General features: G+C 36.5%; 3 protein-coding genes and 1 pseudogene across 4 annotated transcripts; all 4 read right to left on the bottom strand.

Moving 5' to 3' along the window:
• Nucleotides 1-30966: 30966 nt before the first annotated feature.
• LOC109022087 lies at nt 30967-33213 on the bottom strand. The gene is made up of 2 exons (XM_035689183.1): nt 32146-33213; nt 30967-31758 (listed from the first exon to the last, which is right to left on the bottom strand). The coding sequence occupies exons 1-2, from the start codon at nt 33211-33213 to the stop codon at nt 30967-30969; spliced, it is 1860 nt and encodes a 619-aa protein (XP_035545076.1).
• Nucleotides 33214-33858: 645 nt separating this feature from the next.
• Nucleotides 33859-43792, bottom strand: LOC109018140 (annotated as a pseudogene).
• A 6279-nt stretch (nt 43793-50071) lies between these two features.
• On the bottom strand, nt 50072-54538 carry LOC109022027 (G-type lectin S-receptor-like serine/threonine-protein kinase At1g11330). 2 transcript variants are annotated; one of them, XM_035689900.1, is made up of 7 exons: nt 53122-54534; nt 52843-52953; nt 51630-51781; nt 51335-51545; nt 50916-51153; nt 50676-50826; nt 50072-50510 (listed from the first exon to the last, which is right to left on the bottom strand). In XM_035689900.1, exons 1-7 carry the CDS (start codon nt 54401-54403, stop codon nt 50202-50204), a joined length of 2454 nt encoding a protein of 817 aa, XP_035545793.1. In that variant the 5' UTR covers nt 54404-54534; the 3' UTR covers nt 50072-50201. The 2 variants fall into 2 exon arrangements, with proteins under 2 accessions (XP_035545793.1, XP_035545795.1); XM_035689902.1 differs by lacking the exon at nt 50072-50510 and having other exon boundaries at nt 50728-50782; nt 53122-54538.
• Nucleotides 54539-56049: 1511 nt separating this feature from the next.
• LOC118348177 lies at nt 56050-56972 on the bottom strand. The gene is made up of 2 exons (XM_035689181.1): nt 56718-56972; nt 56050-56520 (listed from the first exon to the last, which is right to left on the bottom strand). Exons 1-2 carry the CDS (start codon nt 56970-56972, stop codon nt 56050-56052), a joined length of 726 nt encoding a protein of 241 aa, XP_035545074.1.
• Between the last annotated feature and the right edge of the window lie 15117 nt (nt 56973-72089).

Raw genomic sequence — 72089 nt, 5'->3', positions numbered from 1 at the left:
GAGTCTCTTTATGAGACTCTCCCTGGGTCTGCCTCTCTAACTCATATCTCTCCAAAAACTTGTCGTACTTGTCTTGTTTCTCCATTAATAACATGACATTCGCTCGTAAGTCATAATGTAAAACCTTATAATGTGCAGTTTCTTTCTCACTTCTTTCTGCACGTTCAGTTAATTCTACTATTCGGGCATTAGTTGATTGTCTAGATGACTCGGGAATAACCATCTCGCCAAGACCCCGTACATACCCTGGCCTGTGGCCGAAAACTTCCTTAAATATTGTTGCTGCAGCCTCCTTAGTTCACTTCTTAGGCTCCAGCTCTGCCATCTTTGCTGTCATCTCATTCTATCAACCATTGGAAAACATCACACAAGTTAATTGCTCGTAATATGTACTTAGCACTAAAAATATAGACATCAGTTTATCTCGAACATCATGGGATTTTACTTAATTAACACTCACATATTTCTCTTCCGTCATGGGAGTCACAAATTTGTCATTCTTCTTTGACCACCTGACTTCTTTATAGAAATCAACCAAATTCTCCTCATTCCCAGACTGCAAATAAAATAAATTACACTCTAACTTAGATTGAATATATGAACACCATTATGGAGTACAAATTAGAAGAGTACAAGTAGCTAGCATTCATAATGGAACTCAAATCTGCAAGATAAAACTCTCATTCAAGCTATCAAATTAATTGTTGGGATTAGACTTACAAAGTACAAACAATAACGATTGTTGAGTGTTTTTTCCATTTTTTCATAACTAAATGTGCAAGTAATTATATTAGTCATTGATATATAGAGAACTCAAAGGAAATACACAACTTTGAAGAAGCCTAACATATCAAGCAGCACAAAGAAATAATAATGTTACATATAGTCGGTGTGCATCTTGCAACCAAAATGGAGACTTACCCTCATCTCCATTAGCAGCACAAATGTCCTTTGTCCAGCCGTGTGATTGTTTTGTTGCTTCTCCCTATTACTTTTATTTCGTTCAGACATCCGCTGCAATCACATAGGACATGATATACATCCATTGAATGTAGAGGTGTCAAGAGGATTATATGACTAAAAACATAAGTGGATATAGTTGACTATTTTAACAAAAAGTAACCGTTCTAACTAACATTTAATACAGGTGACTATTTTACCAAAAAATTCCACAGCATGTTAATTAAGTATACGACTGCCAACTTACCTTAAAGTCATCACTTGAATATCGAGCACATAACTTTATCCAAGTGGCTGGTGTCACCGACGGTGGCACATTTGCAAGTGCTTCTTCATTGCTGTCATATTGCTTGTAGGTTCTATGTAAATCATAGCGAATATGATTAAACCGCTTGCATTGTGTCTTCGTAACTGTATCACGATGGTTCTTCTTGGTCCAGTTGAGGATGAAGTCAGCCTACAGACAAACATTAAGAGTATTAATTATAATCTCCCGGCCCCGAGTTTTACATTACCAATGTTAGGCTTTCATCTACTCTATTTGAACATGTATTGCATTCTCCTACTTTTACCTGAATGCGTGTAATTAATTCTTCCTTCTCATTAGTTGGTACATCGTGCCAGCTAGCATGACTCAAGTCCACATGGTGCTTGACCAACCAGGTAACCCTTGTAGTAAACAAGGTAGCGTTTTCACAACAAGGTGTAGTTTCACCGTCCTTTATCCTCAAGGATATCTTTCCATACTTTCGCACCTTTTCAAACTCTGTGCTCTTTGCAGCTCCTCGCCCACGCTTCTGGCGAAGTGGTACTAGGTTGTTTCCAAGAGAGAAAATGTCATCATAGTTCAATAATTAAACTAATCAACATGTTAAACATATAATGTAAAACAATATCCAAAATGTAAAACAATATAAATTTAAATTAGCATTAATACCAGACGGGTTTGTGCTTAGTGACGAATCAACTGCTGGTATGTCATTCGGTTCGGTGCTTGGGATGACATTAGGTGGATCGGTTAAGTCATATGAGCTTGAGGATGAGTCATCTCTAAGATCCATTGCAGCAATGGGTACTTTATTCTGAACTTCATCATTGCTCTGAGATCTCCCCCGACTGTAGCTCACACCGCGTGATCGACCTCTACCTCTTCCAGTTATCGGCATTGATGAAGCACGCTATATAAACAAACTTCTAAGCAGTGTGCTTGCCAAAAAAACTGAACAACCAATATTATTCCTGCAATCACACTATAAGGATACAATTATTTATATATGATTATACTTTAGTTTAGAATATTACAATTAGTTCATCATCATGCTACTATTTGTTTAAGGGAATGGTCCAAACTAAACAGGACATTTAGGAAGTAATGCCTCCTAGTGTGCTGTCATCACAAACTTGGCTAAATTGGCAAAAGATAACAAACTAAATAATTCTCAAGCAAATTACACATCCATTCAATGGAAGATCCCCTATTCTTGAAGTAAATTGCACACTGCTAACGGCCGGGGTACTAGAATTGTATTCAAGTTGTAATCTAATTAGATTCAATGTAATCTAATTAGATCATTCTTTATGCAAATGATCATGCCCGGCCTCTCAAACCCAATAAAATTACAGACTATATATATATATATATATATAGAAGTATCCAATTAATTTGGATAACCATGACAAGCTAGCTAGTTCATATATACTCAATAAACATGCATAATCTAGTGATCATCAGCTCATGCTTTATACACATGACCTATATATTTCCTATATATGTCTATGTGTTTGTGTGTGTGTAATTCACTGAAACCCTTCATGAATTTTTGGCTTCAACATTCATGGAAGCTCATGCATCATGCATGGGTCTTGTTTAACATATAAAAACCTAATGATCTTGAGCAGATATTAATTATGATCAGTTAGTCATGAAAATCATAATCAGATATTTCTGATCTCAGCGCCAACAATATCCCTTGTTCCAGTCAAAGAAAAGAAACAAGATGATAACTTAATTACCATGCATTTCTGTACGTGAGAATTTTAAAACCAATTAATTAGTTGTTTCAACCTGGCTAGCTAGCTAGAGCTATATCTTGAATTAATACTTGCATGGATTACAAATTAATCTCGTGATTGAATCTGTATATCTAGAGTCTGTCTCAAATATAATGCTTCCGCATGAGTACTTTACCATGCAATATATTATGCAAGCTACCGAATATTATAAATGTACGTCTAGTATAGTAAACGAAAAGAAAAAGGAAAAACATTCTTAATTTTTAAGGCAAATATGCATGCTAGTACGTACTTGCAGACTGATTGCAAAATTGATCCCTAATTCCCTGCAAATATTTCAACATGTGATATTATGCAGAATTAACATGAGTATAACTAGTAGCTAGTGCATGCACTGGTCACCTCTCTCTCTCTCTCTCTCTATATATATATATATATATATTATATCTAGTGTAAACTATGAAGTATTTTAATTAATTCAGTACTTGTCAGCATGATATATAATCTGAAATGATCAAAAGACTGATCAATATTTTACACTATATGTATTATATCCATTAATCTCAAGTGTAATGGAGAAGATCATCATATTCTCCTTAATTAATGGGGAAGATGTCTCAAAAATATATATGCAACTTGATCAGTCATTGATCAATGTGTGTGTGTATATATATATATATATATATAGAGAGAGAGAGAGAGAGAAATGCTAGGTAAAAGCCTTAAATATGAAGTTGATCTTGTACATGATTCTTTGCCCTCTTTAAGTATTAATATTTTTCGCACCATTACTCTTTATTGGCTTAAGCAACGTCACACAGTATGAAACATGAACAAGTTTAATAACATGATCAACTCAGTTAGTTATAATATGTTAATTTTAAGTATGATATTGCAACACAGGCAATTATAATTAGGTCATGCACATGCACATGATATTGTAGAAAGAGGAAAAAAATTAAAAGTCCAATATCTTTTCTAATGTCATCTAATTTAATTATGCAGTAATATTCAAATTAAAGAATATATACTAGATCATATATATTTTAGGCAAACAAAACTCTGACTGATTTCTAAGATCATGAAGCAAATAGTCGTTAGTTTTGTCCTGATTGGTGAGACAGTTTCATGATATTATCAAAGCAATAAATGCTTATAAAACTCAGTAACCATGATAAAAACAGATCAAACTAATCTGTATGCACAAAAAAATCACAGTTTGTAAATTGTGCAGAAGACTGCAAAAGACAAAGATTTAGGGTGCACCTGCAAAGAGAGTTTGATAGGCAAAGAAGGTAATCTGTCCGTTTGAAATAGAATAGATAAGCTCGAAAGTGTAATTGCTGGGGAACTTTGATTTTGTTTCCCTGGTCCTGATTCTTACTAGGATGAGTTAAGGTTCTCATGAGTTAGATAAAAAAAATTAATGAGTTGGATTGTCAAGACAATAACCATGAGTGAGTTTCATTTAACAAATGAGTTATGTTGGTAAGTCCTAATTTGCAAATGGTTTTATGATTTCAGGCATGCATTTGCAACAGTTTCCTTTATTGCATAAACTTTTATATTTCCTTTATTGCAACTTTCTGAGTGATTTCTAAGATCATGAAGCAAATAGTGGTTAGTTTTGTCCTGATTGGTGAGACAGTTTCATGAGATTATCAAAGCAAGGCATGGTTCAATTCGTAATATCCAATTTAATTATCATAAGGTCCCCAATTAATTCGATCAGTTTTGAAAGTTGTTAACGCGACTACACTACAATAGAATGTGTTTTTTGTGACAGACGAAATTGTCACAAAAAAATGGCAAACCGTCACTAAACATATTTGGTGACGGTTTGAAACCGTCGCCACGATCGTCAACTAAAGTGCGTCACAGAAAACATTTGGTGACTGTTTACTGTTCAACAGTCACAAAAAATATTTTTAGTGACGGTTGGAAGTGTTCCGTTAGGTACAACGTTCGAACGTTCCTTTTTTTGTGACGGTTATGAACTGTCACAGAAAATCACGTTCGGATGTAAAATCAAACGTTTGGATGTTATACCCGACCGATTGGCGTTCGAATGAGAGAATTTGACGTTTGTTGAATATCGTTTGAACGTATCATATTTACATTCGGACATTAACCCGACCGATTGGCGTTCGAATGAGAGAATTTGACGTTCGTTGATTATCCTTCGAACGTATCATATTTACATTCGAATGTTAATGCGTTTGAACGTTAATTACAATAAACGTTCGAATATTTGTTCGAACGTAAACGTAAATGTTCAAACGTAGCGCATTTAATGTTCGGACTTTATTTCGAATCTAAATGAAGGAGCGTTCGAATGCAAGTTCTTTGTTCAAACGTTAATCGCTTTACCGTTCGAACAGTTTGTTCGTTTTAGCGTGAGGACGTTCAAACGTATAGTTTAACGTTCGAACGATCAAATTGTATTTACGTTCGAACGTTTGTTAGAGTGTGAACCGACGTTCGAACGATTTTTATTTACATTCGAACGTACAGATCAGAAATACTAATTTCATAAAATTTGAAAACATAATACCAATTGTATCATATTACATACCCAATTAACAAGTAACAATGTCTTATAAAAGCACAAAATTAGATATTAAAGCTAGTCAGAAATATTGATAAAATTTATTTCTTCTTTTTCCATGGCCCACGGGGATTCTGTTGCAACGACATAACACGCTCCATTTGAACCATCATCTCCCGTTGCACTTGCTCTTGCACTTCACTGTGCATTCTTTCCTCCTGGTCTCTCTGTTGGTCCTGCAAACGCGTCTCTAAATGAGACTGTCATTCTAAGAGAGACTCTAACTCTTGATGTCTCGTCCTCATATACTCATTCTCACGCCGTGCAGCTTCTAAATCTGCCGTAAGATTATTAATTTGTGAAGCTGATGAGGTTGAGAAGGATGAACATTTATGCTTGATAGATCATCCCAAACCTCTTGCCATACTAGACTGCGGCCCGAGCACTTGCGTGAATATGTCTATGTCACTAGGACAGGATTCCTCAGAAGCCGATTGCATCTCCATCATTTTTCTCTGCAATTTAAAAGGTAATGATCGTAAATAATTAGTAACGTATTAAAAGAAATAGAAATAAGAAATAAACTATTAAAATGTTATATAAATAATTTATTTAACAAAATTAACACTACTTACATAATTATCTACAGTGACAGGATCCATCCACTCACTATGCTCATTAGTGTGAGCAGCAGCATAGACATGAATGAGGGAAAAGTTTTCAGGATCATCACGTTTCTAACAAAGCGACAATATTAGCAATTTTAAAAAGATAATGTTAGTACTTATCAGAAAGAATATCAGGAAAATAAATGAATTCTATAATTTTTTAATTACCATTTTTTCAGCAAGACGGTGGAATGACCTTGAACCGGCACGATGGTGGACAGTCAGAACGGATCTATTCTGTGCATTTGTAGAACTCAAGTGCTACAAAATATATTAAAAATGTTAATTGTAATATGTATACATATAATATATAGAACGAATATGAATGTAAATAATTAAAAGATATAAATGTAAAATACCTGATAATCTGGAGATGCGAAAAGATCACAACACTTTCTCCAATCATCTAACTTCATCTGCTGAAAAGGAGACTGCGCAGCCTCTTCCAACGTCTCAAACTTCTTAAAGTGGTCATGACATCGTCCTTTGTGACGTCGAAATAGTGTAGCCATCAACTCATTCACGGTTCTCAAATCCTCGCTACGGCCAAAGTCGAAGTCGAATTCATCCTAACAAGGGAATCAGGTCAAAAATATAATATATTAATCTAGGTGAAAAAAATATACTGAAAAGTAAACTCACCAGCACACGACTTCGAATGTGCTCCTTAATCTCATTTGGAACATCTCGCCATGAGCGCACATAAAATGGAGCATAAGTTCGAACTACTGTGCCAATATAGGAGGAAAGCGCTGCTGCACTATCATCCACTCCTCCAGTGGAATTATCAAGAATTATGATCTTCAGTTTACCGTGCCTTCTATTTTTTTCAAGAGAGATTCCACGTGTATAACCACGACCGCGACGTGCAGATGCATCAACTACATGATAATAGATATACTATAATTATAATTATATAGTTATTGAGAAAAAAGTATTAACTATATATATAACTATATATATAATTATCAACGACAATATTTCCTTACTGGTAGGTTCGACTGGCTATTGTTCTTTTCTGTGTTAGCTTGATCTTCAGGAACGGATTCCTCGAGTGGGGAGTCCTCAATGGATTCAGGACTTGGACTTGGCGAAGGCATATTTCTTCGTTGTCGTTTTGGCGGCATTCTTGAAAATAATTAATTATATCAAAGAAAATTAATTAGAAGAAATTATGAAAATTGAAGATATTTTATAGTCACCTAGCTATATGAATAAAATATTTAGTACTTTTATTCTTCATTTTCAGATGAATTTTCCATGCTTGTTTCAGAATCTCCATCAATAACATCTTCATCATCATCATGCACCTCTTCTTCATCATCCTTATCCACCTCTTGCTCGGATTCTGATTCGTCTTCATCTTCTGATTCGTCTTCTTCTTCTTCCTCCTCCTCACTTACTTGAATTGAATGATCATTTAATGCAGACGGGTCGAGATGGACGGTTGGGACATCATCTCTACACAAGGGGAGCAACTCGAGTGCACCGAGGTCAACAAACAAGTTAATACCCTCTCCATCTTCCTAGTATGCCTCAACAATTGGAGTGTCATCTTCATCTCCACTATTCTCATAATCTGCACTCGTTCCTGCTTCATATATATTTCAAGGAACAAATTTTTGTACGACTTGCCAAGTTATCTCTCCGCTATCTTCATCAGCACTTTTCATTAGATCAATCAAGTAATAGACTTGGGCAGCTTGACAAGCCAATACGAATGGATCATCTTCGTACCATTTAGATGCAGTATTGACACTCGTAAAGTGATTATCCCTATGTATCGAAACCCGACCACCACCTAGAGCCCACCAATCACATTTAAAGACATATGTTACAGACCCACCCAGATATTTCAATCTGATAATATCACGTATGACACCATAATAGTCAATATCATTTGTTCCATGACTCCCCTCGACCAACACACCATAGTTTTGAGTCTTTCTATTACGTTCACGGTCCAAAGTATGGAATCTATAACCTCGAACCCTGCATGCAGTATATCGAAGTGCTCTATTTGAGGGACCACGGGCCAATGCATACAATTCAGAAGAAATTGATCCGGGATCACGAGCACATTGTTCCAAAATCTAACGATTGAAATAGTATATATTTATTATTTCATTATCTAGAGTTAAAAATTTCACAATATAACATATATATAATTTTAGTTCATACACGTTCTTCAAACCATCCGGAAAATTCTTCCTCGTGTCTTGCTGCTATATTTTCTACGCCTTCCGTCCTAAGTTTGTCCATGTGGTCACTGTTATAACATGTTGCAAAAGAAGTATATTTTGAGCACAACAATTATAATTAATTTTAAGAAAACTATAATTATTCAAAGCAATGAAATGACATACCTAAGATAATCATCAATCTCTCGGCAATTATTTAGCACATACCACCGAACTTTACTCAACTCTCCATCAATTAAATCGTAACCTGTTTGTGCACCCAAGAGTCGTACATTCTGGGAAAACACGGATAGCTCACGAGGAGGAGGAGTAGCAAGATCAACATTTCACTCTTGACGATTAAATCGTGTCTCAACACCACGAAGATATAGAGAGCAAAATGTTAACCATTCATCGTCTATATAGGCCTCTGCTATTGAACCCTCAGCTTTGGCTTTATTCCCAACAGTGCGCTTCAATCGACCCAAATATCTTTCAACTAGATACATCCAACGAAATTGCACCGGTCCACCCAGAAGTACCTCTCGCGGTAAATGTATTGCTAAATGGACCATGATATCAAAAAATGATGGTGGAAAGATCTGCTCGAATTTACATAGTATAGTCGCAATGTCTTCTTCCAATTTCGACAACACATCTCGATTTACTACCCGAGCGCACAAATCCTTGAAAAACATACAGAGTTCAGATATGGCGACACATACATTAGATGTCAGCTTCCCACGAATTCCCACAGGTAATAACTTCTGCAAAAATACGTGACAATCATGACTTTTCAATCCATTGATTTTCCAATCATCAGGACTCACGCATCTACCAATATTTGAAGCATAACCATCTGGCAACTTCACACATTGCAACCATTTGCAGAAATCCATCCTCTCCTCCCTCGTCATCGTAAAACATGCATGCGGCCTGACCACCCTATTGCCTTCCACCTGCAAATGCAGATTATGTTTAATTCTCATTCTCTCAAGATCTTTCCTCGTCTTGATCGTGTCTTTCGTCTTTTTGTTAATACTCATCAATGTACCCAGTATATTATCACAAATATTATTCTCTATATGCATTACATCCAAACTATGTCGCAACTTGCATGACGACCAATACGACAAGTAAAAAAAAATACTACGCTTTGTCCAATTCAATTCTGCTGCGCCTCGTTTTCTCTTGTTCTTTCCCTGACCTTTGCCAAAATTTTTCGCTCTAACATGTTGCAGTTGTTCCACTATCTCTTCTCTAGACAACTCTTTCGGTGCAATCCTATCCTCTACTCTCCCATCAAACTTGGCACATTCTCTTCTCCATGCATGATTTGCTGGCAAATAACGTTGATGACCCATGAAACATAACTTTTGAGAATATTTTAGCCACTCATTAGCAGTTTCTTTATTACACGTCGTACACGCTAACTTCCCTTTCGTACTCCAGCAGAAAGATTCCCATATGCCAAAAAATCATTTATGGTCCACATTACAGCAGCATGCATCTGAAAAGATGTCGACTTAGATGCATCATAAGTTCTAACGCCTATTTCCCATAACTCTTTCAGCTCTTCAATCAACGGCTGCATGAATACGTCAATATCATTCCCAGGTGATCTAGGGCCAGGGATGAGTAAAGTTAACAAAAAGTTTGGGGCCTTCATGCACCTCCATGGTGGATGATTGTACGGAATCAATACCACGGGCCAAGTGCTATAACTTGTACTCATATTCCCAAAAGGGTTGAATCCATCGGTTGTGAGTCCCAGGCGCACGTTCCGAGCTTCTATCCCGAACTCTGGATACTGATTATCGAAAGACTGCCACGCAAGTGAATCAGCTGGATGCCTCATATATGCATCATTCTTAACTCTTTTCTCCTCGTGCCACCTCATATCATGAGCTGTTTTCTTACACATATATAGTCTTTGCAACCTAGGTTTCAAGGGAAAATACCGCAACACCTTAACCGGCACGTTTTTCTTACCTTTCCACCTCGACTCTCCACATACAGCACATGCTTGTTTCTCCTCGTTCTCCTTCCAGAACAATACACAATCATTCTTGCATGCATGTATGGACTTGTACTCAAATCCTAATCCCTTTCTCAACTGTTTCGCTTCATAAAAGTTCTTGGATAATGCAGACCCTTCGGGAAGCACCTCATTAAATAAGTCCAATACCATGTTTATTGCTTTCGTCGACATCCCACACAATGATTTAATGTGAAGCAACCGCACAATAAACGACATTTTGAAATGTTTTGTACAACCAGGTTAAAGCTCGCGCTTTGCATCTTCCCACAGTGAAGGAAAATTTTCACAATCAGTCCCTGATCCTCCACTTGAGGCATTGTCGTTAACCTCATCCATAAACATCCCAGCTCCAATGTCACCCAACATCTCCTCCATCTCATCATGCTCATAATCATCATCCATGTGCCACAAATAATTGTGATGATCGACCAATACATCTGATGACCCTTCATACGGCTCACCATGCAGTACCCATCGCGTATACCCCAGATCCATACTGTTCACGAATATACGACGCTCTACTTCATTCAATCTTATCGCACACAAATTTTTACACCCTCGACATGGACACTTAATATAACCACGACTATCAGCAGAGGCCCGTGCAAAATCAATGAAGGTTCTTACTCCACGTGGGTACGTAATCCTTTCCAACTCTATCGTCCAGATGCATCCAATTTTTATCCATTTCTAAAAACATCTATATATTAATAACATGTACATTGAAAATTCACATGCATGTCATGCTCCAATTCTCATTGCTTTTTTGATAAGGTAGTTGGTCCTATCCCATTCGAGATTATATTCTCCATATTGCACAAATCTCGTCACTCTACTAATTTCCACGTTAGTAGAAATTTCAGCAGCACCTCCCCATAGTTCTCCAAGTATACATGTTCAAATATCGGGATTATGACCCTATGAACAGTATACCCGAAGAACAGTAGAAGAAGACACCGAAACTTCATATTAAACGTGGAAAGTAGCGAGTAACAAAAATGTGCAATACAGATAATATAATCCCAAACTGTCCACACTGGACAATTTAAGAATCAGTGGACACATAAATGTACATTGATTCCCAAACGGGTCTAAGGGTATTTATGCAATGTCACACGCATCTAGCAAAAACTCATACAAACAATATATCCATGTTGTTTAAATTAACAATGTCACCTTCAAGTAGTGTTATATTGTTAAACTAAAAAGAGATGAAAGATTATGTGACCCTAAGTTTCCTGTCTTGTACACAACAAGGGAGAATGATCTTGAAGAAATGTTTAAATTTTAGTCTAATTACTTAACCGTCACAAACTGTCCGACCTTGACAACTCTCAAGGCCAAAGAGACTATGACAGTCAAGCAATTAAATTGAAATTCCAACATTTCTTCAAGATCATATTCCCTCGTTGTTTACAAGATCATCATTCTTAAAGTATCATTTTAATTGTTATACTTAATTTCAAAGGTTATACTATAATTTTAATTATTATAATTCGTAAAGAGTTATTTTAATTGTCATACTTAATTTCAAATATTATTATCACATTTTAATTATTACTATTCGTAAAGTTGAATTTTAATTATCATACTTATGATCAAAGGTTAATCTAATTGCTTAACTGTCATAAACTCTCCAGTCCTGACAACTCTCAATTAGTGTATATCAAGACCGGAGGAGAGTAGTCAAGGCCGGAGAGACTATGACAGTCAAGCAATTAGACTAAAATTTAGAGATTATAATTGTTATATATAATTTTAAAGGTTATTATATAATTTTAATTATTATCATTCCACAATTATAATCTTAATTGTTATACTTAATTGAGTGAGTTATTTATTTATATAGACAATAAGTATATAATTTTTATATAAGCATCTATTTGATCCTTATTTTCTTTCTCTTTAGTTAATAATAAATAAGTATATTTACATATTCCAACTCTACTTATTTAGTAGGTTCAAGACTTTTTTATTGAAGAGTATTTTAAAGGTTATATTATAATTTTAATTATTATCATTCTTAAAAGTATAATTTTAATTGTTATACTTAAATTTCAAAGGTTATAATATAATTTTAAATATTATAATTCTTAAAGAGCTACTTTTATTTGTTATTACTTAATTTCAAATATTATTATAAATATTTAATTATTACTATTCTTAAAGTTTCCTATTTTAATTATCATACTTAAATTTCAAAGATTATAATATAATTTTAATTATTATAATTCTTAAAGAGTTACTTTTATTTGTTATTACCTAATTTGAAATATTATTATTACAATATTTCAAATCCATATCACAACATATTCATAATAACTCACAAACTATTTACAAACTATACAAATAATAATCACAATATTTCAATTGTAAGCATAAAATAACATGTCACATGTATTAACATATTCTATAACTTAAGTAATAAACATGTATTAACAAAGCTTAAGGACAATATATTTGTAATAATATAAACATATTCAAACGTCATTCACAAATAATATGATAGCATATGTCAAATATATCACAATATATTCACAATAACTCACAATAACTCACAATATATTCACAAAATAATATGCCACATGTATTAACATATTCCTAAACTTGAGTAAGCAATAAACATGTATTAACAAAGCCTAATGACAATATATTTCTAATAATGTTTCTTCAAAACGTCATTCACAAATAATAAACACAATATTTCAAATTCATATCACAACAATAATCACAACAAACAATAATCACAAACTATTACAAATTATTACAACAATAATAAACACAATAACTCACAAACTATTTACAAAATATACAAATAATAATCACAATATTTCAAGAGTAAGCATAAAATCACAACAACATATTGATAAAGTTTAGAAATATACCTAGCACTCACAATATCCTCTTACAAATCAAAATCTTCCAACTTCCCAAAACAATCAATCTTTCAAAAAATTACAACACTAATTTATTAGAAATATTCTATAACAAAAACACAATATAAATATCATAAAATTAAAAAAAAAAGACAAGAAATCAAAATTTTTTCTTACCAAAACTCAACTCTCTCTCACTCTCTAACTCAACTCTCTCTCACTCTAACCCTCTCTCTCTCTCTCTCTCTCTCTCTCTCCTGCAGGAGCCTCGGGCCGAAACAACTTTCAACTCTCTCTCTCTCTATTGCGCGCACGGGAGAAGAAGAAATGATCTGCTTCCTCCCCTGCGCGTACTGATTAAGTTCTAAAATTATTAGTTTAAACGTTCGAACGTTTAAGTTGTACGTCCAAACGTTATATTCTAAAATTATTCCTGCTCAGAACGTTCGGACGTTTACAGTACACGTTCAAACGTACCCTTCTTATGATATACCTTAAAATCTAGCAGGAAAGTTCCCGCACTTTCCTCGTATATGTTCGAATGTATCACAATTTTTCGTTCGAACGTTCGTAGATTTACAGATGAACGTTCGAACATTTAACTTAAACGTCCGAATGTACATTTCATCAAAGTGTTACCATATTTGAGCGGGAAATTTTCTGCACTAATTTAACTAACGTTCGGACGTTAACAGATTTGGCGTTCGGATGTACATAATTTTCTGGTGATTTTCATCAAATAACATTCGAACGTATAGTATAAACGTCCAAACGTCTGAATAATCGCATAGATACCTTAATCGAGAGGGAAATTTCCCGCCTCTTAGTTCAACGTAACTTGAAACGTTCGAACATTAACTTGAAACGTTTGAACGTACGATTCCTACTATACTAACTTATAATATAATATATATACTACATTGTATATATCTATAACTATATACTACATTATATAGTATGGTAACATAATACTTTAAATGAGAACATAAATGTATATAATATATAAACTATACCATATATATAAATCAATAATATATATTAAATTGTTACTTATTAAATTTTTTATTATATACTAACTTGTAATATAATATATATACTACATTGTATAGTATGATAGCATAATACTTTAAATGAGAACATAAATGTATATAATATATAAACTATACCATATATATAAATCAATAATATATATTAAATTGTTACTTATTAAATTCTTTATTATATACTAACTTATAATATAATATATATACTACATTTTATATATTTATAACTATATACTACATTGATGTCTGAAGATACGTACGGCCAACTTCATAGCCACAAACGCAACAAATGAAGGTATGCAACTATAACGTGATCACCAAGCTAGCTAGCTAGTCGGTCCTGTATTTTTTATTTTTTTTAAGACGTAATTTATATTATACTTATAATTTGAATAATAATCATATTCCAACTAAATTAGTATGAATATATTATATATACTTACTCCATGTTATATATTAAATTTCATATTATCTGTATATTAAATGTTTTTAATCTTTACTTAAAATTAAGATTATAAACTTATAATTTTCTTGTTAAACATATTCAATAAAAATTTAAAAACAATAATCACAATATTTTAAATCCATATCACAGAATATTCACAATATTCTTACAACAATATTTGTACACATATTAATTCATCAATCAACATCATAAACTCATAAACTATTCACAAAATTCACAAACAATAATCACAATTATTTCAAGAGTAAGGACAAAATTACAACAACATGTATAAACATATTGCTAAACTTTAGAAATATAACAAGCACTCACAAAAAAACCAATTAATCTAATTGTCAATAATATTATATAACATCCTAATATATAACATAAACATTTATAATATAATATATTATAGATAATATTTTGGAAATTAAATTGACAAACGTTCGAACGTAATAATAATTACGTTTGAACGTTCTGTGTATATAAGGCCATAACCGAACGTCGAAACCACATTTCCAAAACGTATCCATCGCCTACTCCATTGCACGCCGCCACTCCTCCGTCACCGCCGCCGTCAACTCCGCCACAACAGTCACTAAAAGGTAGGCATTCATCTTTTATTCAAATAACATGTATTTTACTGAGATTTCGATTGAGTTTTGTTGAAAACCGGATAAGTGGTGGCCAGATTTTCAACTCCATTTTCCGACCACCACGGCCAGCCATTGGCCGAATAGTCACACTAGAAATGTTTCTTGAAGTGTATACTTCATTTCTACGATGACATTTCGGCATTTAGAACCTTGTAAAGAAATTTTCGAGATTTCAATAATGGCTAAGTCGACTCAGCCATTCTGCGTCATAACGTTTGAACGTTTCACCAAGACGTTCGAACGTACGATGTTTAAATTATAGAGCCGTTACGGCTTCTTCGTTCGAACGTTCATTGTCTTACATTCGGACGTCATATTCATCAATTTTCGGTCTAAACGTTTAATGTATACGTCAGGACGTACTACTTTTTAAATATTATTAAACAACATACGTTTGAACGTGAATATTTTACTTTCGCACGTAAATCACATACGGTCGGATGTTTAATTATAACGTCCGAGCGTAGTGATTTTCTACGTTATTCATGCTTCGACGTTCGGATGTTCGTATTTACGTTCACACGTAAAACAAATACGTTCTAACGTATGACATAAACGTCCGAACGTACGTCAGCCAATATTTATTTACTGCTTATGTTCGAACGTCTATGTTTTACATTCGAACGTATATATTTTACGTTCGAACGTAAATTTATTTACATTATTTTACGTGCGAATGTATAAATTAACGTCCGAACGTTTTATCTTTAAAGTTCGAACGTTAAAGATAAAATGTTCGAACGTTAATGCAGAGCAGCTTAAAATTAATACAAAAAATGCATTAATGTAAATAATTTTTTTTTCCTTTTCTATTTTCAGGATATGGCTCTTCCACTGCATACTAAGAAACGAGGGAGGGAAGGAGCCACGTCGGACATTACCCGTATCGGAGCTTGTACTATTATGGTAAAGCGAGTGGTCCTAATTAATGAGTTCGACGAACTCTGTTGGCAGCAGACGAACCTGAGAGATGTTTTCCTCAGGAGAGGCTGGGGAAATATTAGCACATTGAGGGGGAAGGTATACCCCTCAATGGTTCAAAAATTCTATATGGGGATGTGTGACATGCCTCAGGATACATCCTCTCACACCGTGACTGTACGCTATGTTTCCATTGATGTATCACCAGATGTCATCGGCGAGCACCTCGGGATTCGTCGAGGAGTTGAGACATTTGCACACTCAACACCCCGTGAGGATGTAGGCACTTCTACATCATCTACTGGCCGCCCATTTGAGCCAGCATCAGCCAGAGATGCAGGCCAGTCAGAGGCTGAGGATACTGGCGTCGAGGCTCGGGATGATGACCGAGATGAGGATTTCTACTAAGGGTGTGCATCCGGACCAGTTTTTTTTCTGGTCCGGTCCGGAACCCGGGTGCATCCGGGCGGTTATCCGCCCAGATTACACCCGGTTGGTTAATAATATCCCGGATCCGGTTAAGGATCCGGTTATGTGACCCAGTTATCCGTAACCGGGTCATTTAAAATGAAAATATCCGCCCCTTTCTAATCGTTTTCTCGCATCGTATCGATTAGGGTTTGCATCCGCTTTCTCGTCTTCTCGAATCTGTAACCTGGTCATCTCGAATCTGCCTTCTCGTCTTGACGTCTTCTCGAATCCGCCTTCTCTCTCGGTCTCAAAGTCCCTTCTGGCCTTCTCTCTCAAGTTTTTCCAATCCCCGAATCCGTTCTGGTCTTCTCTCTCAAGGCTCTGTTCTCTCTCAAGTCTTTCGACCTCACTGAAACACGGAAACAAAAATTTCGAAGTGCTTTGTGCATCTGGGTGAGACACGTGGAGGCTACCATCCATATTCTCTCTCTCTCTAAGCTCTGAAGGTATTTTCCATTGCTCTGTAAGCTTATTTCGATACCTTATTAGTGGATTTTTTCCTTTTCTCTGATTTTCGCATGGGATTTAGTTTTAATCACTTTTTTATATAATACTCTGTTTTCACATGGGATTTAGTTTTCTTGCCATTACAGTGGGTCTATGGCAATGCATGATTTAGGTGAAATGGTTTAGGATTAGCTAGTGAGGGTAGCATTGTTTGCTACCGTAGCAAACAATCCCATGTTTTTCTTATTAAAAAAAAAAATTTAAGCATTGAATTCCCAAAATGTGGATAATCGTCAAGTATTCAATAAAGCGTAGTTACTTTTACTGAACTATAAATACTTCAATGCTTACCATGTTTACTGGTGTAAACATGAACAACTCCATTTTTCATTTTGAAATGGTGCTGCTTGGAAAACTACAACCAAAATATAAGATAAAAGGTTAACAAACAAATGAATGACTGTATTTTAAGGTAATATACATCTCGATTTAATACATTGGAATCATAAAAAAACTTGCACAACATGAACAAGGAAATAATAACTCACAGCTGTTGCTTCAGCAGGTTCAAAGTGAAATGGATCCTTCTTCCTCTTCTACGCTTGTTGACTCTAAACCAATATGTTTATGTTTATATAAGAGAAAAATATGCATCAATTAGTCTCTTCAAATAATATCTCTAAAACAAGTGTGCACTTCAAAAGGTTGACCAGGTCTATTTCTGTATTGATAACATGTTATTTACTCTCCAATTAATTGAAATCGAGAAGAATAAAAATGGCAATACTACCCAATGAGTGGGTCAACAAACAAGATAAAAAAATAAATGCAAATGTCAATAGGATCATCCCCTAATATGTGCACTGAAGTGTTTTTCTCAGAGGTAAATTAGTGTTGGAAGACTTGGGATCATCCCCTAATATGTGCACTGAAGCTGCATCAACCTTTCCATTTCCACAAAGATCAAGTTATTATCATTTTTCCCTAAACTGATTGATAATTATAAAAATAAATACAGTCGTTTTAGAAGGCCAGACTAAACATTTTTACGGTATATAACACCTCAAAGTACTATCTATAACATCATATAACTAATTTAGTTAAAGGTCGTCCACTAGATCTACAGTACTTCCAGAATTACATGAACCAATAATAATAATAATAGAGCAAAATTAACACAAATGAGGCATTTGTAGCATATAATGCAGTTTCTGAACTTTTGATACCTTAGCATGAATCTGGGTGCTCGGCAATAAATGAGGGAGAGCATTGGATCAGGACAAAATTATATATCAGATCAGACCCATGCATCTAGATCATTAATGCCTCGATTCCCATTCCTTCCTTCCTTCCTTCCAGGTGGGTGGGTCAGAATACTCTCACCACCTTGATCATGTCCCCATGCATGCCATTCCCCCTTCTTTCTTTTGCTTCATCATCAATATACATGGGAGCTAGCATCATATCTTAAAACATACATGCTATATGTGCAGGGAGTTTTAAAATATTTATTATTATTTCTTAATATTATCTAAAATATTTATAATACAGACAATAAATATTAATAAGATATATCATCATGTGTACATCTCTTTTTTCAAGTTATAATTCTCGAATTAGAACAAAAACTCAAAAAAATCTTATCATATTAATTAATTATAGATATATACGGCTCATGTGGTGTTGTGAAGTGTGTGCAGTCCATGACATGTAGCTATCGTCATGTCATATACCGTAAAAATCTAATAGAAGCCCAGCTTAAATATACCAGACTAAGAACTTAGTAACTAGAAGTACACGTACTGCAGAAATGGTATAAATTTATCTGTTAGTATTACCAAAAGATTGGTGTGGCTTGTAGGATGGAATGTGCTTATAATTTATCCTGTGACCTATGCTATATGTGAATCTGGTTTGTCTGTTTTGTTACCTAAGAATGATCTAATTGGCCAAGCTTATTTGATATTTGCTGTAATTGTTGGTTCTTATTATATTTGCTGAAGTATATATATTATTTTTTATGTTTAAAACAGATGGAATGTAGTTTTAGTGGTAGTGTTGGTGGATCAGCGCCTATTTCAGGAAAACACTAGTCCTTTAGTGCCTTCCTCTATGAATACCCAAAACCCCACACCATCTCTCCCCCCAAAGTCAAAAAGAGCCAAGAAGGCTACGAACCAATCTCTTGTATGGGATCATTTTACAAAGGTTGAATCTATTGATCCCATTGCACCCAAAGCTCAATGCAATTATTGCTTTAAGATTTATGGATGTCATTATAAAAATGGTACTTCATCGATGTCACACCATCTAAGATATTCTTATCCGAACTCGCCCATTACAGAGAATAAAAATCTTGGGAAGGATAAATCACCATCACACACTGGAGTTAGAATGGATGGTAAAGGATCTAGTCCTCAAGTGTTAGGACAATATGATCGTGAAAAATTAAAGGCGATGATTTCTAATTTGTTTATCCAGTGTGAATTGCCATTCAAGGTTATAGAGCATCCGGCATTTGTTAAACTTTTGGGTTATTTAGAGCCTAGACACACTTTGCCATCCTGAACCACCTTCTAAAAAGAGTGTATTGGTTTATACAAGGAGGAGAAGCAAAAGTTGAAGGCATTGTTGAGTAGTCAAAGAGTGAGTTTGACCACCGATATATGGACATCGGTGCAAAACAAGAATTACATTTGTGTTACATGCCATTATATTGATCAAAGTTGGGTATTACACAAGAAAATTATAATGTTTTTTAAGATTCCTAATCATAGGGGTGAGACCATTGCTTGGATGTTAGAGTCTTGTTTGGCGGATTGGGAGATTAACCGCATTTGTACGATCACCATGGATAATGCCTCCTCCAATGATGTTGCTATTGATCATGTGAGGAGGAACATAAGAGATAATGAGTTCACAATTTTGGGAGGCGAGTTCATACATGTGCGATGTGCTGCACATATTTTAAACCTCATTGTATGTGATGGTTTAAAAATTATTCATGATGCTGTAAATAAGATTAGAAAAGCAATTAGATTTGTGAGATCCTTACCGGCAAGGCTTGATATGTTTAAAACGTGTGCAAACGAGTTGAATATTATGTGTGGAAAAATGGTGTGTCTAGATGTTCCTACTAGATGGAACTCAACATACCTAATGCTTAGTATTGCTGAAAAATACGAAAGAGCTTTCATACTAATGGGAGTGAAGGAGTCACAACTTTTGGCACCTCTGTTTGAAGATTGGCAAATGGCTCGTATTTTTATTAAGTTTCTAAAATTTTTTTATGATGCCACTTTGAAAATCTCTGGCTCATTGTATGTGACATCTAATATGTTATTTCAACAAATTTGTTCAATTGAGAACACTTTGAACAACATGGATCAGAGTGAGGATGATATGTTGATGAAGATGGCTTTTACTATGAAACTTAAGTTTGATAAATATTGGGGGAAAACAGATAGGATGAACATGATTGTTTATGTAGAATTGAGGCCAAAGTAAAATTGCTCATAAATCGTTTGATTGAGCAATATCACAAGTTTTATGGGCTAGGTAGTGGAAGATTAAATATGGCCCATAGAAGTTCCTCAAGTATTATTGGTGATGACCTGGACTCTGAAGATTTTGATACAGCTCTAGAGCAATATCTTCAGAAGCAAAACAGTTCAGTACTTAGCTCGGACATGGATAGGTATTTGTCGGATGTGATTGAACCAAAAATACCCGAGTTAATATTTTGGATTGGTGGAAGAAGAACTCATTTACATATCCCATCCTTGCGGAGATTGCACGTGATGTATTGAGCATCCCTATTTCCACCGTCGCATTCGAGTCCGCATTCAGCACTGGTGGACGTGTAATAGATCCATACCGAAGCTCATTAGCTCCGAAGACTGTACAAGTACTAATTTGCACGCAAAATTGGTTGACTTGTGAACCACTTAGTTCTTGGGAGGTCGAGGAGCTTGTAGAACGCGTTGACATCGAAGGTAAACACTTTTATTTGTTAAGTTTGATTTTTTATTATTAATTTATCCATTTAACTTAACATTTACATTTTTTTCTGCTTAAGGTAACCCTCTTCCTTCAACTTCAGCAACTTAAGCATATGGACTCCCACCCTATGCATTGAAAACTCTCCTTATGCAGTAAGTTATCGGAACCATGCCATTTTTAATTTAAATAGATCATGAGTTTCTTAGTTCTTTGTATTTAAATAGGTCAACCTTTGTTGATTTTAGGTGTTGCAGAACCCACTGTGATTATGTACACATTCTTGTTTAATTTTGCTAAAGAGAGACTGGACTTGGGTCGAAATGATCAATGTGCTGTAAGTGATTATGTACACATATTCGCACATGTCTTCAGCTCTTCCCTTTTCAGTTTAAACATATATACAACATTCACGCAACTAACTAAAATTTTGGTGAGCTGTAAGTTATCAGTGTGCTTTTTATCTCATGTCATGTAACTCAACTCAGTTTTATGTAAAGTCAAAACAACTGCTACTGCCACTGCTTAAGGAGGGTGCTGAAAGCAAATGTAAAAATACAAGACTACAAAAGAGAGAGGTAGTGTCATTAGAGTATTTTTCAAAGTATCCCATGTATTTCATTTTAGATAATGGCTGTAGCCTGTAATGTTGAGCCAATAAATTGTTGCATGAAATCTATTATTATTAAAAATATGATTTTGTTTGTGACAAGATTGTAGCCGTGATCTGCAAACGGACCAATAGACTATTACATGTTTCACGTATGCTCTAATGACAACCTAGGCCTAACAACCATGGTCAAAGACAATCAAGTTTGGTAAGTAGTTCTTCCAACTACAACTGCAAGACACTAAACATGGGATCGCAATTCAAGCTGGTAAGTGGAGCCTTTCATTGTTCTTCCAGCTGCAAGACATATTAACAATGCAAATGGCATTGTTTTGTTGATTTATTTTATTTTATTCTGAGAACTTGATTTATTTTCTTTTGTTGATTTGATTTTCCAGGGACTAGTAGAAGAGTTTCGCATCCCAAAGAGAGAAAATTCAAACTTAACTGAGTTCATGGAGATTTGCAAATGGCATGTTTGCTTTGGTTCTATCATTTGGCCTTCTGATAACTACATTAAAAAGCCAGAAGGCAAGGTCATGGCAGTATGTGTCTGGTAAGCATGATTCTTTCAACATAAGCTAAATAGAGGCTTATGTTTGCCACAGACAAACATTAGTGTCATAATCATGTTGCATGCTATCTGAGGTACTTGAATACATTACCTGATGCAGGACTAATTTATTTAGGCTCTTAAGGTGTTGTAGATGTTGGATACCCAGTAAACAAATTTTATGTTCACAGATTATGTTCATAAAATGGATGTATTTGGCCTAAGATCTGTTAACAAGTATTGGATATTAAATTAGGTACATTCTCATTGTCTTGGTGGGCAGCCCACTAGAATGGCCTTGCCCCTTGAAATGGCAGAGGAACCTATTTATGTGAATGCCAAGCAATATCAGTTTTACTTCCAAAATAGCACTGGATTAATACAAGATGTGAAGACTAATAAATTTTGATCTTTGTAAATTTATTTCTTTTGTTCTTTGTAAATTTATGTTTTAGTTTAATTAGTTGTGATGTATTATTATTTCTTTTGTTTTTTGTAAATTTACGTCTTCCATTGTGATGTAACAACAATATTATTTATTTTACATTTTTATTTTATTTTGCTTTTTTATTTATTTTGTTTGTTAATTTATTATCAAAATTTTAAAAAAAACTAAGTGCTATAAAAACATTTTTTTAAGTTTTAAAGTCTTTTAAAAAAAAAATTAAAGCCGGATTAAATCCGGTTACAATCCGGATATCCGGATTGAATCCGGTTATCCGCCCGGATTTTAGCATCCGGATCCGGATCCGGTTATGGCCGGATATCAGGATCCGGATCCGGATGCACACCCCTAATTTCTACATCCTCACTGGGAGGGACTGCATGCAGATCGAGCGGAAGAACGCCTTCAACCAGAACCATCTGCTGCATTTCTTCCGCATGTTGCACCTTATTGTTGCAACAAATGTCGATCCCGTGGCTCATAAAACCACATTTAGTCGACTTTGGGCACAATTTTTTATACGAGTGGCAAGTGGAGATCCTATAGATTTGCCACTGCACATCTTTGAGAGGATCCGTTACGAGGCAAGCATCGTCTCCACGGATAATCTCCCATACGGTGTCCTAATCAGCCAAATATTACTTGCACAGGGAGTGCCGACCCAGCCAGAGGAGCGGGTCAAAGATCAAATGAGCCCCCTCGACATGACCACGCATTGACGTAGCATTGGACAGGCGAGGAGACGTCAGCCACCCCCTGTAGAGGATCTAGTTCGTCCGATGCAGCCTGAGCTAGGTCATGTTGGGAGTAGTAGTTAGCATACGCTGAGTACATCTGCAGAAGATGTGCAGCCTGCTTGGGTTGATGCGGTCATCTCACAGCTGACTGCGCATATTGATCATAAGATCGATCGATCGCTCGAGGCTATATCGGCGTCTGTTGCCGAACTCACCCATCGTGTAACTATCCTCAACGACAAGGTTGATACCTTGACTGATGAGGTACGGAGTTCGACTTTTGCGGATAGCGTTATCATCTGACTGTTGTTTACTACATTCTATCAAATTTTGTATTTTATTTTTAATATTTGTAACGAAAAATATTATTGAATATTTCTATCGTTTTTTAATTTCAATTTTTAATCTTCTTTGATGTTATATTTTCCAATTTTAATACTAAATCACTGCATTTCAAATATATATAAACATAAATATATATTTATATATTACAAATTGTGTATATATAAATATATACAATTCAATTTTTTAGAATTGTTCACAAATTATGCACAATAAAAACCACATAATTTTTAAATTAAAGTCATTTATTTTAAATTTACAATGAACGTTTGAATGTTATTACTTAACGTTCGAACATTGGCGCAAACATTTTACGTTCGAACGGTTGCGCCAAAACATTTTATGTTCAAACGTAAACAGACATAACGTTCGAACGTATATTTCCCATACGTTGGAACGTAAAAAAATCTCATTCTATCTTTAGTGACGGTTTCCAGAAACTGTCACAAAAAATGTCTTTTAGTGACGATCTAGGGACTGTCACAATTTCTCAACCGTCACTAAAAAGCAATTGTGTTGTAGTGGTAGGTAGTACTGCTACAATAAGTCAATAACGAATGTACAATATCCTATATATATATATACTAATTTAATTTCAATTTGATATTGCCTTTGAGCATATAATTAATGCATGTGATGCGACATGATGGGATCAAATTAATAGGAACGCACGTATATATAAACTACTAGTACTGTACACCCAATGGTAAATAATTTGTTGCGGCATGCATGCAGAGATCATCAAATTCCAACACATGCGAATTAGGAAATTTCAATGTGGCTAGCTAGAGAGGTTCATGCATCAATATTTACCCTCATTTCGATGGCTTTGTACAAGGACGTTGTGACGCCCCCAAATAACGCTTGGGATCAGACGGATATTTGAAACGTCGGGACATGCAACACAGGGTTACCTGCCCCTGTTCATGACATATAAGATGCAATATTCCTAACATGCATCTAGTATTATACAATATTCGCAGCGGATAATTTTTTTTTTAGCAATACTATGCACCAAACTGAAATATCCTAAATACTTAAAACATACTTCATACTTAACGACATACTAAACAACTAAGATCACAATAATAGTCCATATGGTTGTGATCAAAAGAGTGCTGGAGATTGAACTCTACAAATACTAGTAACCTGAGGTAACTATTGTACTACCATCTACGTCGCACCATCGCTTAGTCGATCGTTTCCAGTTGGTCGATTCCTTTTTCTCCTTCAGATCCTGTAACAAGATCTACCATTCGGTGGGAATGGTAGTTGGGACTACCACAGTGAGATTTGATTACAAATCTCAGCAAGTTAACAGGAAACTTCCACATAGGTTAATGATGCATGCATGACAGTAAAAGCATGAATGCATAATAAAATCATAAGTAATCATAGCATAACTTGACATACAACATAACATAACTGACATAACTTAAACTGAAACTGAAGCTTAGCATGAACGTGACTTGAAACATAACATGGACTTGAAACATAGCATGAACGTGAACATGGAACATAACATGGACTTGAAACATAACATGAACGTGAACATGCATAATTTAAACATGAACTTGAACATAACTTGAACCTGAGCATGACATAAATGTGAACTTGGAACATAACGTAAACGTGAACATAACATAACATGAACTTGAAACATATTCTTGTCTCATGGGATTACCATGATTGCGTGAACGTAAACTTGAACATAACATAACGTAAAACATGACTTGAACGTGAAATGCATGAACTTGGAATCTTATTCAATAGATTTAATCATTAAAGTGACCATATGGGTGCTACACAGGTTCCCTTGAGCCGTGTCCCTGCTGATTACCGCATCACATCACAGGTTTCTATACCAACTGTGAGTGCGTTAATACGTACTCCACAGTTATTGTGGCCCCACGTATTCTACGTGTCACAATTATTGTGTCTCACGTAGTGTATGCTCTACAGTTATTGTGGCCCCATACTTCATGCTCCACAGTTGTTGTGGCCCCATGACTTATTTGTTTGTGCCACACTTACTGTGGACACACATAACATAAAGTGTGGCTCCATCGGCGTTAGTGTCTGGCGCGCTCCGGTGACTAGCTAATTAGGCCTCATTCGTAATCTGTTGACTGTACTTCGTCAACCCAGGGAATTTCACACCTATTTAGACACTCCAGCGTGAACAAAGGAGTTTCACTAGGATATTACCCCATCCTAGCGCTTAGGGTCGTGATTGACATGAATAACTTAATTGGCATACATGAAATTTCGTAACGTGACGCAACATGAACGTGACATAAAAGACAAAAGTTCTAACGAAACATAACGTGACAAGGCCTTGTTTGTTTTCCAAAAATATCTCATCTCATCTCACCTCATCATTACAACTTTCTCAAATCCCCACACAAAATAAAATAAACAATTCAACTTTTTCAAATCCCAAAATAACAATAATATTAAAAAATATATTTTAATAATATTTTATTCAACTTTTTAACTTTAATCTCAACTCATCTCATCTCATCTCTAAAAACAAATGGGCCCTAAGACAACATACATGAGATACTTCGAGACATAAATGTAACAGAGAACATTTCATAACATGGCATACATGTAACATGCAACATTTCGTAACATGGCATACCATACAACAGACAAGATTTCTTAACATGGCGTAACATGTGACAATGAATATTACGTGACATGTAATACATGTAACAGATGGCATACTTAACTTAACATAACATACTTGCAATGTATAGCAATACATGACAGAATATCTTGTGTAACAGATGAATAATTCATGACAGAATAAATTCTGTGTAACAGATAAATATGTAATGACTTGGCATGGCACATATGATAACATACATATATACAATTTAGTTCCCTTACTTATCACTCATACACATTAAACTGAGAGTAAGTTAAAAGCTAACTTACCTCAATCTTCGCGCTTCGAGACAAAACTCAAGTGCCATCACGAGAAACTGAAAGTAGTGATTTCTAAAAATTAGAACTTAATCACTGACAATTAGGAATATGGAAAAATATCAACTTAGAGTAAAATTACCACTTTACCCTCTACATGTGGGAAAATGATCATTTTACCCCTAACTTAAGGATTTTGCATCTTAACTTCAAAAATCACCAAAATTTACATACCCTATGTAAAGTTTTTCCTAAGCTCAAATATCAATTCAAAAAAATTTAAAACTAAACACAACCATTAAAACTCTATAGGGCCGAAACTTACAAAGGCTATTTCCTTTGATTTTTGTTGTAATTCTTTCGAATCTCAAAACTCATGATTAAACCAAAATTTTTCTTCTACTATAATCATAACATATTCCTAAGAATAATCATGTTTTGAATCATGAACAAAAGTCATCAAAATCACTAAAACCATACTTGAACTTTTTGGTTTTTTTTCCTTCTAAGTTCAAAACAAAATTTTGTTTCTAACTTGTTTTGATCAACCTTTTGATCCATGACTTATAAAGAAGTGATCTTCAAACCAAAACATCACATGGTTTACAAAGGTGTCCTAAAACAGATCCAAGCTTAAAACTCAAGATCACATGGTTAAACATCACCCAAAACATAAATTTAGCCAAGAACATCATCACTTTGGCCTAACCAAATATCTCAATGCATAAAATTTTATATCTTCGAAACTAACATCAAATATCTTCAAAATAACATTCTAACATATATATAAGATGCTTAGGATCTTCCAATAAAAATATCAAAGTCATTGGAATAAAATTAAACCATAAAAGATTTAAACTTTCACAAAACAGAAACTGTTTTTCCTCTTCCAGTTTCTAAGTTTCTAGACCTAAGAAAATATTTCACCAAAACTTTTAAATATGCAACAAATCCTCAACCAATAATCATATACACATGTTAACAGTACTCCATAAAAATTTCGGACCAAGATCTATTCATTAGCTTGGTCAAAAACTCCTAAATATAACACACTCCAATTTTTCGCCCAGAATGACCTTTCTGGGGTCTAAACAACTTTTGACCAATCAAATGATCTCCAAATGAAACTAATAAGATATCCACGTAAACTAGACTCCAAAATAAACAACTTTAATGAAGAAAACTTTGCGAGAAAACACTTAAAAAAGCTTCGAAACAGGCATTCCAAATAGGTACGAAAAACTGTCCGAGAGTGTCTTTTGTGTTCTATGAAGGAAAAGTGTAAAGGAGAGTTGCTTTTCATGGGAAGTGGACTGGAGAGCCTCTTACACAAGCTATGGAAAGTGATAGGACTGAAAGAAAGGTTGAGTGTTGGCCTTTTCTTCTCATAAAAATCAGTCCAAGATCTTTTCTAAAGGTATAGTGTAAGAGTGAAAGAGTGAGGTGGCCCTTTAGCTTTGTATTCCAAGAACCTTCTAGGCCCTTCTTGTAAAGATCTGGCCAGCCAAGTGGGGGTATAAAACTTAGCTATGAAGCAATCCTATGGTGACCAAATTCGTGGGCCTTAATGGGCCTAAACCGAATGGGCCTAAATTTTGGGGTTTAAAAAGGGTTTGGGTTGCTATCAAGCCCAAATCCAATATCACTAGGCCCAATCAATTTTTTCAAGGTTAACAAGGTTGGATAATGATGTTCTAACACAAATTTGAAGGATTAATAGCATGTGGAAGTGATTTAATCAAGTGATTAAACACAATGCTAGAAATCGGATTAGAAAATGTTTAGAGACCAACTTTAGGGTTTTGGAGAAATCGTTTAGGGTTCCGATTTCAACAATGTTTTTGGGCTATCAATTGGATTCCCACCATTTAGGGTTTTACTAGGATTGAAGCCCTCTTTGATCTGGCACAACTTGGTTGAGCGGATGAAACAAAGTTTTGCTCAAGTGGCATAATTTCACAGATTGATTCCTTCAAATCCATCAAACATTCCTCATGGTGCCAAGTGTCTAATATTATTCACTAAGTGTCGCTAAGATCTTGCCAAGTGTCTAAATAAAATTTCTCTAATCTAATTTGGACACTCCACATTGTGATTTTGAAATACTGCAATTTGTGCACTTACCGAGGTTACTATTCACTCAGAAAAAGTGAATCATAAACTTAACGCTAAAAATTCCTAAATATTCATATTAACCTACAGTGAAAATCTTTTACTGAAATTCAACCTCGAAGTGCGCCTAAAAATAAATTCACAATTTCCAATAGACGTTTTGTCCGGAATTATGAAAATAGGCTATTGCGCCATAAAATCCTAAATAATCCACTGAGTCTAATGGGGTAGACCATAATGCATTCTGACACTTCTAACCACCTCAAATAAATAAAACTCATATTTCTAGCACCATAGTGAGTGATAACACTGACTATGTTGACAGACTAAAACCTATGCGATTGGTCGATTCGTAAAAACTTATGGAGTTTTTACGAGATTCCTAAAGTCAATAGAAATTCCACCAATGAATTTCTAGCAGGCTGTTACAGACGTTGTACATAATATATAATAAAGTCCAGCTTGGAATGATGCTGGAAAAAAAAAATAAAAGGCTGCTTAACTGTTTAGTTTGTGACCAGTAGTACTACTAGAACCAACCAGAATAATTAATCTTTAACCTTACTTTCAATTTCAAGGACGACATAGACATCAAGCAGCAAGCTGCTAGCTAGGTTACGACAAAAGACAATTATATATAATGATGATGATAAACGAATTAGCAAAACTCAAAACAACATGAAGAGACTGCTAAAATTCTAAAGTTCGAGTTGTCTGTCCTAGTACTCATGATCATGTATATATATGTATATATATATATATATATATATGCAAGTGACTTTTGTTTTGCAGCACGCGCAAGTGATATATGATCATATATATATATATATATAATATGGTGTTTCTCATTGATTAATGAGAGGGCATACATACAGTGAATGAACAGTTTTTGAGGAAGAAGTACTTGGAATTAATTCTACAGTGAGATCAGTTGAGAAGGGCATGAAGAGATCATCGATCGGCAAGAGACTCAAACTAAATATATAGTAATAAAAGCAAAACATATTGAAGCTGGAATGATATGATATAATAATATAATGGATATATATACTCAACCCCCTCCCAGAAAAAGAGAGACAAAGATATTGCAGAAATATCAGATAGTAATGGTACCTTTCAGGGCTCGGAAAACTTTTTCTGCAACACCTACGGGGTGTGCCCAACGAACCAGCGACAAGAAAATCAACCTACCAGGGTAATAATACAAGACTTCATTAACATCGGGCGAGTAGCTTGCTGGCCACTGCACACGTTGGCTTGATCAGCAGCCAGGAAAAGTTGTTATAATTAATTAGCAGCTTAATTAAAGAACATTAATATTCATGTAAACAAAGAGGGCAGCAGAGAGATCAAGAGATCTATAGTTGGTAGCCAGATCAGAATAAAAAATACATGTTTGGAAATAATCCGAATTCAGTGGGAAACCATGGCGCCCCATGGCTAGGATACAGATTGGGGAAACTAGGCCCTGCAGAAGAAGCTAGAACAAATTAAGCATGAAATCGGGAAGCAATGATATATAGGTGGTATTCTACGTCTTCATCCGGCCAATATATAGTTTTTATCTATATATTATGAAAATTATCACGTGTCATAAATATTTTTACATGAAGTTAATAAAAAGAAGACATCAATTGATCATGGATAATATATAGTGGCTAGCTTCGATCTATCGATCTCCAATGGCCTCTAATTAATAATTTGCTTATGTTGGCTAGCTAATTCTTCATAAATTAACTAGGACATTTAGGAATTAATGCCTCCTAGTGTGCTGTCATTACAAACTTGGCTAAATTGGCAATAGATAACAAACTAAATAATTCTCAAGCAAATTACACATCTATTCAATGGAAGATCCCCTATTCTTGAAGTAAATTGCACACTGCTAACGACCTTGATGTTCCTGCGAGAGACGGAAAAGATGGGTTGTATGGAGACATAGTGTAATTACCAACTTTGAAGTGGCTAGTTCATCTCATCGTCTGAGAGACTATCTTCTTCTATGCTACCCTCCACTTCGGTGCTGTGAGAAGAACTGTCTTCATTTGTATCGTCATTGATAAACCCCCTCTCAAACTGGTTGCAATTTGACCTTTGCATTACCGATGTGTCAACTTCAATCTGCTCTGGCTCAACATTAGGCCTGTGCATGTTTGTTTGCAGTGGAATGTCATTAGCATGGATATTCACGTAAGCATCGCCAGAATTATCCTCTTGGTATGCATCAACGTTGCTAGAATCAGATGCATCATCTTCAATTAGGGGTTTTCGTGGAACGTCATAGACATTTCGACCTTTGACCTTTTGCACTATATACCAATCACCACGGATGCTGCGATTTTTTAGGTAAAACACCTGCGACGCTTGGCACGCCAAAACAAAAGGGTCGTCCTTATAAGCTGTCCGAGACATATTCATACTAATAAAATGTTTTTCCACACGTATCCCTTGTTTGGAATCAGAGATGTCGAACCATTCACATTTGAATAAGTAAACATGATGCCAACCCATGTAGCGAATTTCCAAAATGTCTGTTAGTCTACCAAAGAACTCAAGCTTTTCAGATCCTGGTTGTTCACTAATCACCATGACACCTGAGTTTTGGGTGCGACGATGTTCTTCATGATTTTTTGTGTGAAATCTTATACCATTGGTTATGCAACCCGAATAGGATGCACACCAAGGGTCAAGACCACATGCTAGGGCATATAGATCCTCCGAAACTTCTCTGGGATTATCGGCAAGCAGACTTTGAATCTATCACAAGTTGAAACAAGGAACAGCACAAAGTAAAGCCAAACATATTCAAAACTCATATAGGGGTGAACTTCTAAATGAATTTCCCTACATGTGACTTGAACCAATCTGGGAATTTTTCAGCATGCATACTATCGACATCATCAGGATACTCTTGACTGATCTGAATGTAGTGCTCACTAGACAAAAGAACTCGAGCGGTTAAGTATGTGTAGGAGATGCAACATAAATCAGTATCTTTAGAATTGAAAATTACTAAGTTGGTAAGTAGTTTGGTTACTTAAAGTATAGATCAATCTATGTGCAATTATTAAGAACATACCATCTAGCTTTTATGAAAATGTTATCGTCTAATCGGTGACGTGAAGCAAAACCCATGGGGCGCACCTTCTGTGAAAAAATACATAGTCCCTCTCGTACACCCTCATCTTCTTCATCAACATTAGGTTCGAGGGGATTGAATCTAGTCTCGACATCGTGAAGGTACATGGAACAAAAATTCAAGCATTCTACATGGATATAGGCCTTGGCTATTGAACCTTCCGGGCAGGCCTTATTCTTAACATATCTCTTGAATTTTCCAAGATACCTCTTGAAAGGATACATCCACCTATATTGAACGGGTCCTGGAAGCAGAGCCTCACGTGGCAAATGGTAGGCTAAGTGCACTATTACATCAAAGAAGGTAGGCGGAAAAACCATCTCAAACTTGCAGAGAATGACGACAATATTAGCTTGAAGCCGCTCTAAGACATCCACCTTACATGTTCTAGCACACAATTCTTTGAAAAAAGTGCTTAACTCAGTTAGTGCCAATCGAACATCTTGGCGTAAGTATCCAAAAATTGCAGCAGGAAGTAACCTTTGCATGAAAATATGGCAATCATGACTTTTCATCCCCGAGATTTTACAATCAGGTACACTAACACATCTGTCAATGTTTGAAGCGAATCCATCTGGGAATTTCACACCTCGCAACCAATTACAGAAACCAGTCCGCTCAACTCCATACAATGTATAACATGCATGTGGCATACTAATGCGTGTATCATCCTGAATAAGGTGTAACTCCTTCCTTATATTGAGATTGGAAAGATCACGACGTGCATTAGGATGATCTTTAATTTTTCTGGAGATATTCATCAAAGTTCCTAAGATGTTGTCACAAATTTTCTTCTCAATGTGCATTACATCTAGATTATGTCTAATCTTTATAGTCAACCAATACGGCAATTGAAAGAAGATACTTTTTTTGGTCCAATTAAACTCGTCTATGGTACACTTTCTTTTCTTTATGCCTTTACCAAAATTTGCATTTGGAATATCTTGAAGTTGAATCAGTATATCTTCTCTAGAATACACCGTAGGTGGGTCGCGATGCTCTGCATAGCCATTAAAAATAGTCTTTTTCTTTCTCCAGATGTGGTCCGGTGGCAAGAATCGGCGATGACCCATGTAACAATGTTTTCAGCTATATGTCAACCACATTGAATTTGTTTCTTCCTTGCATGATGGACATGCCATCTTTCCCTTAGTGCTCCACCCGGAGAGGTTTCCATAAGCAGGGAAGTCATTGATTGTCCACAGCAATGCTGCATGCAATCGGAAAGTCTCTCTGGCCTTTGCATCGTATGTATCAACACCATTATCCCATAGATCAATCAATTCATCTATCAGAGGCCGAAGATAAACATCGATTTCATTTCCCGGTGATCTTCGTCCAGGAATCAAGAGTGAAGTGATAAAAAATGGATCTTTCATGCATAACCATGGGGGCAAGTTGTAAGGGACAAGAATCACTGGCCATACGCTGTAAGGCTTAGCGAAATTATTAAATGGGTTGAAACCGTCGCTAGCTAAACCAAGCCTGATATTTCTTGGATCTTCCTCGAACCAAGCATGTTCTTGATCAAATGTTGTCCACACCTCAGAGTCAGCTGGATGACTTAGAATACCTTGCTGAATAACGTGCTGATCCTTGTGCCGCCGCATATCAGTTGTTGTTTTCTGTGACATAAACAATCTCTGCAACCTTGGCTTCAACGGGAAATGTCGTAGAACCTTTTGAGGAATTCGTCTTTGCTTACTTTCGCTGAATTTTCACCTTGGGAGTTTACATTTGGGAGACTCATCTTTATCTACATTTTCCCTCCAATAAAGTATGCAGTCATTCGGACAAACATGTATCTTGGTATAAGTATAGCCCAGGCCTTTTTCCAAGTTACGTGATTCTTGATATGAGTTTGGCAAAAGGGCATTGGGAAAAGCTGACTTTAGCAAATGACAAAGCATGTCGAAAGACTTTACACTCCAACCACCAAGTGTTTTGATATGCAGCAACTTGACAGTGAATGATAGTTTAGAATACTTTGTACAACCTTCATAAAGAGGACACCGGGAATCAGCCAACAACTGGTCGAAAGTTGGCGATGATTCAGGATCAACCAATGGTGGACCCTCAGTATGGAATGACTCAGTTATGGGAACATTAGGAAATGTTCCAGCTCGAAAATCTTGTAACATAACATCGATGTCATCGATGTAATCATCCTCTTCTTGGGAATCATGTAGATCATCATCATCATCACTTATGATTAAATCTTCCTCCTCGCCATGGAAAATCCACGTCGTGTAATTCTTCTCAATACCTTTAATGAACAAGTGTCTCTCTACCTAGCCTATAGGTAGGAAGTAATTATTTGAACACAGGACACATGGGCAACGAATTTCGTCACTAGTAGCATGAGATCGGGCCAAGTTAATGAACTCCTTAACTCCTTTAGCATATTCCCTAGATCCAAATCTATCAGTGATTTGCATCCAACTCTTATCCATTTACAAACAAGTAGAGGAGGGGAAGTTGTTTAGTAAGGGATAAATTCAGCTCAATGCCACATAGAATTATGTAAAGTAAGGGAAAAGTTGTTTAGTGGGTTGTGGCTACCATGTCTGGGTGCAAACAGGCATATGTATTTAAACTTATAAGCATATATATTATTAGAGGTGTGCAATAATAAGCAAAAGCAAAGGTACTTGTAGGTACGAAGATAAGTGGTAAGAAAGGGTGTCAAGAGTGTATATTATTTTGTTAATTAGAACCTGATTAAGGTAATCCAACTCCAACTCTACTCTTGATGTTAGATCATTCCTCGTCCCTCTGTGTCAAATAGTCATATCTTTTCCTATTGCATACCTCTGTTATAGTACTTTGTGGATTTATACCAAATCTACCGTACAGCGAGTTCATTAGTATCTTGTACCCATATGCCATTGCTTCATTACCAATTATCTTAGCTTCTTGTCTTCTCCCGAAGAGGGATGACACAAAGTTATTCATCCTCCTATTAAGGTAATTCACTTCAATCCTGATTACTTATGATTAAGGTAATTTGCATGGGCAAGTTATACCTATCCTAGATATATTCCTACAATTATATCTAGCTAGCATTGCTCTAAGAAACTAAATAGCAAAAATCCATATTAAAAACAGAGTTCGAAAACAAAGAGATAGATAAAAATACGCCACTTGAACACCATTATGGTAGATGTCAGCTCGATGCTCATCAGCCAACCCAAATAATCAGGAGGAAGACATTGACCATGAGCACGACTAAAATAACATGCTCTACAACGGCCAATTAGTATAGTTTTCCAGACCATGTTATATAGAAAGCCAATGACGGAAAGATAATTATAGTTTTTTTTTTCATTTATTGCAAGTATCATCACGATAGACACCACCTTACTACAATTTCAGTACTTGTTCCAAATTATGACCCAATTGTTTTCATTAGGAAACAACATATTAAGAAATAAATCTAAAAGTGGCTAAAAAAATAGTCAAATGTTGTACATAAACAGCTAAAACTCCAATATCACACTCACATAAAAAAAATTATTTTTCTTTCTTTGGGAACCAATACGCAGGTTTCTACTTTTCCAAAGTACTTTAATGACAGTTCATTTCAACTCCAAGAATAAAGTTCTCATAAAACCAACCTAGTGGTTGCCTAAGTTTCACTCAATGGGGAAAGAATTTCTTACCCAGCCTTACTAACGTATTTTTATCTTCTGTATGGATTAGAATCTCGTGATCGAATCTCACATTTTAAACTCAAAAACTTAAGCAATCATATGATACACCAACAATATTATTCAAACAAATAACCATATTTAGAAGGGGATTTATTGGTTACACTGCAATCTGTCTGTCTACAATGAAACCTTACACTACACATCTCCACCTAATCAAATGTGATTTATCATTTTTATCTTTTTATTTAAACATATATATTTAAATATTAAGATAGAATGACAAAAATGATAAATTATATATTAATTAGATAAAAGTATAAAATTTCTATTGGTTTTGACAACTAGCTACGCAAGCATCGTTGGGCCCATAACAAAGATATCGTCACACTTCCGACGTGAAAACTGGACTCCAATGAATCAGAAAATAGTAAGCAACTGCCAGCTTGGACTCTACTCTAGAAATTGGAGGCCCAATATGTTTTTCGAAAACTAATTATGGAAGCAAACTTAAGCGCCATATATGAGTAAAGATACAACTTATATTAACGATCATGTTAAGTACATCATTCATAAAATTTTATTTGGCACTTTTAAACTATCGCCTACTTTTTCAGATCATAACATCCTAAACTATCATACCCAACAATATTATTAATTTGGCACATCAAGCTACAATATTGTATACTCAATCAAGGCATAAATTGCATTTTGAGCCTTGAGGGAGTGTTTGAGAGAGTATTTGATCTTTAAGATTTTGGTATTTCGTCTAACTTTCATGAGCAAGGAATATCCATGCACCGAAATTTTGTATCGAATTACTTTTTTTTTTTTTCAACTTAATGGTTAAGAAAGTAATTTTTAACGAATTTGTACGTTTTTTAACAAAAACAAATGTTTAAAAAAATTACACAATTGGTTGAAATCATCGGTGGATTTCCTCGGTAGCTCTAGCTAGCAGCTGCCAAAAACAACCACATTAATTAAATAACTTGGCCACAACTCCACCAAAAAACAAACATTAATCGATCGCCACTCTAGCATCGGCTCCACAAGGCCCAATCAAACAGCTGCCACAGTAAATGCATTCACCCTAATATATACCAACCAAGCAGCATAGAGAGAGAAAGAATTCAAAAGCTCACTCAAGCCAAATAGGTTTGTGACAAACTTAAATCAATAAGATATGAATTAGTTAATTCCCTTTCCTTATTAAAGTGCCAAATGTTGTTATATGTAGCTAGTCATTTGCAGATCATCATACGCATGTGAATTATTTAATATGAACTACTTTTGCACGCATGGCATATATTTATAATTGTCGGTTTCTACATGTTTATGCCAATATCTCGATTCTATGTTTTTTGCTAGATAGGCTAATGCGCATGGCTTGATCATCCATTTTGTTGGGTTAAATCACAACAATTCAAAATGATATTCATTTATGAGAAAATCTATTTATAAGTCTTATTTTTTACACACCCAACACATCACTGATATAGAAACTGTCCATATCAGGTATGCTAAAAAAGATTGGTGTTTTGTTTTGTTTTTTTTAAGTTATAATGGGTCCAACTATAAGTGATATGTTAGCAGACCAACTTATGTATAACAATACTCTTCATTTATTTACTATAATGAAAAAAAAAATCCGGAATGTACTTTCATCCGTAAAATATGTAAACGTAATCGATCTACATTTGTGAGAAGTTGAGGAATAAAATGCATAGGCAAAACCTAAATCAAGGTGTCTGTTGTCTCCTCTAACTAATAGAATGGAATTAGAACATCCTACGAAAACTAAACTACTCTTAGCATTAAAAAACACGTTTTTGTGTTACAAATTAATATCAATGGTCAAACAGGAAGAATTTCATGATAATGACATCTTAAAATTTCTTGGAGATTAATATGAAATGGAAGACTTAAAATTGTGATAAAAAAAGGGGGGGTTTATGGATGCAGATGAGGTCTTGTTTCTCCATATTTTTATTTATTTATTTATTATCTTAATAAAAAATAAATAGGATAAAAGGAAAGACAAAGCTCATGATGTTTTTTTTTTATTTTTTTAGGTAGTTGAGTTGCATATGAAGTTGCTTCGTTGCCATGACCTTTAGTACTGTGTAGATCCTCCCCCTTAAAGGTTTGCTACTTTTGTTTAATTGCTTACGACTCTTTTTGCGTCTTTAGCTGATGGTGTGGTGTAAAGTAGTGGATGCATATTGTTTTGCCCACTTTATACCATGTTGATTGCCCCCCCCCAGCTTTTATTTTTAAATTTGCTTATTTAAATATATTTTATATGACTATATTTTATTTATATAAACTTACAAATATTATATTTTTATTTAAAAACTTTTGCACTTGATATCAATGATAGCTAAGCCAAAGGGTGCAATGGGACACACGGTAAGTTTTTTTTTTTTTTTTTTTCTCTTTTTCAACTTTCTAAACATATGACTACTCTGTTTTCTATAGATCGTGTAAGTCTTTCATCTATTAGGCACTAATTTCTTAGATTATTATTTATTTTGTTGTACTTTTTCCTTATTGGTTCTCCTTTTCTTTTAGAAATTTGGTTTTGAGACTTTATCTTTTTTATTTTTCAAGCGAGGTTTAAGCAATAAAAATGGAGTCCGGTTGGGCAATCGGTCAAGGTACGTGTCTTTATTAATTCTGAAATGGAAATCTGGTAATGAGCGAGATTCAGGACCACTTCTTCTATTGCAACTAAATGGAATGCAGACGGCATCATAGCAAAGAATATATATTTATATATATAGCATTGTACGCTCTACTCTAGCATGAGTAGAACATCATGGAATCTTGAAGATTTATGCATTCAAAATCATGGATGACAGAAAAGACACAATTATGGACGACATTAGGTTCCATGGGTAAAGCAAGACAGTATCTTACACAATTAGGAGTGGTGGGATGTATTTTTGTGGGCGAGGTGGCGCTGCAGCGAGGATTCGACAAAGCGAGGCAACGTGGCTGGACAGGTTGCGGCGGCCTCCACTAGTCACGGTGACTGGCTTAGTACGAAGAGATAGTTATTGAGAGGGAGAGTCGGTACCGAATACACAGATAGAGACCGAGACAGATAGAAGAGGATTTAGAGGCTTACCGGGGTTTCTTGAGTAGCAGAGGAGCTGCATAGTGTGTAGAGCGGCGGCCTAACCACGGAGAGAGAGAATCAATGAGACGAGGATGGGGGAGAGAGAGAAAGTGGAGCGTTTAAGTTTTTGGGGGTGGGACGCGGGGGGATTTTGGGAGGAAGGAGAAGGTGAAGGAAATAAGGGTTTGGGGGGGATTTTGGTTTTGGGAGGAAGACGCGCGGTGCTGCGTTTTGTTTATTTATTTATTTATTTTAAATATAACGGAATCCCAATTTTATTAACTGTCCTCATCTATGGCGGAGGAAATGCGTTTAGCACCTATATTTCCTATAATGATTATAATAAGAAAGATGATAAATAAAATTTCTCATAAATAAATCTTTGTTGCTCTCCAGCTAGCAGATAATAGATGTTCTTCTCTGATTGCATTTAATATTTCTTTGCAAGCCTTTGGGTGATCATGGATGGATGTTTTAATTGGTGTAGATCGATTTATACTATACTTAATTATATTTTATAACTTGAACTTTTGAATATTTTGATAACGTTATATATTTGAATCTGTAACTGCAAAGCCCTATACAATCCTCATACATAGGACATCTTTGTATCAATGAAAGTTAAGTTTTGCATCTTCTATAGGGTTATTGAATGAATTTTATTATTTTAGAGAGTCAAGCGACCACCTCTCGCATATATTTTGAGATAACTTGGCCAGATCCCTTGTATGAAGATTGAAGAGAAATAAAATAGAGGGAAGTAGAACAAAGAGAGACGGTCGTGTGGGAAACACTCTAAGCCATCTCAAATCGACGTGGACGGATAGACGTCCATCTCAGATTGGATGGACACTCTAAGCCATCGGAACCAATTTTATCTTTTCCGCTAGATCTCTCACCTTTCCTTCAAGAATACATGTTCATTGAGTTATTGGCCTCTACTGGAAAGTCAACAAAAATCCATAGCATTTTGTCTTGAAACTTGTCATCTACGACTCAAGTTTTGCTACGGAAGCCTTCCGAAAGAATTTGCCATAAAATTTAAGTATAATCTGTAACACCCCGTATCCAGAGGGTTAGGAAATTAGTTCATATCATTTAAAATCACATCCAAACTATACATGAAGTATAAACTCCAAAGACTCTATCACATAAAACTCAGTTGTTCAAATCAACGTATACATTTTTCTACAAGAACATCAATGACTACAACATAATTAATTAAGAACACGGCAAAGTACTCTCAATATCCCAAAATAATTGTACAACATTAAAAAAAAAAATCATGGAATCATCAAATTAAAGATGTAATTTTTTAAGATTAGGACGTTACTTAATTTGTAAATTTTATTGATAAGATGTAGCTTACTTATGATGGAGGAATATATATTGTATTTACAATTATAAGCTATGACTTTAATTGATATCAAATTCAGGTTCTTAGAACCACCTTATAAGTTAGTCATTATAAGTTTAAATAGGAAACTATATATATATATATAAAGTGTAGTTCATAATTTAAAACTTAAGATGGGTAAGCAAACTGATTATCTAGTCGGCCTTAAATATAATGTTCTTAATTGAAATACTATATATGTAAATCACGAAGCTCCTTCATAATTAAATATTAAGCTCTTTTGCATTGCCCTTAGATATATATATATCTAATTAGAAAAAAAAAAACCGAAATGGAGCTATTGCCACGAGATAGTGTAGCTGAAAAAAAAATATTTCCCATTAAATATTATTGTCAATACTTAGTAATTTCACCGAGATATAATCGCCGGAAATGAATCACTTCATCTATAATATTTTAGCTTTAACTTGCCGGAATGAATTGAAATATTTTTTCTGTATACAATTCAACCTGCTTTCAACATCAGTTTAATCCATTAAACCAATTATATTTCCTAATAAGCATACAATATCATGAATTAATCATCATTGATATATATATATATAGATGGTTTAAACATCCCCAACATCATACATTAATGAAAATTGCTCAAATTGAAATTGATGATAGTTTAGTCTAAAGTACTACTTAACACCCCACAATATATCAATATTGTTTTATAGGTGTCCTCCTCTCTTCAATATAGGGTAACTAGAGTTTCCTAAGCAAGCCTTGATCATCCCTTGGAAGCTGCTGGCCTTCATCATGATCTCAAAATTGCCTTAATCTCAAAACTTCATTCTTCAACTCTTCTTCTCAAAACTTGATGCATTCTTCATTGATGTTAACTGCTGCAAACATATACATTCTTTTTTAGTTCTCAAAGTCAACCACAATGTACATTCATCATTTTCTTTATTTCCATGTACATTCATCATTTCCACAATGTACATTCACTTTATTAATGCTATAATGGCTGCATTAAATAAAGGCAGCTGGCAAGCTGATTACATTAAGTGAAACAACATTAAATATATGATTGCATTAAATATATATGATTCCTAAGCAAATAAAATTAACACGAGCATGTTTTTTTTTAATGTAAAATGCATAAAGGAAAACAATAAGTGAAACAAATTTTGAACTAATGTTGTGAGATCTCGAGTTTTCAGTTAACTTGTCTACTAGGTTTTTTTTCATGTCTTTTATCTACAATGTGTAAGCATAGGTGCATGTATACATTAATTTTTTAATATAACCACCTATAATATAGTTAATTGGGTAGCTCATCTAATCACCAAAAGAAAGGATAACACCATCCCATCTCAGCCTCTAGATGCAGCATCTAGATAAAAATAACCAGGTTAAAGCAATTAAGTTAAAGAATTCATGTCTAGCAATTGTATCAAAGTCATCACAAATATAGAACATAAGCAAATTAGCAATATGGATTGGTGAAGTTTACATATTCTCAGCTTAGAGAAATTATATTGCATAGTCCTTATGAGAATAATGACCATCAAGGAACCAAGAGATTTTTGATGAAGGAGGCATTATCTGTACCATGGAACACTAGGCAATATCTGTCCACATCATCTATGTTAATACAATCCCTTTGTAAAGCATAAATGACAAATAAATATAATCCATTTATGCATTTTTCTGACCTTAACACCATACCAAGCATCTTGAGGTAGAAGAAGGAACACAATGGGAAGAGTTTGTTAAGGCCTTCCAGATCAAAATCATTGACACCACATAAACTTAACATGACAAAAGTGAAAGCAACAAGTGAAGGCCATCTTGTGAGCAACTCCAAATCAATGGAAACTCTTCAAAACATATGTACTACCCCACAAAAAACGTGTTTCCCAATATCCAATATATATATATATATATATATATATATATATAGTGTACTACCTCCCTAGTTCTTGTTTACAAAGAGGACAAGAAGATGTAATTTGGAGCCATTGATCTATGCACTTGAGATGGAAGACATGGGAACATGGCAACCTCCTTAATTCTTCCCTGTCCAAGTAATTGGTTATGCAAATGCAGCATTCCTGTCATTCCCACCATAAACACAAAGAAAACACGACAATCTCATCAGCACTTCAACTTTCAACACGCCAATATATTCTTTTGACTTAGAATCTACTAAATTTGTTCTGTCCTATGAAATATATTAGCTTATCTGTAAGTGTAAGTTGAAAGAAATGAGACTTACGGGATGATCATTTGCAAGGTCGGATGTTGGGAAGCTGAGAAATTTCCTCCTCGGATGCTCCTCTATCAATTGACCCTGCATTCATGTTGTATCTGACAAGGTTTCTAATCATTGGCATGCAACAACATAGCAGCAAAAATAGCAGGAATGGAAATGAATAGCAAATTGCATTCCAAGCTAGCAGGGAGATGCATAGCACATGTAGTTTTGGGGCTCAATGGAAGGACCCAAATCGAGAGTCAAATATCCAAACATTACCCATCACAAACCATAATGCGAAGAACAATTCTAGTGAAGTTCGGCATTTGTTCATTAGATGTGAGATCCCGTATCCATTGTAGCAATCAATTAGAAGGCTTCGAAAAGCTCTTGAATTGTCAAAAACTCTCTGTAACACTTCCACTAAATTTATGGAAACTTGTTTGTGTGTGAAAAAAATTAGAAGCGGGCAATTCATGAGTTTGTATCTTGTTTTTCATCATTTAAATATTGATGCCAATACGATTAAAACTCTAAGGTGGCCTAGTACAAAATATAGTGACCACCAACCATTATCGAATTGATTTGAAGTTATTTGTTATAACTTGAGGCTTTTATCATATCACTAAAGGTTCATCACTACTAAGCTGTTTGCATAATTCCTCAATAATTCCACCCAAAGAACAAAATCAAAGACTTATCCTCAGTAACTAGTTGCATGATGTTTTATAACTAGCTCACAAATCTTTGTAATGATCCCAACAGACGAGTTGTCACTATTAGTACAACGCATGGAAACCAATGATTTTGTTTAAGAGAAAAATATAAATGAATCATAGAAGTTGAAGGGGTGAACTGTATGTAAAGCTAGCATACCTAGATTCTTCATTGCCCCTCTGTTGTTCCACATCAGAAAGGCCAAAACCATCTCCATGATTGAGATGACACCGGTAGCGGCCGTAGAGTAGTAACAGACTAAGAACACATCCAATATTATAACCAAAATCCATATTCTCATTGGCCAAACAGGCTTCTCCTTGGAAATGGGTATAGTAGATGTTGTGATGCTTATTTGAATCACCAAAACTATAAATTCAATTAGCATCCAAGCGCTTGAATTGAAAGGAATCGAGCTAAGATCAGATCTTGATTCATTTTGGTAGTGGAATACTCTTCTTAAGAAAGAGAACCACCTTGCTCTGGAGATCTTCATCGCCATCCTTACCAAGGCCGAAGAAGGTAGAGCACGAGTAGGCCTATGTCGGGTATTCATTTTGGATGATTTTTGCTGGACTAAAAATCAAATTCCAAACATTTCCAAATAATAAACTATCGTTAACCCTTTGCCCATTATATCATTGCAAACAATCGAAATATATAGAATACCAGCATAAGGAAACTTCAAAATCACAAAGATGATATTGGTGAATCATGAAAAAAAGTGGCTTTTGGCTAATTCGTAGTGTCATGCAATTCATGAGATTTCACAATAAAAAAGTTTAATCAGAAGCTTTTGGCAAAGATTCTAGCTTATTTGATCATGCATTATAATCTTGATTAATGTGAAAAAAGGTTTATTATGTATTTTTTCGTCAAAAATTAAAATGAACCAAAAGGATTAACCCAACTAATGAAATTCATGTACTTTTAATTGTCCATGAAGTTGGCAATTATTAACATATATAAAAGTTGTAGGACTTTTAGCTATCCATTATTAATGATCATGGTTGTAACTACTGATCAACTCATCTTTTTACTGGTTCAATTAGATCTAAGCTGCTCATGATGTATTGGAGAGGAATGGATCATTAACATTTAAATGACTAATTATTAAATATGTATGTATGTATGTAGTAAAGTTGGTCAGTCCAATCATATATATATATATATATATTATATAAGTCATATATAATATATATATATATATATGATTTTGTTTCCAGCACCGCAGATATATATCCATTCTTCCATTGTAATGCTACTTATTAATCTTCTTATTCTTCTTCCTCTTATCTTTTTAATTAACTTCAATGTCATTTTAATTTCCCCCTATTATTCTTCCATGTGCAGTTGAATTAGAAACAGTTTTTTTGGCAAGATGTTTTGTTCTCAACCACATTATAATCTAGCTATTTCAATAGCATTTTCTATGTATATATGCAGAAATTAAACTAGCAATTCATGCAGAACATCCTCAGCTACCTGGTGAAAGACAAGAAATGCATGCGTTTTTTCAATCGATCTTCTCATGCATGCATGTGAACCCACAATTCTAGATCACTGATATAATCAATATATATAATGTTTTAACATCAACATCAAAGACATTAATTTCTGTAGCTAACTCCAGCCATTTAGATATATATGACTGAATAATCAATCATTAACAAATAGAAAGAAAAATAGGTCATTAATTCATGATAAGCCTCAAACCCACCCAAAAAATTTAGTTTTATCTAATTACTAGGTAGGTTATATAACACATATATATATATATATATGTTTTTTCAATTAATTTTCATCCTTTAATGCTTATGCGAATTAAGGTACATACGTACGTAGGTCTGGTTTCAAAATTAAAATAACTAATTAATTAAGAAGACTGGTCTGATATATATCATTTCCATGAAATTATAAATTAGCATAAAGCTGGAGTTCACTATAAAAACGAATACGTATTGGAATATTATTGCAAAAGCTAAAATGGTCAGTTTGAGAAAAATTAATATTGGAGGAAAGAACAAACCTTCATATTAAGAAGAAGAAGAAGAAGAGAGGAAGTAAATGCATGGAGAGGGAATTTGGAGAAACTGAAGGCCCTTGAAGGCAAAGGGCGAAGGTGCAAATTAAGGCAAAAAAGGCAATGATTACTTGAGTGAGATGAGAACCACTTGATTAAGCTAAACAATAATTGAGGCTGTTGCCATGTAATTCTAGATCAACCACCATTAATTATATGTGACATGATCAATTATATATATATTATATATATATATATATATATATATAGCTAGAGTACTAGTCCTTCCAGGTAAATATATAGAAGATATTTTCGTGGTGGGAACAAGCGTGCACTGCAGTTTATATTATTAGTTGACCTATAAAATCACTTACAATATACACCTATATATAAGTGAATAAATATAATAAAATCACTCAGTGTGCTACAAGCAAACTAAACAGCCAGCTTGTTAATTTCCATCCTAGCTAGCATAGTACTATCACAAAATGTTGCATTATTATATATAATTGTTAATATAAATATTAATTTTACTGCATGCATGTCGATTGATTTTTGAAATTATCTAATAATTAATTTTTGTGTGTGTGTATGTTTGAATTGTAACATGGAGGATTGATTGCATGAACTTTAAGTTGCAAGCTAGCCTTAGTCATGCTAATTAGTAGGATATATATATATATATATATATATATATCCATATGAACAGAGTCTCACCTGCATTTATATATATATATATATATATATATATAGCTAGAGTACTAGTCCTCAGGTAAATATATAGAAGATATTTTCATGGTGGGGGCAAGCATGCACTGCATTAAAAATGGCTGATCATGATCATCTAGCTAGAAAGCGTTAGATGGAAGATAATCTCCAACTACAATATTAATAAACTTGCAGTAAACTTTTGTCAATGTAATGAACTCTCTCATCTAAGTCTGGTAGTGGTTGAGCATGCAAATGACAAATATCATAGCAGTTTCAATGTCAAATAAAGGCTTATGTGCTGAAAATAAAAGCCACACAATGATGATTTTAATGACTTCTTTTTTCTTTCTCTTGTTTGGGGCTCAAGTACACAGATAACAACTTCATATACATGGACTCCATATGAAATGCAGTCATTCGGACTATGGACTGTAAGTACTTCAAGATAAAATACAATAGTCATTCGGTTCTATGAAAGCAATATTATACCCAGCCAAGAAACCGATCAGCGGCAGCGTTAGAGAGAGAGAGAGATAGATGGAGCCTAAAATAGTGAAAGATAACTCACCGGCGTCGGCTAGGCTGCGAAAAGGCGGCGAGGTGCAAGACAGCAACCGGAAACAACGTCCCTGCGAAGCCTCGAGTCAGAAAGAAAGAGAGAGAGAGAGATAGATCGGTGGAGCCCAAAATGTGAAAGAGAAACTCACCAGCATCGGCTAGGCGGCGAGGCGGCGACAGCAACTGGAAACAACCGTGCGAAGCCTCGAGTCAGAGAGAGAGAGAGCGAGACAGAGGGGCAAAACTCGCGGGGGGGAGGGGAAATAATAGGGAAATTAGGCACCGGGGGGGGTAAATTTAGGTTTTCATTACTATGCAGGACTTATTAAGGCGACCTAGATGTCGCCGTAATAAGCAAGATGGATAGGATTTTAAGTTTTTGCGACAAGATTATTAGCGGCGTCATAAAATCGCCAGAAATAATAATTTGTAGCAACGACTTTTTTCTAATGATAACGGCTCCGTTGCTATACATAAGCGTATTGGGGACAATCTTATTTCTGGCGAAAATAAATAGCCAGAAATAATGATCTATTCCGGCGATTTTCCTATGGACACAAAGGATTTACCATAACAGTAAAATAGGCTATTAGAGGCTATATTTATGTCGCCGGAAATAAAGATAGCTGGAAATGACACTTTTTCTTGTAGTGATTTTCTTCAAACTGGGCAAACTTCAATGTCCTCTCAATTGATCCCTTACAAAATGATGCAAAATGATCAATTATGCCACAAGCCACGCAACATTTTGAACTAATCTTTTTGTTAAACTTGCATTGTAACGCCCCGTACTCGAGGGTCCGGAGAGTTAACTCATGTCACTTAAAAATCATTTTCCTTCCACATAGTACATATTCTAATCTTTCCCAATCGCACCAAATACTCATATATTTACATCAATTACTCCAGAATAACTATTCTAAGACGATACAAAATTTAATATAAACATCAATCTCCCAACAAATCACATCATCAGAGCACAACATGCTTACTGAATGAAAATCCTCAATACCCATATAAACCTTCTATGCATAAACCATCATTCTTAACTCTTCTCACCCATGCTCCATATCCTTGATCCTCAACTGAAACATTCAAATCATCTGAAAAATATTGGGGAGATAAGGGGTGAGTTATCAACAACTCAGTAAGCAGAGAACATATACTAGCATGTAAACATGAGCCTTTTCAGAAAGTTCAATATGCAGAAACAAAACATTTTATTTTTATATGCAGATCTCAGAAAACGTGTTATCAGAAAATCAGAGCGACTTTTCAACATTTCATACTCAAGTCAACAATTCATATTTGAGGATCCATTTCATATTCAAAAACACTTTGGCATAACATAACTGAACATATTCATCTTATCATATCATATACCATGTTTAACCCCCGTGGTAGGGTTGTGCTATCCCCGGTGGCCAAACCAGGCAGTATCATGTGGTGAACTTCCCCTTTTTCAATCTCGGAGCCCCGAGTGTGCACACAGGAAAGAACACGTAAAAAGACCACTTTGTTTCCAAAGTGGGTGCACTCATATCATATCATGGTGGTACCAACCATATCACGTGAACAGTATCATCATATCAGAACCATATTCAGAACAGATAAGTATGCCAAAGTTTTATCATATCCATATCATATCAAAACACGTGCGAAACATATTCATATCATTTCTATTTGATCAAAAACAGATCCAAATCATTTCATATCACATGCATAAAAATTTCAATGATATCATATTCGCTCTTTTGCATATTTCAGAAACATGTCAAATATTGCTCATGTCTACACATTTCTTTTCTCTTTCATATGTATCTCATGAGGGAATGCAAAACATATACTGAGGTTGTTTTTCACTTTTTCTTTTTAAAACAACATGCACATTTTTACAAACTAACCTCGGTTCATTTCTTTTTATGCAAATCTAGCATAGGAACCCCGCTTACCTGGACGACTTAACCTTTCCAAAATTTTCCTCAAAAATGTCGAGCCGACTATAGATCGTCACCTATAAAAATAATGACGTAATTTCTGTAAGTTTCCAATCAATCACGTATTTCGATTTTTAAGCCTAAACTTCAGAATTAGCCTATTTTAATTCCTCAAAACTTAAAACCCTCGTAATTCTAAAAATATGTCATCACTTTCTAAAATCATCAATATCCGCCACAACCCATGTCATACACGAAACACCAATATTTAAACTCGAATAGCCAACAAAACTCCTAGTCTAAACCAATCATACTAACAACTCCATCACCCAGTCCAATCAACCCCGTTACTCCTCGGACTCAGTCCGGCAAAACCAATCAGCAATTAAATACAGTGTAATGTGCTAGTACAAAAATATATTAAATTCACGAGAATTCTTAGGAAAATACTTACAGTACTATATAATAATTTCTGAAGGATCCCGGAGGCGCAAGAAGTGGAAAAACAGCTGCAGCACAGTGCAAAATACACTGTGGCCGTCGGTCACAGATACCCACTTTTCAACGGGTGCAAACGAAGACCAGAGATTGATAGGATAGGACCCAGGGATGTCGGTGAAGCTAGTGGTGGTGGTGGTTGGCAGTGGGTGGTGGCGCAAATGGTGGTTTTAGGCCAAATATACCCAAATCGGAAATGGGGTTGGATGTGCTTCACCGGTGACGGATCGGAGATGGAGTTGGGTCCATTGGGTTGCTAGGAGGTCGAGGATGAAGTGGTGAAGAAATGGTGGCCGGTGGTGGCGTGACGGCGGCGCTGGAGTGAAGAGAGCGCCGTGGCTTGGTGTGGTGCGTGGGGGCTGTCGACGGCGCGAGGGAGGCTGGGATTTACGGGGAAGGGTCGCCGGCCGGTGGGGGAGCGAACGGGATGGGCGGTGTCGCGCACGGGGAAGGGGAAGGGGAAGGGGAAGCCTGTCGCGCGCGAGGGGGGAAAAGCTGGGGGAAAGAAAAAGAAGAAAAAGAATAAAAGAAAAGAAAAAGGGAAAAAGAAAAATGAAGAGAAAGAAATGAGGTCCAATCCTCACATCTTGGGTCACAGAAAATGATCCAACAAAAATAATTTTAAAACAGAAAATCCATTAAAATAAATTAAACGTAATGATACAATGAAAATAAAATAATTAAATCTCACAATCAATTAATTTAAAAAGAAGAACAATTTAAATGTACAACAATAAATAAATAAATAAATAAACATAACAATTTAATTTTCACAATTTAAAGATCATAAAAGAAACTATTTAAAATATCCGATAATTTTAAAACAAGAGAATAAATTTTTGAATTATTAAAATAATCCTTCAATAAAAATACACTAAATTACGGGGTGTTACATGCATTATACAAATTTAGCAGAATGATCAATTTGCAAAATTTGTATTAAACTATGATATACTTTGAACTAAGCTTTTTGTTTCATAATCTATTCAAACGTGTAATTATTATATTTTATTAACCTATAATTATCCAAAGGTATTTGCTAAAATTTGTTTTTTTATGCAATAAATTATTCATTAATCAATTTGTTTTTACAAATCCATATGAATTTTTGTGAAGAAATTTTTCACCCAATTAGGCGAACGTGCTTTGCTACTGTCCTAGTATTGAAAATGTGTTTAAAATCTACAACTTGTTCAGTACAAAATGATTGCTTTACACTTTCAAGAGCACGCCATGCTTCATCTACCATGAACCAATGTTTCAGTGACATCGTTGATAGAGCAAACAATTTGGTTGGGGTGAGAGAACTCATTTTCTGAGCTAATTTGATTTGTAGTAAATGCTGGCCTCCTTGGCTGAGGTAGATCAACAATCTCACTTTTTAGCATAGAAATAACAATAGATACGGTTGGTCTATCTTTAGCAAAATCTTGTACACACAACAACCCGACATGTATGCATCTCAAGATTTCCTTTTCAAAGCCAGATTTTGATATTTTGGGATCTACTAAGGTTGACAAGTTCTCCATGTTCCACATCTCCCATGCCTAGAAAGATGAAAATATGATTAGAGAAGATTCATTATCTTGTATATATCTATCATTGGAGAAGATAGTACGCATGTTTTGAATGCTCCATTGGTATATATATCAACTTGGGAAACAAGCAATTGAGCATTTAAAGAATGGAGAAATGAGATAAGGAAGACTTACATATCCTAAAAGGCTCCAAGTCTGCTCATCGTGATAAAAATTAGAGTTTTTCCTTCCGCTTACTATCTCTAACAACAACACTCCAAAGCTGAAGACATCCGATTTTTCTGAAAATCGCCCCGCCATTGCATATTCAGGAGCCATGTAGCCACTTCAACAGTTAAATACATCCAAACTTTATTATCCATAATATCAACATTAGTATATGATTGAATTCAACAAATAAAAGCTGGTACTTACTATGTTCCGACAACCCTTTTTGTATTGGCCTGGTCTTCATTGCCTCCAAAACTTCTTGCCATTCCAAAGTCTGAAATTTTTGGATTTAGCTCTTCATCCAACAATATGTTACTTGGCTTTAGATCCCTATGAATAATCCTTAATCTTGAATCCCTGTGAAGATAGAGTAGACCTCGACCAATTCCTTCAATAATGTTGAAACGTTTCTTCCAATCCAGCAGTTCTTGTTTGATTGGATCTAATGAATTTAATTTAAACAGATCAGAAAAATAAAGTGAAGTTGAATTTCATAATATATAGTAATGAAGGCAATATTTGTAAAGATAGTCATAATAAATTATGTCATGTATACAAGCTAAAATACCACAACCGTAGAAATCATTATTCGTCTTGTGATGTAGGGCATAGAATGAACTAACCAAAAAGAAATGCGTCCAAACTTTTGTTTGGCATGTATTCATAGACTAGCAACTTTTCTTCTCCTTCAACACACCCGCCAAGGAGTCTAACAAGATTTCGGTGTTGGAGTTTAGAAATCACAACCACTTCATTCATAAACTCTTCTAGCCCTTGCCCTGAAGTTCTTGCAAGTCTTTTTACGGCAATTTCTTGTCCATCTAATAATTTTCCCTGTAAACAAGCACCAATTCGTTGAGTACATATTCAAATATATAGTACTACTAAGCAATAATCCTCTCCAAGCACAACCCTTACCTTGTATACAGGACCAAACCCGCCTTCTCCAAGTTTGTTAGACTGGTGGAAGTCGTTTGTTGCACTTGCTAGCTCCTCAAGGCTCAGTATCGGGAGTTCTTGGAGTTTATCTTGGTTTTTCTTGTCTACAAGATTCTTTTTATAATGAAATCCTGGATAGAACAATTATAAGTTTATGCTTAATTTTCTTCTCTCACTAGTTTAGCTCGTCATAGTGATAGAATTTATAATATAATAGAAATTGAGAGGTGAGAGAGAGAGAGAGAGAGAGATAAGCTAGCTTTAAGGATTACATCTAATAATTTATAGTTGTTAATGAATTGAATACAATGTATTCGCCTCTATTAATAAGGTAAATCTCTTGATAAATAATTTCATAATATGTTCTCTCGATGAAAAATCTTGAAATCTAAATATAGCCTCGGTAATTATCATGGCAATGGGATGACAATTTTATGGACAGTAATAAAGCGAAACTTATAAATGTTGAGGCAATGATAATTTCAGAGCTATAGCCAACAAAAAGTTGAGAATAGGCCAAACCAATAAAAAGCTAATAATACGCCCAAAAATTGGGTCAACAATGGGCTAAAGAAGGCATTAATCAATTATGGGATATCATAACAATGGGCTTTAAACCATGCTCTTTACAGACCAAAAGGGAAGATTCGGTTATCAAAGAACTAAATGAAAGAGGTTTACATCTAATAAAGCCAAATTAGTAGGAGATGTATAGATATAATATGGAATTGAAGTTTTAGGTGTGTTTACAATTGTGGTGGATAAGAGGCTTTTGAGATATTTATGTGGCTAATTAGGTGATGGTTAAGGATATATATAGCCAAGAGGGTATAATGGTTTTGGAGGTTACTTTGACAAAGTTAAATTTACAATAAAAATAACTTTATAATTTGATGAATTACATGAAAATACGGCAGTTTGTGAGATTACTTTTATATAGTACATTTGTGGCTAAAGTATTTTTCTAAAAAGAATGTTGTGACATGGATCGTAATTTTGGTTCATCTAATTCTAGAGGATTGGGTTGATGCGGCTCATAAAGTTGGTTGAAGAAAATGTGTTAGCCAACAACTCTAATACTCGTATGAAGAAAATGTGTTAGAGTAAAATAGAAATTGAGATTGAATAGAGAAAAGGGGGGAGAGAGAGAGAGAGAGAGAGAGATACTTGTATTAAGGAAAGTGCATTTTACCTTTGCTACGTTTTGCCATCCACCGGCATAAGAATAAAGTGCAAATGACCGTGAAGACTACTCCCATGACCACAGTGACTATGACGATTACTTTCCCTTCTTCCTTTTTATCTGTAAATCAGAAACATCAAACTACATTTATCCGATGTAAGATCTAGAATAATGTTCTTTTGTTTTATGTTTTTTTGGGTCATTATATTTAACTGTTTCGAACTGCAAGGAACGAGGTAACTTTGATTCGTAGATATAAACTTGGATGGAGAAAAGAAAGCAACCTACCGAGTTCTGAATATGCCACACGAACATAAAGATCAACTCCGTGGCTGGAAAACTTCTGTGAGTCTATTAAATCTCTGGTCCATGACATACACCCAATGCCAGCTTCGTATGCATAAGCTATACAAGAACAGTCTTCCAAGCATCGGTATCTGCATTCATCCTCAAAAACAGATGACCAATTTGCCAAACTTGGCGTTTTCATCATCGTTACCTTTAAAAACCCATCTTTTTTGTCTTCTTTACCACCTGTGCTCACTTTCATACACTGCAACGGTGTCCTTCTCACGCATCCACTAGTCCAATCTCCTCTATTCCATTCTTCTTTATTCTTTGGTTCAAACCCCTCTAAGCAGCTGCAGATTGGTTTATTTTTTGGGTTACAATTTCCAAATGCCCCACACTTGCCGTAAACATCACACTCAGACGTCAAAGACGACCACGAGCCCACCCAATCCTTGCCATTAATGGAATAAGTTTCCAATAAGTTTCCTTCTTCGTTCAAGACATAATGGACTGGCAATGACTTGTTTGAAAACTCATAAGTAAAATAGAATGATCCCTCTTTGTCATCTACAAGACTAAATCTATTGAGATGTCGAGCTTTCATGGTTGGTACTCCAATAAAGATCATACCATTCCATGGACCACTGCGCCAATAAGGGCTACTACCATTCCAAATAAATATTTCAGGAAGATTAAAAGAGTAAGTACCAGCAGAAAAGGTTCCAAAGGCTGGATCTGACGGGCTCTTCCATGAGGTGAGCTGAACGTTCTTGCCTGTTGTTGCATTAGTACTCAGTTTCATTTCTGGCAACCACGAATTAGAAGGATGTTGGAAACTCTCCCATGTGATTAACCCCGTTGTGTTTTCTTGTAAGACAAGGTTCCCGGTATCTAGAAGTCGTGCGCTCATATTGAATACAGCACTTGTTACGTTTGATGACCACAAAATCGTCTTTTCTCCATCCAATACAACTAGATTGCCGTCTTCGGATATAGTAAGAATCCCGGAGGTGGTCTTGAGGGGCTTGTCTCTGTTAGCAACCCATATGATAGGAGACTCAGAAACTTTAGCATACCATATCCCAACATAGCGATAGGTAGAATTCGCAGGGCTAAAAAATCCCAATTTGAACTCACCGCCATTGGAGATTATGGTTTGATCCGAGTCTTTGACAAAGCTAGGTGCTGCGATGGTGTCCGTGGCATGGCCGAACTCTAAACAAAAGGAAGACAGCAAGACAAGGAAACATGACAAGTTTATGCTTCGAACAAGTCGCATAGCGCATCAACTGCTTCTTGTTTGTGAAAATGAAGAATTTTGATGCCGGGAGCATTAGTGTTTCGTTGCTTCTTATCTTCATACCTTTCTTTGCCTGATGTAATTATCAATAGCCTCCAACTTTAGAACCTGCCGTTGTCAAACACGTGTGCTTGACCGTTGTAATTATGTAGTCGCCTTTCCATCTGCTGTAATTATTGATTGACTTGTAGAATACTTTTTTTTTTTAAGCAACAGTATTTTTTTCAACTCGACACTTCAGTTTTATGTTTAATTATCGGAAAATGATACTTTATCCTACATGGTCTTGACTTTTCGTTTTTAATGGCTCGTCTATTTTTTTATTTAATAGTTAATGAAATAACTAATTGATAAATTAATATATTTATTTTCTAAAATATTTAAAAAATATTTTTTTTAAAAAAATACAAATACAAATGCATCGTGAACATGGTCAGCAATACATGCCGGGCGGCTGACAAAGCATCATCATTAATTAATTCATCTGGTTCAATTCTATGCTGCCGCCTTGGACCCAAGGTCAAAAATTACGGAATCCAGTAGGGGAGTTTTCTAGGAAAGTGGCTATCTTTGGATAAAGCTATGTCAAATCCATTATTGGGAAGTCGACCATTGTAGCTGTAAAGAAACTTTGCTCCTGAGTCGGAAAGTTCTTGGGAGGCACTTGATGAGGACGTGTTTGTTATGAACCCGATTGTAATGGGTGATGTTGATGTATCTTTTGTGTGAATTGCTTGTAAAGGAGAATGCAGTGAGTGTAAAGGCTACTAGGTGAATGAGTGAATAAAAATGCACATAGAATGTTTGATAAAAAGCTCAATAGAGCCCTGGTATATTGCTACGGCACTACAAGAAAAATGGTCTTTTGTGGCTATTTAATTGCGGCGAAAAGGTTATTTGTGACCAAAATAGACTCATTTTGACTGTAAATAGTCATTTCGCTGAAATTAAATGGCCACAAATAAGCAGTTTTCTTGTAGTGCGGGTTCTTTGAGGGACCCAACCTCCATTACAGAAAATGCAACTCAAAACAATATCTTCCAGGATGAATCTTGCCTCTCATCCCTGGTCCTCCATATGCCCATGCAGAATAAAAAACCACTCATATAACAGACTGACACGTGTACACTAATGGTAGGTTTGGGGGGTGAGATGAGAATTTTGTGTTTTGTTTTGAAGTTTAAAATATTAAGTTTTAATATTATTATTGTTTTGGGATTTGAAAAAGGTGTATTGGAATTTTAAAAAGTTGAATTGTTTATTATATTTTGTATGGAGATTTGAAAAAGGTGTAATGATGAGATGAGATGAGATGAGAATTTTGTGTTTTGTTTGAAGTCCCAAACCTGCCCTAAGTAACTAACTACTAAAAGTAAAACAACTACAAGGAAATGAAAATAACATAAGGCTCCTATGCTGAAATGCTGCTACACTGAAACGGTGTGTCTGGATGCCCTGAAATGGATCGTTCCCACTTTTTTTTTTTTTTGATATAAACATTACTACCTTCATTAACAACAAGAGTCGGTCGTTACAAAGTTTTTCTACAAGAATATCACTAGCTATTTCCACAGGACTATCCTCAATCCAAACCTTTTCATCTCCAACAATAAGAGCTAATCTTGCTAGTTTGTGTGCAGTGTGTTAGCCTCTCTATACACAAACCGAACATCCCAACTCAATCTCCCATTCATAATTCTCCTCACATCATCAATGATACAACCATATTCAGCCCCTGTTTCTTCCCCACTCTTAGTAGCATTCACTATTATTAAAGAGTCCCCTTCCAACACTACATCTGAAAATCCCATTTCACTACAAGAGGTTACTGCCTTCCTTAATCCTAGAGCTTCAGCTACATACGAGTTGCTGTTATGAGCAAATCTTGAGCAGAGGCAAGCAAGAATCTCCCCATTTGAGTCCCTGACAACCACTCCAATTCTCACGCATTTGTTCTTTGCATCCACGGCAGCATCCCAGTTTGCTTTTATCACTAATCCACCTGGTTTTTCCCATTTAGTCACACTCTTATTAGCATTGCTTCTCACCTGGTTTGTCTGTAGTTGGTCCTGGGCCATCTTGTATTCAGCTAGTCCCTGCATTGCAGCACAAATAATAACTTTCGGGTGATCAAATTTTTTTTCAAACAGCAGTGAGTTTCTTCTCATCCAAATATTCCTCATGATACAAGCTACCATTTCCACTTCATCTATTTTAAGAGGAGCATTAAGCTTTCCTCACAGTTCTTCAAAGCCAAAATCTGAAACACCCCATTTATGCACTGGACTATTACCTTCAGACCACACATCTGAGGCAGCTGGGCAGCTCCACACGACATGCATTGTTGATTCAGGTTCCGTCTCACATATTGGACATTTATCAGATTCGTTGATCTGTTTTTTGTACAGATTTTGTTTGTAGGCAACAAGTTAAGAGCTACCCTCCACAAGAAATGCTTCACCACATTTGGGACATTTAAACCCCATATAATCTTCCATCCATTCCCAGCTTTGTTTCCCCTTGAGGTTTCCCCTTTCCTCTTTCCCATATCTTCATGTTCTAGATGATAAGCACTCTTAACAGAGAACTTTCAATCTTTTGAGCATCCCCACACCAATCTATCTATTGATCCTCATTTACTCAAAGGAATACCACATATGATTTCAGCTTCCTCCACATTAAAAGTATTAAAGATAAGGTCCTTTTTCCACACGCCTTCTTCAGTATCAATAAGCTGCTGCACTTTAGCATCAGCAGGCAGATTTTTAATGGTTGATTGTACACGATGGGAAGTTTGAGTTGGTAGCCATTTATCCCTCCAAACACTTATGTTACTACCATCTCCCACTCTCCACAAAAGCCCCTTTTTCAGTAACCCCATTGAAGACCACAAGCTTCTCCTTATAAAAGATGACCCATACCCTAGATTAGCATCAACCATTCCCACCTTCTTGAAATACTTCTCTTTCATAATCTTTGCCACTAGGGAATCAGGTTGTTTTAACAATCTCCAGCATTGCTTTGCAAGCATTGCCTTGTTAAAATACTCAAAATCTCGGAAGCCCAAACCTCCATTACTTTTTGATTCTCCCATGTTAAACCAACTCCTCCATTGAATCTTCTTTTCATTTTGTTTATGGCCCCACCAGAATCTTGTCAATAGGGATGCTAGTTCTTTGCACAGTTTTTGTGGAAGTCTGAAAACACTCATAGAAAATGTAGGGATAGCTTGCACCACTGCTTTTAATAAAACCTCTTTTCCTGCCTGTGAAAGGAAGGAGTTCTTCCAGCTACTCAATTTTGTCCACACCCTTTCCTTCAAACTCCTAAAGGTATTGTATCTTGATCTACCCACCATGGTTGGGAGACCAAGATATATTTCATAACTACCACATATAGAAACCCCAGCTGCCCTCTGAATAATTGCTTTAGAAGCACCGGGAGTATTTGAACTAAAAAACATGGAAGTTTTCTGCATATTAAGGCTTTGACCCGAGGCTTGTTCATACTTTTTCAAAAGGTTTTTAATTCTCATCCACTCCTTTACCTTTGCTCTTCCAAAAATTACACAGTCGTCAGCAAAAAGTGGTTGGTTGATTCTACTTCCCGCTCTTAACACATTCACTCCTCTTATTTCCTCTCTAGCATCAGCTACGTTAACCATCGAACTTAACCCTTCAGTACAAATGATAAATAAGTAGGGGGAGATGGGATCCCCTTGTCTTATTCCCCTCATGGGTTTCAACATTTTCCCGGGCTCCCCATTGATCAGGATTGAGTAAGGGTAGGTTTGGGGGGTGATATGAGAATTTTGTGTTTTGTTTTGAAGTTTAAAATATTAAGTTTTAATATTATTATTGTTTTGGGATTTGAAAAATGTGTATTGGGATTTGAAAAAGTTGAATTGTTTATTATATTTTGTATGGGGATTTGAAAGGGGTGTAATGATGAGATGAGAATTTTGTATTTTGGTTTTGGCCCCAAACCTGCCCTAAGTCACTGAAGTAGTGCACCTGATAATCAGAGATACCCATCTATCCCCAAATCCCAATTTTCTCATAATTTCCTCCAAATATCTCCACTCTATCCTATCATATGCTTTTGACATATCTAGCTTGAGAGCCATGTAACCAATTCTACCTTTTTGTCTTTTTTTCATCGTATGCAAGGATTCATAAGCTATCATCACATTGTCCGTTATAAGCCTTCCCGGTATAAATGCACTTTGGTTGTTGGAAATGATGGCAGGCAGTACCTTTTTCAGCCTATTAGCAAGAATCTTAGATGCAAGCTTGTATAACACATTACATAAGCTAATAGGATGGTATTCACTTGGAGCAGAGGGGTTTTGACTTTTGGGATCAAAGCTAAAAAAGTATTATTCACACCTTCATTCCATGCTCCCTCCCCATTTAGAAAATTCAACACAGCTCTACTTACCTCCTCCCCCACTGTGCTCCAATAGGCTTGATAAAAACAAGCGCCATAACTGTCAGGACCAGGGGATTTCAGAGATCCCATGTGTTTCAGTGCTTCCTCCACCTCAATCTTTGTAAATTCCTTCTGTAGCTCTGTATTCATCACCTCAGTCACTCTCGGTTCTATCTCCTTCAGACACTCCTCAATTGCTTCTGGAGTTGGTTGTGTAGAACAGAAAATTGACTTGAAGTAGTCGTAAAAAACCTCTTCAATCCCTTCTTTATCTGTCACCATGCTCCCTTCAACATTTCTAACCTCCTTTATCTGGTTCTTTTTTCTCCTTTGAGTAGCACATGAGTGGAAAAATTTTGTGTTTTTGTCACCCAATTGATACCAAGTTTTCTTAGCTCTCTGTCGCCATTTAAGATTTTAGCTCTCTGCCCCCACTTATTGAAACGGTGCACTGCGGCACTTCCTTCTACTGTGAAACGGTGCGTCTTAATTATTACTCCCAGATACTTCACTCTCCTTCCCTGGAAGGTCATGACAATCCCTTCCCCTTAAAGAACCTTGTACTCGCGATTAAGAGCATTGTCTGGAGCATTAGTACAACCACTTGCATGAGGCATTCTCGATCTGTCATAAAGAACACTATGATCCTCTGCAAGCTGTTGGCCAATGTGGAAAGAGCCACAGGCCTGCGCAAAATCAAGAACTGAAATGTATTTGTGAGGTTGATTCTTCTTGAACCAATATTGTTCTTGATCCTTCTTGGACGTTACTTCTTGTAAGCAGTCAGCGACCCCTTTCTTTTTGGGCATTTGAATCCCATGTACTCAAAGAATTCAAGGACATTTTCCTTTGGACCTTGGTAAACTACCTAACCTTCTGAAAGAAGGATGATATCATCAAAAAGATCAAATGTATCTGGTGCTGCCTGCAGAAGAGAAATGAGCATGGTCACTTCCATAATGTGAACCATTTGCCTCGTGGACTTGCATATCTGGAAAGGGGTAGAACTGTCCGTCGATATTTCATCCATAAAAAGAGCCTATGCTGGTCCAACCAACATCTCCTCAGTTGTCACACACTTCTTCTGCCCCACCTGGGATACTTTCCTCTCATCATCGACAAAGGATACTAGTGCAGGATTTTCATTGCTAATCGATGCAATTATTCCCATATGCAGTTCCTCTCCCTCAACGTCAACAACAGTAAACTCGGGCCCAAAGTCACAAAACACCAACCCAAAAAGGTATCCCACTTCAGTTTTGATGAATGCAATAGAAGGCTGATGATTATGACAGTAATCATTAAACTAGATAGCCTTCTCAAAACTAATATTAGTAAAGACAACATCCTGGAATTCAAACAGTTGTTCTTTGGTTAATTTTTTTGTTGAGTTACCAACATCCACAGCATTGTTGAGCTCTTGCAAGTTTTGTACAGAAGTGCCCTGTTCTTACCAACATCATTTTCTGTAAAAATGAAATTACTAGACAACTCCCACAACTCCACTGCCCCTTCATCATGCAAGGTCACAGACTTGACACCATTTCTAATGGACATTTTCACAAACAACAGAGGTCTTTCAACCTGTGTGAAAGCAACTCCAAACGCAAAGTAAATGGAAGGTTCCTTCAGATTACCTCCCATTTCATCCCCACGATCCTTTCATCGAGTTCTCTTTTATGGCTCTCATTTTTTTATCAGAAGACTGCAAGACGTTCATGCTGTGGCCCCTGTGCCCTATTACCAAAAACTTGGGTATCCTATCGACTTCTGAGAATGGATAGGGAATTCGATTTCGGACAATGGATATTTTGAGAAATGATAGAGGGTTGTAGAGAAGTTGGCGGTCAGGGGCAAACGAGGATGGTGAGGAACGAAGATCCTGAAATTCGCCACCACCGGGATCGAATAGACTCTGTCTCACGCATGACAACGCGCACCCCGAGAACAAAGCAACACCATCTCTGAGATCTGCAATGCGACCCCAGTGTTGGCGTTTGAGCTTGAGAAGGGGACCAATGGGTTTTGAGACAGATGTCGTGGCCACTGCCACTATCTCCTCCATTTTGAGTGCCGTTTTGTTTCCTTCACGATTTCATCTTCATCTTTCCTTCCCTTTTCCTCATGCACTCTCGATTTTTGTAGTTCTTTGGTTGAATCAGTAGAATCTCTCAAATCATAGATAGGCTCTTCACCCTTCACGCCCTTTTCGTCATCCATCCATCTGAGATATCTAGAATCAGATATTCCAAATATGGAATCGGCACCATTAGGAGTTACGGCCAGATCTACCCCATCAGGAGTGAAAAGAAAATCTCTTCGTTCCCTAGCCATTTTTTAGTTTCTATAATTTTTTTCGTCCCTACTTTGAATTTTTTTGATCCAGATCCTTCACTCTGCATTTTAAGAACAACGTATCCATCGTCAAATATCGTCGTCCCTAACAACATAACTTTATCTTCTAAAACAACTCCTCTATGTCGCACTTCTTGTTGCTCCAATGGATAGATGTGTCTCCCATAAGCATATTCAATATTGAGCTTCACATAGTAAATAGTGAAAGAAAAATCGATTAAAATTTTTAAGTTTTTACCTTTGAAAGACTTCACTATAAACATCATTTAGCAAGGATCTCTAAAGAAATCATCATAGAGGGCACGATGATAATTGTGAAAACATTCATAAAGTTTTTCATTACTCAACTCCTTGACAAGATCGCTGTCTCTAGATACCACTTATTATAAACCCGATTGTAATGGGTGATGTTGATGTATCTTTTGTGTGAATTGCTTGTAAAGGAGAATGCAGTGAGTGTAAAGGCTACTGGGTGAATGAGTGAATAAGAATGCACATAGGACGTTTGATAAAAAGCTCAATAGAGCCCTGGTATATTGCTACGGGTTCTTCGAGGGACCAAAACCTCTATTGCAGAAAATGCAACTCAAAACAATGTCTTCTAGAATGAATCTTGCCTCTCATCTCTCGTTCTCCATATGCCCATGCAAAATAACAAACCACACAAATAATAGATTGACACGTGTACACTGAGTAACTAACATTCTGAAAGTAAAACAACTACAAGGAAATGAAAGTAACATAAGGTTCCTATGCTGAAATGCTACTCCACTGAAACGGTGCGTCTAGATGCAGTGAAACAGTGCATTCCCGCTTATTGAAACGGTGCACTGCGTCACTTCCTTCTACTATGAAACGGTGCGTCTTCTTAGAATTATTACTCCCAGATCCTTCACTCTCCTTCCCTGGAAGGTCATAGCAGTGTTTCACAACTTCTTACAAGTGATCATCTGTAACCAAAGAGTAAAGAGGTTTGGGAGTTTGACGGGACATTTCTGATGCTTAAGTCAGCCAATAATAATATGGTTTCTCTAGCAAAGAAGTTAAGTGAGATCATATTCATACCCGAACCCTATAAATAGAGCTTTGTGACTTCTTTGGATCATATTCGATAACCGTCCTGCCTGTTATTTCAAATTCAAACCTTAGGGATATTAAGGCTTATCTTATCTCCAAATGAGTTGATCACCTTTTTATCCCAAAATACCGGGACAGTTAGTGGTCTGGCTCTATTCAGAAGAGACTTGCATGGGGTTAGGCCTTATATTTACTAGCTTACTAGACCATGCCCTGGCCCAAGCCTAGTACCCAGCGGGCCCTTTGGAGAGGATTAAGTCCCTTCCTGTTACCCCTTGAAGTATCATCATACACAGCGTGATGAGACTTGTAATTGAGATGCCATTTCATTTCTTTAGGTTTTCTGTCATTTCATACGTATCTATCAGAAAGTAATTGAGATGTCATTTCATTTCTTTGGGCTTTCTGTCATTTCGCATCTCCCTTCTTCAATAGCTACGGTTATTTATTACTTTATGGCACCTCCTATTTTCCCCCTTCTTCTCTTTGGCATTCCCTTGCTCTCTTTTTCGAGCACATTGCCTTCTTCACACACTTTCTCTCACCCTTTCTTTCAGAAACTTACTCCAAAACTTTCTCCCAACTTCTACTACAAACCCATGGCTTCCTCAAAGGGCAATCCCAAGGGTTCCACTTGTGAGACTGGTTCTTCGAGACCTCGCAAATCCTCCATCGTCTTGGAGGGGCCGCTGCTAACCCTCCATTTGTCCTGGAGCGGATGAGGTTTCAAATCAGGAGTTCCCTATTAAGGCCTCTTGGTCACTGGTTCCCGATGAGCATGAATTTGAGATTCGCCTTTCTCCTTGTGAAGAAGCTCATATTCAGTTGGTTTAGGCTTGGTCAGGACAAAACGTTAGCTCTACTTGGTCGGATGTCATTTTGACTTCTTCCAATATTGATAGGCTTTTAATGGTGCCTAGCAGGGCACATGTATTTGGCCGTGAGTTTCTGGGTGCCCCGTCACCGAAAAATGGTTTGAAAAGAGGGCGACCTCCACCTACGGAGCCAAGAAAAAGAAAAGACTCATTTGGCGACCAAGCCTTTTGATGAGTCTAGTTCCACTAGAGGTGGGCTTTCACCCCCTTTGGTGAGTGGTGGAGAAGTCTCAGGTTGCCCCCAAGTACATAGAACCAACTTCCTCGATGAGCTCATGGCCCAGGCTAAAGCCACTTTGGAGTTAGTGATAGAAGTCGAATTTGTCTTATTGCTGGAAGCCCCAGTTACAGTCATGTCCTAGACTTCTTAGCAGAAGACAGCCCCAAAGGACGACCTTCACTTGGAAGAGGGCGATGTCATTGCGGTTTTGAACCCAGATCTCTTGAACATGCCTCGCCCAAGTGAATTTCCTCCCTCCTTGGATGGCTTTAGGAGTTTTTTCACCTTGAAGATATTGAGGAGCAATCACCTATTGCCTCAAAGGTCTCCCAGTGGGATCACCATAGAGATTCCCTTTATTTTTCTTGGTCTATCTTTCGCCATCAAGAGGAATGTGTCGATTCCTTCCTCACCTTTTAGCACTTCTCAGGTAGGGCATGGTGAGCCCTCTCCAACTTTCCCAACATGTGACCCTCTCGCCGGCCCATCTCGGGAATCGCCTACTCGGGAAGGAGACACAATGATCCCGCCTGAACCACAAGAAGAAATATCCACTTAGGCAACCACCAACACTCCACCTCCAGTCTCCTCTCATCCTTCAGCGACCCTAACTATGCTTGACCAGGAGACCTCTACCCCAGAAGGTGTTGTTGGTGTGTTTTCCAATATTCCCAATGTTCGTAACTCATCGGGTTCTTGCCAAGGCTTCCACGTCTCGCCAAGGTGTTTCTTCGTGGGTTGCATGTTCACGTCGTGAATAAGCTTTTCATTCCAACGTTTGCAACCTTCATAGCTTTCTTTTGCCGATAAGTTCCTTCGTTTTGGAAATTTGATTTTCCTTATTACGTTGTCTTTTTGACTTGCTTGAGTCTTTCAGGGAGTTGACCGATTGGTAGTTGCATTGGTTACGGACCTTTTATAGCTTGAGGAGGAGAACCAATCCATTCGAACCTTTATTGGCAATGCTCATGGTGCTGTTGTAGCCGCCCGGGCAAAGAAGGAAAAGTTGGCTGAGGAACTCTCTCGAGTAGAATGCACTTCTTGCCAACTCGAAGATGAGGTTGCTTCCTTGCGCCAGGTTGACTCCCACAAATCAGAAGTGGCAAGCTCCATGGAGGAAATCAACAAGTATAGACTCGAAGTAGAATCCAAAAGAACAGAACGGGATAGCTTGGCCACTTGACTTAGTCAGATGGAGAAAGAAGTTGCGGAACTAAAAATGGCGAAAACAGACACCATTGCTTGGCATCTAATCTTAGAGGAAGGGCGTCTAAAATCTAACAACCAATTGAGCATTGCTGAGGGCAAGAAAGTCCAAGTAGAGCGGGATTTGGTTGTGGTTAAGAAGGACCTTAAAGAACATGATCACCATTACCTACAACTAAGCCAAGACTTGGAGACGTACAAAAAGAATATGCCTGGGTTGGAATTGAAGGTAACCAAACTGAACATTGAGTTAGCCCATTCATAGGAACAGATTGATCGTCTTCTTCCTCACCTTAGTGCTACCCACGTAGTTCAAGGTCGAGCCTGGGGTCTTGGATTCAAGCAATTGTGAGAGCACTTGCTCAACCATCACAAGGTAGATATCCGTACCCTGCAGTGGAAGTCGATATGGGCTAGCCTCGTTGCATATCATATCTTCGATTTCCTTAGGAGAGATACCATGCCCGATGCCTTTCGTCCTCCTTGCCATTCTTGAAATTTGATTTTCTATAGTTAGCTTAACTTTTGTATATGTTAGACACACATATTACATTTCTTTTGGACAATTGTTGAGTTGATAATGTGCTTTTCTATTATGATGTTGGTTGTGCTTTTAGTTCCGTGTGATTGTTTCATTTTATTTTATTTTTCAGCTTCATTTGCTGTTCTTTTGATCTCATGCCGTGATTGGTGAGAATACTATGGCGGGAGAGTGCCTCGAGCACGAGACACTGGTGAGAGGCGTAATGGGAGAGTGTCTCGACTGTGTAGCCTTGGCGAGAAGGTGTAGCGGGAGAATCCCTAGATCGCGTAACTTGAGATTCTCTCGTGTAACCTTGGCGAAAAAAGTGTAGCGGGAGAGTGCCTCAATTGCGTAAGTCTAGTGAGAGGCGTAATGGGAGAGTTCCTCGGTCGTCCAGCCTTGGCGAGAAGGTGCAGCGGGAGAATCCCTCGATGTCGTAACCTTGGCGAAAAGAGTGGAGCGAGAGAATGCCTCGATCGTGTAACTCTGATGAAAGGCGAAATGGGAGAGTTCCTCGGCCGTGAGCCTTGGCGAGATGGTGTGGTTGGAGAATCCCTCGACCGTGTAACTTTAGTGAAAAGAGTATAGCGAGAGAGTGTCTCTACTATGTAACTCTGGCAAGAGGCGTAAAGGGAGAGTTCATCGACCATGTAGTCTTGGTGAGAAGGTATAGCAGGAGAATCCCTTGATTGCATAACCTTGGCAAAAAGAGCGTAGTAGGAGAGTGTCTCGACCGCATAACTCTGGCGAGAGGCATAACGTAAAAGTTCATGGACCATGTAGCCTTGGAGAGAAGGTGAAGACTAGGCAACTACTAAAGTAGAAAGTAAAGTGATTACAGGAAACAAATTGTTATTGAATCGAATTAACAAAACCTTTGTGCCAAAACTAATAAGTTTAAACATAAAATCTTCTAAAATTTTCGGCATTCCAAGGGTGGGGCAACTCATGCCCCGTGGCATCTTTGAGGCGATAAGCTCCCAGGCGATGACTGGCTATAACTACGTATGACCCTTCCATCATGGCCCTAGCTTCCCTTCTTTTGTTGTAGTTACCTCGGTCTCCTTTGGCACTAGGTCGCCTACCTTGAAGGACCTTGGTCTTATTCTCTTGTCGAAGTACTGCTCTATCTTCCTTTTGCAGTGGTCACTCTAGTTTTGGCACTTGTTCTCACTTCACTTAGCAATTCTATATTTTCTTCCAGCCTTCCATTATTCAACTCGGGATTGAAATTTTGTCTCCTGTGGCTTGGTAAACCCACCTCCACTGGTATCATAGCTTCACTCTCGTACACCAAGGTGAAGGGTGTCTCGCTCGTTGAGGTTTTTGGTGTTGTCTTCTATGCCCACAAGATCTCTGGAAGCTCATCCGCCCATGTTCCCTTCTTCCTGCCCACCTTCTTCTTCAGTATTCCAACAATAGTTTTGTTGGTTGCTTCAGCCAGCACATTCGCTTGTGGGTGTCCCAGACATGAGTATTTGGCCTTGATTCCAAGTTCTACACACCACCTATGATAGTGCTCGGAGTTGAATTGTTTGTCATTGTTGGAGATGATGCTTTGTGGTAACCTCAACCTACATATGATGGCTTTCCATAGGAACTTCATTACCCTTTGGGCTATCACTATCACCATTGCTTCAGCTTCTGCCCACTTGGTGAAGTAGTTGACGACGACGATAATGAACTTGGATCCTCCTTTTCCTGGGGGAATAGGGCCAACCAGGTCTATGCCCCATTGGGCAAATGGCTAGGAAGGAATTATTGATTTTCAACTCCTTGGGAGGTGCATTTGGGACTGGCGCATGAAACTAACATTGGACACACTTTTTCACAAATTCCCTGACGTCTTTTAAGGTGTTTGGCCAGTAGTATCCAGCTCTCATTATTTTTGCCGCTAGTGCTCTTCCTCTTAAGTGGTTTCCACACACGCCTTCATGTACCTCCCTCATCAAAGACTCAGCTTCCCCTTTAGTTATGCACCTTAACAGCGGGGTTGAAAAACCTTGTCTGTATTGTATCTCGTCTATCATGGTAATCCGAGTCACCCTAACTCTGATTTTACTCGCTTCCTCCCTTATAGCTAGTGTGTCAATAGCCTAGAGGTTAACCTCCCCCGACAGCGTCTCTTCCTGTTTGTTGGATGCCACCCGTGCTAACCGACCTACTTTCCAATTGTCCCCTCGGGGAATCCGTTCGATTCTAAAATTTCAAAGGCGACAACATCCTTCCTGAACCTGGTGGAGATACCTTATCAACCTTTGACAAACCACCACTTGGGAATATGCCCTTATCTCGATCTCTTCCCTGCCTGAAGTTTCAGCTATGGCCAACTCCGCGAGCATTGCTTCTTTTTTTGCCACTTTGAAGTTCATTTGAATTGCATGATTTGACTCAACTTTGTTGTCTGTTACCATCCGGACACCTAAGCTGCCTCCAGCTCAACAAGAAAGCCATCAACATATACTTGCCACGGTGCTTTCTCAGGAGCCTTCGGTACTTCATTGGGAAAATTTATAAATTTAGCTATGAAGTTGACCAAGACCTGCCATTTGACAGTAGTTTTGGGAACATAGTTGATGTTGTACTCGCTCAATTCGATGGACCATTTAACTAATCGCCTTGAGGTGTCGGGCCTTTGCAACACCTTTTGTAAGGGCGACTAGGTAACAACTCTTATTGAGTGGGCTTGAAAACAAGGGCATAATCACCATGCATATGTTACAAGAGTGAAAGTTCTCACTTAAGACTGCTATGTCCAGGAGCTTAGGCAGGGGGAGAAAGACGTGAACACAGTCGAGTCTCAAGAGGGTGCCATGGTGGCCCTCCTACTGCCACTACCTAAAGTATCATAATGGAGGCGAAAATAAGGGATGAAGACGCCCTAAAGCAAGGAGAGGCAAACGAGCCATTGGAGCTTGTCAATTGTGACCCAGCTCAGCCAAAGAACCATGTAAAGATTGGAGCCAAAATAACGAAAGAAGAAAGGCGACAACTAACATAGCTCCTCCTTGAACACAAAAACATCTTCGCATGGAGCCATAAAGACATGCCAAGAATTGATGAAGATGTAATAGAACACTAGTTGAATGTCAGCCCGAATGCACGGCCTATCAAGCAAAAAAAGAGAAACTTTAGTTCCTAAAAGTACATGGCGATTGCAAAAAAGTGGATCGGTTGTTGGCGGTGGGGCTCATAAGGGAAACTCAATACCCTGAGTGGTTGTCGAATGTGGTTTTGGTAGAAAAATCCAATGGGAAGTGGCGGATGTGCGTAGATTTCACAGACTTCAACATTTCCTGTCCATAGAATAGCTTTCGTCTACCTCGAATAGACTTGATAGTCGATGCCACGGCTGTGACACCCCTGACTCCCACGTAAGGAAACACGGGAATCGTGATGTCGGAATGATGACAACCCGGGTCACACATCCCAACAATAAGTGCCAAGTGTGTGTACATGTAGAAAGTGTACAACAAAAATGCAGTAGATAATTTAAGTAAGTCAACTAAGTACCAAAATTGTTTAATCCAAATTCACTTAAAACAAAATGTTTTAAAGAGTAATACAGTTGTCCCAAAATATAGTACAAAGGGCAAAATACATACCAAGTGAGAAAATAAATCTCGATACACGAGAGCAACCCCAGGTCACTCCTCCAACTGAACCAAAGCCTAAGGCTCATCATCCTCATCTGCATCAAAATCTGCGATACCATAAAATGATATCGCAAGTAAGTAATAATCCAAACAACCCACGAGATATAAATGCATTAATGCAACCAACAATTGTGACGCCCCCAAATTCCGCTTTGGATCGGACGGACATTTGAAGTGTCGAGACATGCAACACATGGTTACCTGCCCCCGTTCATGACATATAAGATGCAATATTCCTAACATGCATCTAGCATTATGCAAAATTCGCAGCGGATAATTTTTTTCTTTAGCAATACTATGCACCAAACTAAAATATCCCAAATACTTAAAACATACTCCATACTTAACGACATACTAAACAACTAAGATCACAATAATAGTCCATAAGGTTGTGATCAAAAGAGTGCTGGAGATTGAACTCCACCAATACAAGTAGTAATCTGAGGTAACTATTGTAATACCATCTACGTCGCACCGTCGCTTAGTCGGCCGTTTCCAGTTGGTCGATTCCCGGTTCTCCTTCAGATCCTATAACAAAATCTACCATTCGGGGGGAATGGTAGTTGGGACTACCATAGTGAGATTTGATTACAAATCTCAGCAAGTTAACGGAAAACTTCCACACAGGTTAATGATGCATGCATGGCAGTAAAAGCATGAATGCATAATCAAATCATAAGTAATCATAGCATAACTTGACATACAACATAACATAACTGGCATAACTTAAACTGAAACTGAAGCTTAGCATGAACGTGACTTGAAACATAGCATGAACGTGAACTTGAAATATAACATGGACTTAAAACATAACATGAACGTGAACATGCATAATTTGAACATGAACTTGAGCATGACATAACATAAATGTGAATTTGGAACATAACGTAAATGTGAACATAACATAACATAACATGAACTTAAAACATATTCTTGTCTCATGCGATTACCATGATTGCGTGAACGTAAACTTGAACGTAACATAACGTGAACTTGAAACATGACTTGAACGTGAAATACATGAACTTGAAATCTTATTCAATAGACTTAATCATTAAAGTGACCATATGGGTGCTACACAGGTCCCCTTGAGCCGTGTGTCCCTGCCGATTACCGCATCACATCACAGGTTTCTATACCAGCTGTGAGTGCGTTAATACGTACTCCACAGTTGTTGTGGCCCCACGTATTCTACGTGTCACAATTGCTGTGTCTCACGTAGTGTATGCTCCACAGTTGTTGTGGCCCCATGACTTATCTGTTTGTGCCACACTTGCTGTGGACACACGTAACATAATGTGTGGCACCATCGGCGTTAGTGCCTGGCGCGCTCCGGTGACCAGCTAATTAGGCCCCATTCGCAACCTGTTGACAGTACTTCGTCAACCCAGGGAATTTCACACCTATTTAGACACTCCAGAGTGAACAAAGGAGTTCCACTAAGATATTATCCCATCCTAGCGCTTAGGGTCGTGATTGACATGAATGACTTAACTGGCAGACATGACATTTCGTAACGTGACGTAACATGAACGTGACATAAAAGACAAAAGTCCTGACGTAGCATAACATGACATGAACATAAGATGACAGACATGACATACTTCAAGACATAAATGTAACAGAATACATTTCATAACATGGCATACATGTAACATGCAACATTTCGTAACATGGCATACCATATAACAGACAACATTTCATAACATGGTGTAACATGTGACAGTGAATCTTACATGACATGAAATACATGTAACAGATGGCATACTTAACTTAACATGACATGCTTGCAATGTATAGGAATACGTGACAGAATATCTTTTGTAACAGATGAATAATTCATGACAGAATAAATTATGTGTAACAGATAAATATGTAATGACTTGGCATGACACATATGATAACATGCATACATACAATTTAGTTCCCTTACTTATCACTCATACACATTAAACTGATAGTAAGTTAAAAGCTAACTTACCTCGATCGTCGCGTTCTACTAGAATAAAGCGCGAAACACGAGGAACTGTAAAAGGTTATTCTAAAAGTTAGAAATTAATTACTAACAATTAGAAATGTGAAAAGAGACAACTTAGAGTAAAATTACCATTTTACCCTCTACATGTGGGCAAATGACCATTTTACCCCCTAACTTAAGGATTTGATATCCTAATTCCAAAAAATTACCAAAATTTTCATTCCTCATGTAAATTTTGTCCCAAACTCAAATATCAACTCAGAAAAATTTAAAACCAATCACAACTATGAAAAACTCACTATGGCCGAAACCTACATAGGCCATTTGTCTTATTTGGTTGCAATTCTTTCAAGTTCCAAAACTCATGAATAAACCAAAATCTTGTAACAAAGATCTTCCTATCCTAAGTTTAAAAACACCCTTAAAACTATCCATTAAGAAAAAGCTAATTATCAATACCAAACTTTTTGTAAAAAGACCCAAACTTTTTAACAAAAGTATACCTTAAATCACATGTTTTGACCTTAATAAAAACATCTCCAAGAATTCCAAAAAAATCAAATCTTACTTCTAACATATTCATAACATCATCCTAAGATCAAACATGCTTTAAAACATCAAACAAAACTCACCAAAAAACACAAAACAACACTTGGAGTTTTTGGTTTTAAACTTAGTCCAAAACAGAAACTGATTTTCCCAACTAACTATGATCAATCTCTTGATCCATGGCTTAAAGACATATGATCTTCAAACTAACACATCACATGGTTTAAAAATGTGTCCTAAAGAAAATCCAACCATCAAACTTAAAATCACATGGCTAAAATTTAATAAAACATGGATCTAACTCAAAAACATCAAAGTTTAGGCCTAACCGAAATCCTCTTGCATAGAAAATCATATCTTTAAAAATAATACTAAATATCTTCGAAATAACATCCTAACATGTATATAAGAGGCTTAGGATCATCATATAAAAATATCAAAGCCTTTGGAATAATATTAAACCACGAAATATTCAAACTTTCACCAAACAGAAACTGTTTTTCCACTTCCAGTTTTCAAGTTTCTAACTCTAAGCAAATCTATCATCAAAAGCCTTATTCATGCAACAAAACCTCAATCAACATTCATAAACACATGTTAACAACACTCCATAAAATTTTCGGACCAATATAAGTCCATTAGCTTGGTCAAAACTTCCAAAACATAACATACTCTCCAGTTTCACGCCCAGAATGACCTTTCCATGGTTAAAAATACTTTTGACCAACCAAATGAGAATGGAATGAGACTAATAATATATCCACGGAAACTAGACTCAAAGAAGAACAACTTATG

Source organism: Juglans regia, chromosome 4, assembly GCF_001411555.2.
Source record: "Juglans regia cultivar Chandler chromosome 4, Walnut 2.0, whole genome shotgun sequence".
Classification (NCBI taxonomy): domain Eukaryota; kingdom Viridiplantae; phylum Streptophyta; class Magnoliopsida; order Fagales; family Juglandaceae; genus Juglans; species Juglans regia.
Note: the sequence above shows the minus strand (reverse complement) of the source record. Positions and strands in the feature narration are given on the sequence as shown.

What these genes read in the sequence shown, in the direction of transcription:
- LOC109022027 (XM_035689900.1), bottom strand. Translation starts at nt 54,403, where the DNA reads ATGCGACTTGTTCGAAGCATAAACTTGTCATGTTTCCTTGTCTTGCTG. An exon ending in TTTGGACGCATTTCTTTTTG is followed by an intron (nt 51,154 to 51,334) that starts GTTAGTTCATTC and finishes TAAATTCATTAG; the next exon opens with ATCCAATCAAACAAGAACTG. An exon ending in AAAAGGGTTGTCGGAACATA is followed by an intron (nt 50,827 to 50,915) that starts GTAAGTACCAGC and finishes TAACTGTTGAAG; the next exon opens with TGGCTACATGGCTCCTGAAT.
- LOC109022087 (XM_035689183.1), bottom strand. Translation starts at nt 33,213, where the DNA reads ATGGGTCATCGCCGATTCTTGCCACCGGACCACATCTGGAGAAAGAAA. An exon ending in TATGTATTTTTTCACAGAAG is followed by an intron (nt 31,759 to 32,145) that starts GTGCGCCCCATG and finishes AACTTGTGATAG; the next exon opens with ATTCAAAGTCTGCTTGCCGA.
- LOC118348177 (XM_035689181.1), bottom strand. Translation starts at nt 56,972, where the DNA reads ATGGGAAAGAGGAAAGGGGAAACCTCAAGGGGAAACAAAGCTGGGAAT. An exon ending in CTCAGATGTGTGGTCTGAAG is followed by an intron (nt 56,521 to 56,717) that starts GTAATAGTCCAG and finishes GCTGCAATGCAG; the next exon opens with GGACTAGCTGAATACAAGAT.